Here is a 72,089-nt window from a genome sequence, read left to right on the forward strand (position 1 = left end):
ATGTGAATACAATTGTGTCTCACGAAGAAGAAGAGGAAGGGGCAGCAGCAAATAATCCTTCCTTGGTGGCTCCTCCTCCACCACAGCAAGTACAACAAACCACACCACAAGCTGGAATTCGAACAGCCTTGAGAAGTCAAGGAAGTGCTTCTCCAAGCACATCACAGGGATCAGAAATACCCTCAAGTTCGGATGGAACTCCAAGCACACCAAGAAGACCAAGATTCAGAAATCTGAATGAGATTTATGAACAAGGAGAGGTAAGTAACAATACCGGTCTGAATTCATTATTCGCTTTGTATTGTCATGTTGATGACCCAGTTCATTTTGAAGATGTTGTAAATGAAGATAAATGGATTGAAGCAATGAATGAAGAAATTGGTGCAATTGAGAAGAGTAAAACATGGGAGTTAGTGGACCTCCCTGAAGGCAAAGATGCCATTGGAGTTAAGTGGGTCTATAAGACCAAAAGCAATGTTGAAGGCAAGATTGACAGGCACAAAGCAAGACTTGTTGTGAAAGGCTACAAGCAGCAACAAGGCAAAGACTATGATGAAACCTTTGCACCAGTAGCAAGGATGGAAACAGTCAGAATAGTGTTGTCTATTGCGGCACAACACAAATGGAAGATTTATTAGATGGATATTAAATATGCATTCCTAAATGGAGTGTTAAAAGAAGAGGTTTATGTTGAACAACCTCCAGGCTATGAAGTTGAAGGCCAAGAGCATAAAGTCTGCAAACTAAAGAAGGCTCTTTATGGGTTGAAACAAGCTCCAAGAGCATGGTACAGCAGAATAGATGCTTATCTGATTGAGAATGGGTTTGATAAGTGTGATGGTGAACCCACACTCTACATAAAGGAGAATGACGATAAGATTCTTATTGTTGTTTTATATGTAAATGATTTGATTTTTACTAGCAATGATGCTTCTCTCATTGTTGATTTTAAAGCAGTCATGAAGAGTGAATTTGAAATGACTGACTTGGGCTTCTTAAGATATTTTCTTGGAATTAAAGTAGACCAAAGTGAAAATGGTGTTTTCATTTCTCAAGTTAAATATGTAGAAGCAGTGTTGAAGAGATTTAACATGTAGAACAGCAAGGAAGTTGTGACTCCAACTGTAATAGGGTTGAAATTGACCAAAGAAGACAGCAGCAAGGATTTTGATCCAAAATTGTACAAGAGCATAGTTGGCAGCCTTATGTACTTGACTGCAACTAGGCCGGACATTATGCATGCTGTGAGTTTAATCTCCAGATTTATGGAAAGACAGAAAGAGACTCATTGGCAGGCAGCCAAGAGGATTCTAAGGTATGTGAATGGAACGAAGGGGTTTGGTATTTTATACTCCTCTTCTGAAAGTTTCATGTTGACAGGTTACACTGACAGTGATTGGGCTAGAAGTGTTGATGATAGGAAAAGCACATCGGGATATGTGTTTCATATGGGATCGTGAGCTATCTCATGGGCTTCCAAAAAGCAACCAGTTGTGTCTTTGTCAACAACAGAGGCAGAGTATGTGGCAGCAATAGCTGCAGAATGCCAAGCAGTGTGGCTGAGAAGAGTTCTCAGAGATTTGTGTCATGAACAAGAAAAGGGCACAACCATTTACTGTGACAATAGCTCGGCAATAGCTTTGTCTAAAAACTCTGTTTTTCATAAAAGGACAAAGCACATAGACACCAAATTTCACTTCATACGTGAATTGGTTAACAATGGTGAAATTGTTTTGCAGCACTGCAAAACAGAAGATCAGTTAGCTGACATCTTGACAAAACCATTGGGAAAGAAAAGTTTTGATCATTTCAGGAAATACCTGGGTATGCAGAGAAACCCAGCAGTTGAAATTAAATGGGAGTGTTGGAATATAATTTCAACTGCACCAACAGTGGAACAGTGTTATGAAACCAACTCAAGAAAAGATAGAAAATATAGATCAACGCCTTAGAATTCAGCCTCTTCGAGGGGGCAACCTCCTTTACATTACATAAATGAACAATTCTTGGATGATACAAATGACAAAACCTCCTTTCTATATATAGGAGTCTAAGGAGTCACAATATAATCCAGCCGACCTAACAATAATAATATAAAGCCACAAAAATAACAATAGAGGGATTCTATGGGGCACAGAAATAACAATATGGGGGTAATAGGGGCACAACAATATAAATAAGGGGTATAACTACAATAGTAATGGGGTAATCACTAGTATTATAGGGACCCAACATGCCCCTCTCCTTCAAAAAAGTGTTGTCCTCAACGCTTGAGTAGTTCTGGATACTTCTGCATAAAATTCTCATCCTCCCATGTGGAATCTTCAGCGGATAAGTTCTTCCACTTGATAAGATACTCTGAAATTGATCGATTTCGTAGCTGTCGAGTTCTTGTTTCTGTGACTGCTTCCGGTTCCAATATAATTTTTCCTTCCTCGTCAAGTTCTGGCAATATTGTTTGAATTGGGAGCTTGTCGCCTATAACCTTCTTTAAACATGAAACATGGAAAACTGGGTGCAATCGAGAAGCTGCAGGAAGCTCCAATTTGTATGCCATAGTACCAATCTTTTCCAACACCTTGTACGGACCATAATACTTTGGTGATAATTTATTATCCTTCTTAGCTTGCTTTAGGGACATTTGCTTATATGGTTGTAGCCGTAGGAATACCCAATCACCTACATCAAAACTTCTTTCACTGCGATGTTGATCTGCCTGTTGTTTCATTCTATTTTGTGCCAACACGAGGTTATCCTTTAAGAGTTGGAGGACTTGTTGTTGATGTTCGATGTGATGTTCCACTGCTTGAACCTTAGAATTTTCTCTTAAATATGATGTGATGGATGGTGGTTGATACCCATAAAGTGCCATAAATGGGGTCATTTTTGTTGCTGTATGGAAGGAAGTGTTATACCACCATTCAGCCAGAGGCAACCATTTGACCCATTGTGTCTGTTTATCAGATACAAAGCAACGAAGATATCCTTCCAAACATTTGTTTACTATCTCAGTTTGCCCATCAGATTGAGGATGATAAGATGAGCTATGAGCTAACTGAGTACCAAGACAAGAAAATAATTCTGTCCAAAAATTTCCAGTGAAAATGGGATCTCTGTCACTTACAATAATCTTTGGGTTTCCATGTAGCTTTTGAACTGTTTCCATAAATGCAGTAGAAACTGTACTGGCTTTAAATGGATGTGATAATGCACAAAAGTGTGCATACTTGGTAAGTCTGTCAACTACCACCATGATGACACTCTTTCCCTCAGACTTGGGTAAACCTGTGATAAAATCCATTGAAACCTCCTCCCAACGTTGGCTTGGAATGGATAAAGGTTGTAATAGACCCGGTGTCTTAATTGTTTCAACTTTATTTTGTTGGCAAACCAAACATTCCGCCACAAACTTTTGAATATCTGATTTAAGGCCATCCCAAAAAAATTCCTTCTTAACCCTGTGGTAAGTTTTTAAAAATCCTGAGTGCCCTCCTAAGGGAGAAGTGTGCAATTCCATAAGAATCTTTTGTTTTAGCTGGGAATTCTTACAGAGGTATAAGCGATCTTTGTACCATAACGAATCATTTTGCCAGCTAAATGTATCAGAAGTACTGGAATCTTGTTGTAGCTTTCGAATAAGTGCCCACACTTCTTCGTCATTCTTCCATTCCTCCTTTGCTTCGTTTATCCAATCTGGTTGGATAATAGAAATGGCACACAACAATGCTTCCACATCCTCATCCTTTCTTGAGAGTGCATCTGCCACCACATTTTGCTTCCCTTTTTTGTAGATGATTTCAAAGTCATAACCCAACATCTTTGTGACCCACTTTTGTTGCTCTTCAGAGGATAATCTTTGTTCTAAAAAGTATTTAAGGCTATCATGATCCGTTTTTACCTTGAAGTGTCTTCCCATTAGGTAGGGTCGCCATTTCTTAAGTGCATGGAGTATTGCCAACATTTCCTTCTCATAAATAGCTTTGCTTAAAAACTTTCCCTTGATTGGACGACTTTCAAAAGCAATGGGTCTTTCATCTTGCATTAGAACAGCACCAATTCCATTTCCTGAAGCATCACATTCCACAATAAAGGTTTTTGTGAAGTCCGGTGTAGCTAAGACCGGTGCTTGGCACATTGCCTCTTTAAGATGTTTAAAGGCCTTTGTTGCTTCCGGAGTCCATGAAAATGAATCTTTCTTCAATAATGTTGTTAGAGGTGCTGCTATTCTCCCATAATTCTTAACAAACTTGCGATAATACCCTGTCAACCCAAGAAATCCTCGCAGATGCTTTATGGATGTGGGGATTTTCCATTCCTTAATGGCTTTAATTTTGCTAGGGTCTACCTTAACTCCTTCATGAGATACAATATGACCCAAATATTCCACCTCCTGGACTCCAAAGAAACATTTGGATCTTTTTGCATATAATTGTTTCTCCTCCAATAGTTGTAGCACCCTGTCAACATGTTCAACATGATCCTTCCAAGACTTGCTGTAGATTAGTATATCATCAAAAAATACTAACACAAATTTTCTAAGGAATGGTTTGAAAATTGAATTCATCAAACCTTGAAATGTTGAAGGTGCATTGGTAAGGCCAAAAGGCATGACCAAAAATTCATAATGACCCTCATGAGTTCTAAATGTCGTTTTCGGAATGTCTTCAATCTTCATTCTGATTTGATGATATCCCGAACGAAGATCCAACTTGGTGAAGTAAATTGATCCATGCAATTCATCCAGTAATTCATCAATGACAGGAATGGGGAACTTATCTTTAATAGTGAGCTTGTTGAGCTCCCTATAATCTGGACACATGCGCCATGATCCATCCTTCTTGTGCACCAATACTACTGGAGCTGAGAAAGAACTTTGACTCGGTTGAATTATACCAGCCTCTAGCATTTCTGCAACCATACGTTCAATTTCACTTTTTTGGACATAGGGATATCTGTACGGCCTGATGTTTGGAGGAACACTTCCTGGAATCAGATGAATAGCATGATCATGATCACGCATAGGTGGGAGACCTTTGGGAGTCTCAAATACCTTGGAATGATTGTCCAGGACTTTTTGGAGATCTGGAGAAATAGATGATTCCAATGTGGAAACATCTAGCGAACATAATTGTGCAATTACACCTCTTTGCTCCTTTTTTAGAAGCTTTGTCATGCCATTAGAGCTGATTATCTTTCCTGGTTTCCCTGCAATACCCCTTAATTCAACTTCCTTTCCTTCCACAGAAAATTTCATGAAAAGTTCTTGAAAATTAAAAGCTATTGTACCCAAGGATTGTAGCCATTGGACTCCTAGTACAACATCAGCACCTCCCATTGGAATGGAAAGCATTGGGCTAGTCAATACATATTCTCTCATGGATAGCTTGATATTATGGCACTTTCCAGAACAATTTATTGTTCCTCCTGTTAGCACTTGAAATTTCACCCTAGGCTGAGGAAGGTAAACCTTCAAGGCAACATCAAACCATTTCACCTCGTAGCTAGCCCTATGGGGTATGAGAAGGCTCTCTCCGGTCAAACTCGGTAGATCTTTCAATAGGATGAGCTGACCCAATTAGGAACACTGATATTAGGCTAGTAAACTGATAAGGAGGGTTGATTTAAAGTTTTTGGGATTTTTTGGTGGCAAATTGAGGATCTGCAATTTTAGGGTGCAGGGATTTTGACACAGTTTCTGCAGGTGGGTCTTTGGGGCAAGGTAGGAGTTTGTGCTGATGCCTTTAGCTGAGATGGATGATCAAGGAAGAAAAAAGAGAAGCTAAAGAGGGCAAACAATGACTTTGAATCCTCTCTAGACAGTGGAAAACATAAACATTAAACAAATTTGAAAGCTGAGCATGGCAAGCATGAATTCAAACTTTATCACTTCATTTGTTTAATAAGCTGCAATAAAGAAAGAGATGAAACACATAAACACACTTACAATTACAATAAGAGAACACACCATCAACACAAGAGTCCACAAGAATCCCAATGATGTCTGCAAAACCCTGGTCTTCCTTTTCCTCAAATTGCAGAGATACAAGTAAAATATACAATAGGAGCTTCTCCCTCAAGAGTCCAACCATGAAAATGAGCAAGAGAAGGCATAATATAGATTATCTAACTCCTTTCCCCACCTCTAGGGGTCGAGCTCAGCTTCCTAGGAGCTATTTCAACTAATTCTAAACTGAGCACTAGATAATAGGCAGTCAAAACAACTTGCCTCTAAAACTTAGGTAATCTATCCATGCATTAAATATTCACTATTTACATCAAAGAAACTTCTAGAAGTGTCAAAGGAGAGTAAATGTGTCCAAGTGCTATGAAAATTACACAAAAATCCATCATTTACATGCCTCAAAAGTCAACCAAGATGAAAACAGTGTTTTGCTGGCCGAACTGGTCAAAACAGGCAAATTTCCCTGACTGGTCGCGCACATCACTCTGACTAGTCGCACACATTCACAGCTCTGTTTGAGGGCCTTCCCGGTGTCCAAATCAGGTGCAAGATAGCTCGTTGGAAAGGTCTGCGAGTCTACTTTCCAACCCCACTAGAATTTATGAATTTGGAGTTGATTTGACCCCTCAAAAGTCATTTCTCCCAAGACAGCTTTATGCAACTCAAAATAGGGGCAGAAAGTCAAAAATTGCATGTATTTTGAGCTTTTGGAAGCCCAAATCTTCATAAAATCTGAAACCCATCCATAGGCAAGTGTATTTTTGCATGACAATTCCAAAAATGTAGAGTTTTCCCCGTTCTGAGCTTTCCCCATGACTGGTCGCGCGCGGGGTGAGACTAGTCAAATGGCCAAAACCTGTAAAATTCCCAAAAATGCTAAAAATGCCTCAAAACTCTCAAAATTTCTTGGGCTCCTCTCTTTTATGATGACCACCTTTGCCTCCCCTACGAGGCCTCTGCTGTACCTCAACCTCTGTGGAAGAAGACCGGTCATCACCTTGCTCATAGGTTTTAATGGTTGACATGGTGCTTTTGAGCAAAGTGGAGAAAATAGATAAAGTAAACTGTTGCCCTTGCCTGCAAAAATACTGAGTTGTATGCTGTTTTCAAGGGGAACAAAATCATGAAGGAAATGTTAGGGGAGGGATTTTTAATAAGGAATGGGAAAATATGTAAAAACAGGGATTTTTAAGGGATAATTCACAAAATGTCAAACATATCATCTCATCTTCCATCATTAGGAAATCATTTGCAAAGAAATACTTTATTAGGGAAAATACGTATGATAGTCATCAAGGGAAAGGACATGCATTTGCAACAGGAGTATAGGACAGCATAGATAGCTTGCTCCTTTGAGTTTTTGTTTTTTCAATGTACATCATAAGGTAAACAGTGTTTTTCAAAGGATTTTATGTACATTTAGTCATAGGGGAACAAGGCTTCTTTTACATCTTGTCATAAGGGAAAAGGGATCTTAATTGAACAAGATTTTAGGGAAGGGGTAGAGAGGAAAACAGGGCTTAGTTTTGGGGAGACACAACAATATTCTTTTGCAAACAATATTTACAGCAATATGTCCATTTTATACATATACACAGCTGCATTTTTCTTGTTTTTGCTATGGATATGCAACAGCAGTGTGTCTTCTATTTTCCAATGACTATGCACAACAACATCTTTTTTTATTTGGTCATTTTGCCATATTATTGCTCTTTTCTCTTTTTACATAACATTTTTTATCCTTGCTGTTGTTCATTTATTTTCCTTGCCGTGTGGAGGGTATTAGGGTTTGGGTAGAATACATGAAAGGGCATTAGGGTTTTGTAAAGGGATTTGGGGGAGGGATAGGGTTTTAGGAATTTTGGGATGAGAGATTTAGTATTTATTGCAAATGAGATAAGATATAAACATATTATGACATTTGTGAATTTAATAGGAAACAAGGAGGGAATAAATAGGGATTTAAAGCCTTGAAAAAACATCAACCCTAGCATAATGCCTACATGAACAAGCAATCACCCAAATCCATTTCTCCTTACATTTCTTGGTGATAAACATATATATGCAAGCCCATCATTTCATGTTTCAAGCATTCAAACGCACTAGAAGACCCTACCTCGATCAGTTGAGCAAGCAAGAGGGCGATTTAGTCGATTTGGAGTGGTTCTGTAGAAGACAGCTTGAGTGGTCGCGCCCCTGCTCTGAGTGGTCGCGCCCTGCCTGAGTGGTCGCGCCCTTTAGAAAAATACACTACAGAGGGGTCGCTGAGTGGTCGCGTCCTACCCAACTGGTCGCGCACTGAGCCTGAGTGGTCGCGCCCCTGAGAATGACTCCAACTTTCTGCAAATCGCCTCTTTTGACCTCTCACTCATTTTTGCAAGCTCTCAAATGCATAATGAGGCTGTTTAGAGGGAAATTTACTCTTTATAGGCCCAATTTGAAAAAATTTACTTATTAAACCCACTTTCTAATGTTTTGTTTTGGCACTTTCTTTTAACACTATTTTGAGTTTACTTTTGTCCTGAATTTGACTTTTTGAGTGCTTCAACTCCGTTCTTTTTGCAGGCTCACCATCTAATGGACTCTGGCGAGGAGACCAGGGTTATTGCTGGCATTTTGAAGAATTTTGAAAATTTTCCTTTTTTTTTGCAAATTTCACATGACCTTGGGTTTAAAAACAGGGTTTTTAAATCCAAGGTATAAATGAGCTGTACCTGATGAAAAATATCAATGGAACATATTTACATACCTCCTTCCGGCTTGCTGGGGACTATTAGACCTCTGACTCATGACCTTGCAGTGATTTTTGACCAAAACCCTAGACCTAAGATTTTGGACTTCAAGACAAAAATAAAACAAGTGTAACACAAGCTCATTACCTGACATGACCTGATCCAGCAAAGCCAAGAAGGGGACAAGGACCAGCTCCTCCATCAGTTTTATGGCATGCCTAATGGAATGCAAAACTGACATCGATGAGACACCTACTTATGCATATGCAAAGAGTTTTTTGATCACTGATGGAGGGCATCATGACCGACGCTAACACCTCCATTTGCAATCATCACTTGACACTCTGGTGCTGGATATAGGAAGCAATTCAATTCTTTTGCTACCCTACAATGAATAAAATTGTGGGTGCTTCCTGAATCAATCAACACTATTACCTTTTTCTTCTTGATTTGTCCTTCTATCTTGATGGTTTGAGGAGTGGTAATTCCCGCCAATGCATTACAAGATATGGTCGGATTTATTTGTTCTTCATCTAAGCTTTGTTCCTGGAATATATTCTCTTCTTTTGACCTTTCTTGCTCCTTTTCTTCTTCCTCTTCACAATCTATGTAGAATAATTTCTTCTCAGCACACTTATGACTTTTTGTGTATTTGCTATCACAATTGTAACAAAGCCCTTTTGCTCTTTTTTATTCCAATTGTTGTGGTGTCAACCTTGTAGGTTGTGGAAGATTATGGGCAACAACACTTCCATCTTTATAGTTGTGAATGGTATGCTTCCTAGTTGCCATAATTTTGCTTTCCATTTTTCTTGCTAACCTGAATGCCTTCTCTAATGAATCAGGTTCCCAAAGGCGCACATCATGTTGGATATTATTCTTTAAAGACCCTATGAACACATCAATCCTATGCTCCTCTGGAATATCTTTTACCCTTATGTTCAATTTTTGGAACTCCTCAATGTGCTCCATTATTGAACCCTTTTGTTTGAGACTTATCAATTGGCTAAAAAAAGTGTCGTTTTTTGTATCCTCATAATGTGCTATCAATTCTTCCGTAAAAATTGCCCAAGTGATAAATTGTTTACGAGAACAAAGCCATTGATACCATACAAACTGATTTGGTTCCAAATATAAAGTTGCCATACGTACCTTTTGTGTGTTTTGCACATTATTGAGATCGAAGAATTGCTCCATTTGTAATATCCATGTGGCGGGATCCTTGCCATCAAACTTCCTCATATCGATTTTTGGAATGTGGTGATTCTTCGATCCAACATTAGCATCTATGGAATCATGATTAACATTTCTTTTGTTCTCATCATGAGTTTCCTTTACTACCTTTTCACCATTAGTAAGTATTTCTTGTAGAAAATTAGTCAAATCTGTCTTCAAATCTGCCATGCCTGTCTTCAAATTTGTGTTCAAATCTATCTTCAAATTGTCCATCTTAGCTTCCATGCCATTCATCTTAGCTTCCACACCATTTATCTTAGCTTCCATGCCATTTATCTTAGCATCTGTTAACTTTTGTGAGCGTGACATTTGTTGCACTTGTTCTTGTAATTTTGATATATCATGTAGCATTTCTTCCTCTTCTTCATGAGTCATGCTAGAGCTTTCAGGTTCCTTACTAGGTGTTTGCATTTTCTTTCCTCGGAGCATCCGTTACCGATAATAATGCTCTACTATGCCCTTTGAATTCCTTCAAAATAAATTTTCAAACCAACCTTAAGCAAAAATTTAAAAAAATCTACACACCTTTTGTCACTTTGTAGGAGCTCGATATTGCCTCTGATGTATCTCTGTACTTTCCAGTCATCTAGTTCTAAACTTGTGACCTGTAGTATCTCTCTGTGTCCTCTTTCCAATGCCACAAGTCTGACCCAAATTGGATTCTCCAAGGAAGAGTTATGCGAAATCTCCCACAGTGACTTGATTATAGACTAGTTCAGTAGAGCTAACTTGTACGACGTGCCGCGAGTCACTGTTTCAACCTTTGGATCTAAAAAGCACCCACAAGAAACTACAGTCCGTCCTCTTTCTGTATCTTTTTACAAAATTTCAATCCAATCCTCAGAGAGAAAGTTATGACGATTTTCCCCAGGTCACCTGTTTTGAATGTAATTCAGGAGTCTGCAAAAATACCAACTTCCTCAGATCATATCTCCGAAAATATCGCGCGAAAAGCTCTGAAATTTGGACCCAAGGTTCAGCGCCAATTCTTCTCAAATGGGTTTTTTTTGCGACTTTTGAAACGTCACAGAAAAAAAAGTTATAGCGAAAATTCCACGATGACCTGTTTGGAGCAGCGAAACCCTAGAATCCAAAGCTCTGATACCAAATGTTATGAAACCAGCTCAAGAAAAGATAGAAAAGATAGATCAACGCCTTAGAATTCAGCCTCTTCGAGGGGGCAACCTCCTTTACATTACATAAATGAACAATTCTTGGATGATACAAATGACAAAACCTCCTTTCTATATATAGGAGTCTAAGGAGTCACAATATAATCCAGCCGACCTAACAATAATAATATAAAGCCACAAAAATAACAATAGAGGGATTCTATGGGGCACAGAAATAATAATATGGGGGTAATAGGGGCACAAAAATATAAATAAGGGGTATAACTACAATAGTAATGGGGTAATCACTAGTAATATAGGGACCCAACAAACAGAAATCGCAAACTATAACCCCATTGAAGTTCCCTGCAATGCGATCCATCGCAAATCGCCATCGCGCCTTACCCTGTGGCTTCCCCGATCGTGATGCAATGCGATCATGCGACGCGATCACAGATCGCGAAACTTAGCCAATGCGCGTTAAGCCCTCCGCAATGTTGCGATGCGACCTGAGCCATCGCAGATCGCACTTTCACCTGCATATGATCTCAGCGGGTCATACGCTTTTGATCCAACGGCCATTATTTGTTCTTACCTTGTTTACGCCACCGCCATAAGTGTCCTTTCACCATTTACTTATTTACGTTCCCAAAAAAGAAGGAAGATCAGATCCAGCTCCTGCACATTGAATGCTCAGCTACAGCATTTAATAAACAGCATGGCCGAGAACAAGAAGAACGCACCACGTACTGGTGCAGTAAAAGATTATGGGTTTCTTACAACAGAGCTGGCCGCAGAGCATTTATTAGTTGTGAGCTTCCACACAACCGACTTAAGAAGCATAGCAGAATGTCTGAAAAGATTAGATTTCGTTCATCATGAACAGCAGTTCTTTTTTTATATATATTAGAAGAATGTTAGAGAGTTTAACATATAGAAAAAGACAGAATATGGAGTCTTTTTTTTGTTATTTCCAGAACTGTAGTTCTGAAGAAGTTTGTAATTGTCATTTTTATGGTTAATAAAAACAGAGCTTTTTCTCCATATCTTTTTTTCCAAACTTATCTCATTTCTTTGTGTTGAGTTGAGGAACTTTGCTTCCTCTGTTTGTTCGAAATTATCAGAAATCTCCAACACTATCTCTAATGTTTGAAGTGTTGTTGGCAATCCAGAGAGCCATTCTGTTATCTTTAACCGTTTAAGATCCATATATCTGAGTGCTAACTTTTTCAACTAAGTCAGCATTCTAATAGAATCAAGGAAACATTTGAGGCGGCAATTCTGGAACTCCAACTCCTCCAAGCTCCTCAGATCACCGAACGAAGGCGGCAGCATTTCCAATTGAAAGCTGTCCATGAACAAAAATTTCAAATTACTTAGGTTTCCGATAGCTTCTAACAATTCTGAAGATTTAAGTGTTCAAGTGTGGTGATGTTCCGCAGGGCTTCTCTTGGTATGGTCAACCCACACGCTTGCAAACAGAAATTTAAGTTGTCTTAAATTTCCGAAAGTATTTGGGAGGGTCTCCAATTTGCGGCAGAAAGACAAGTCAATATGCTGGAGATTGGTTAGATTCCCAGGTGCCTGCAATGCTCCCACTATTTCAACTTCGTGCATCGTGGTATGTTAAAACAGCAAAGCAATTTTAATAATAACATTCTTTCTTCAAAATCTTTAACTTTCTCTTCCAATCCAGTCGGATATATGGAGACATACAAGGGCGGTTTTGGAACTAATTTCAGCACTTTTTCGACGACATCTTTCAGCAGCTTACTCTCATCACTGAATGGTATAAAAAATAAACTTACTAGTAAGAAAAGTAGATAAAGTATGATATACCTATATGAATGAGACTGATGGAAAAACGATGACAAAGGAAGAGGGAGAGATGAGTCCTAACCCATTATACGACGACTTGCCATCCAACTCGAAACCGCTAATTTCTGCAACATCATGGAGAGCATCCTTCCATTTTCGAATGATTTCAGGATCGTATCATGGTTGAGAATCGGAATTTTTCTTATTTTGGAGCGAGCTCAGGGCTTCACCATACACTCCCTTTTCTCCCTCCGTCCATCTAAGTACTGAAGGCTCGACATGGAAGAATATGGGAAGAATAGTTGAACCCTTCGTCCGCTTGCACTCCAGCATGAGCAGCAGCTCGTTCAGGCACCAGCTTGATTCGCAATATTTGGGAGAAAAAATAGCTATACTAACCGAGGAAGCTCTAATAGCACCGTTTATCTGAGGTGTTAATTCTTCTCCCTTCTCCATTTCTTCCCTGTCCAGGAAGACTCGCAATCGATGATCTGTGAGGCGATCGTAAAGATGGCTGGCAAACGTTTTCTTACCATCAGAGCCTCTGTGATTGAGGAAGACATCGTACGGGTAGCAGACGTTGCCATTGGCCGTGGAGGTGGAGGCGGAGATGGATGCCGATTTGCAGGAAGATGCCATGGGATGCAGAACAGAAAAGATGGGGAATGCGCAATCAATCACCTCAATACACCAGTTGCTTCTGAGGCCGTTGGCACACTGTGTGGCTCTATCTCTATCTCTCAATACTTGCCAAACCAGTAAACAAAACTGCAATTCAATACCTCTCAATACTTGCCGAACAAGCAAACAAAACTGCAATGCACTATCAAAATCATGGACACAATTACTTATCTAATGACCAAAACATCTAGCCATTTCTCTATTATTGTTTATTTAATTATTAGATAAAATTTAATTAAAAACAGTCCATAGTTTTGGTGGGTAATGGAGCCCAAAGCGTGTGGCATTTTTTTAGCCAACGACAGGGCCCCACATCACGTGTTTGTCTGGGTCCATTTTGCTTTAAAAAAAAATATCGCTCATTTTCTTTCGGCTTCGCTAGGAAGTTGGTTTAGCCAGTTTAGCGAACGACACGGCCCCACATCAGGGGTTTGTCTGTTTCATAAATCCATTTCGCTTTTAAAAAGGAGTCGTCTAGTTGTCTACCGAGACGGAGAATCCATTTCGCTTTTAAAAAGGAGTTGTCTAGTCAGTGTACAGAGGTGGGGGAATTGCTGGGACAGTTAAAATTGGTAGGAATTTGGGCGAAAAAAAAAAAAAAAAGGCAATGTTTGAATCGTGTTCTTAATGGTGGAAATAGATTCAGCACCACAGCTAAAATTGGCTGGAATCCGGGCGAAAAAATTTCAAAAAATCTTGTAGAAACAGGGTTTGAATCGTGTTTTTATAGTGGAAATGGTTTCAGCACCATCAAAAACATCTAAGACACCTAAAATTTTCAAGTTTAACAACTATAACTTAGATTTACAAAAATCCTTGCCAGATTTTCTCTAAATATGGCCAAAATTTCCATAACTTTCCACGCAATTATTTTGACTAATTAAACTACGCTTTTAACAAAAATTTGATTTTGGTTTTTCATTGAATAAAGCATTGCCACCGATTCTTACATGCCACCCACCTTACTAGTTACAATTTCGTTTCTTTTTGTGTTTTCTTTTTCAAAAATGATTTAAAAACTCACCCTAACACCAAACATAGAAGCATCGTACAATGATCTATTTTATTATTCTCTGTTTTTGTTAGAATTATAGCATTTGTTTATATATATATATATATATATATATATATATATATATATAAATTATAGTATTTGTTTTTATTTGTTTATATATATATATATATATATATATATATGCATAAATTCAAAAAATAGTTTTCTAATTTTGAGGACACAATTTTTTAGTGGAGGGTGTTTTATTTTTTGTATTTGACAATTTAATTTAAAATAAAAATAAAATTAATTTTTTTAGTGGTTAATCCGTTGATGAGTGTTCTAATACTAACACTATGATGTTAGTAATTTGCCCAATGATGTTAGAATTGATGTAGTTGCACGTCCTATGTACGGCCCCGGGGAGGAAAGGGGCCTGAACAATCTCCAATTAATATTACTATGTTTCATGGTTGTAGGTTCTTTGCATAGGCAAAGGAGGGGAGGGGAAGGGCGACCAAGACCTGAACAAATTTCCAATTAATATTATTACGTTTCCTTGTGCAGAGTTTTCACTGTGCGGAAGAGTGTGCAGGAAAATGAGGGTCATTTGCATATTGTGAGGATGCTCTAACACTAGCATTGTTATGTTTTCTTGTATGAAACTTTCACTGTGCGGAGGATGGAGCATGTGTGGGAGAATGAGGTCCTTTGCATATTCTGGGGGAGCTTTGACACTAGTAATGTTATGTTACTGCTCTGCCCAATAGTATTGAAATTGATGCAATTGTCGATCCTTTACATAAATGAGGGGGGCCTAAAAAAAAATTTAATTAAATTTCATTATTTTAGTGGGTAACGAAGCCCAAAGTGTGTGGCATTTTTGTCGTCGATACCTTCACTACTTGGTAGTTAGTTTAGCCAACAACATGGCCCCACATCACGTGTTTCGTGTGTTTCATCTTCCATTCACTTTGAAAAAAAAATATTATTTTTCTTTCGATTTTACTTGAAAAGACTAGCCTTTTTCTTTGATTTGATTTCATTGAATACCACTTGCCACCAATTCATACATGCCACCCAACGTTTCGTTTGTGTTTTTTGTTTCAAAAATTATTCTTAACATGTGACTTTAGCGTTAAAAACCCCCCTTGGCGACATAGAGACATCGAGCAAGGAACTATTTTATTTGTTTTAAAAGTTGTTCATGACATAACTTTCAAAACGATCAACTCCAAATCACAAGTAAATAGCAATAGCACCGAGAGGTGCAAAGGAACACCGAAGGAGTAGAAGATTCAAAAAGATTTTATAGTTTCATTCTAATGTTATGTTTCTACAAGGAATATAAAACATCACTGGGTGACACCCTCTTTACCAACATCACATATTTGTTTTAAAAGTTGTTCATGACATAACTTTCAAAACGATCAACTTCAAATCACAAGTAACTAGCAAATGCACCGAGAGGTGCAAAGGAACGTCGAATGAATAGAAGATTCAAAAAGATTTTATAGTTTCATTCTAATGTTTTGTTTCTATAGGGAATATAAAACCTCATTGGGTGACACCCTCTTTACCAACATCACATCCCTAAATTCTTCAAGAAGTTTTGCTAGTTTAGGAAACCCCAAATAATTGAGATTTAAAACTTTACCAGCAACCTTGTTGAATTCTTAATAAATAACAGAGATAAGGTACCCTTTTCTTCCACACTCTTTCCTAAGAAATTCAAGAAGCCAAGATTTAACATCTTCCATTGAAGCTTTCTCCATGTTTGAAGGCCCATAATTTCTTATATAAAACACTAGAACATTTTGATAATATTCAGTCTGGATTTGATGCAAATATCTTATTGAGTGTAATTCACTCATTCTAGTCTACCCATTAAAGCATTGATCATGTGGCATTTAATGCATTGAAGGCCAAGATAATTCCCATGATATTCACATACCATTTGGGATCAATAAATGACCAATCCACTATCATTGTAGGGATATAATCAGAAGGATTGCAATGGCTAGTAAAAGTAGAGAATGAGGACCTATTTTCAGTGTAAGGGACTACACCCATAGTGTTGAAATCGGTATTTTCATAATAAGCTGGGAGTATCATGTCCCTCATGTCATCAAAATCTACAAAAGAAAGTAATCTACGAGCCAAGTCTACTGTTGGTTGATAAAGTTGCCCTGGTTTCTGCAGCATGAAAAAATATCCAGTGAATCAGTTGGAAACTTACAGCTAGGCCAGACTCCCAAAAAGCATAAATGGACGAAACTTGAGCATTTTTGGCATTGTATACACTCAAAACAATTTCACGCAAACATCACTAATAGATGGTCCTATTCTTGTTTTGTTCTAGGGTTTTGTTTTCCTTAGGCCCAGTGATGACAATTCGTGAGCCTTCTTTATGACAACTCTTATGAATACATATAATACATGCAAAATATCAACTTTTCAAAAATAGTAAGGCATATTAATCGATATTCACAGTGTCTCTGGCCCTTGTCTATTAATCAGGTGGTAGGATGTGTTACAAATACTTTAGCTTTTCTCAAATTGAGTAAACAAAACCCTGAAATTGAAAATCGTTAAGGTTCGAGTATTTCTGCTATTGCTAGCCTTCGGTTTGAACAATCTAAACTTTTAAAAGATAACAAATCACTTTAAAAGAGCATTGAATATCTTCACTTCCTCGGCCAACAATTAGAATTTGATGTCTAAGATTTAAAAGTGTTTGTTCTTTTCAGGATATGTATACGTGGAATTTTGAAGTCTAAAATGGGCCTCCTAAGAAAAATGTACAACCAAAATAAACTTTATAAGAACCAATAAGAATCAAGATGATGATGTCAACCATCAGGGATGATTCACCATTTTTGTAGTAAAAAAATAAAAAGATTAAAAAATAATAAAATAATAAAACTATTTTTTCAACTCATGTTTACAACTGATCTCCTTAAGGTTTTACTCAAATTTCGAGTGGGAGTACTCGTTGGATGCAAAATTTAATTCTTCATGATGAACCTGCTACACGAAAAATGAGAAATATATGAAAAAAACGTGATTGCAATCACGTTTTTCATGTATTTCTCGTTTTTCGTGTAGTAAGGTCCATCGAAAGTATGCAACATGGGTACTCCTTGGACAAGGAATCAAATTCTGCATCCAACGAATGTTTCCACTTGAAATATGAATGAACCCATTGGGAGATAAGTTGAAAATACGATTTGAAAAATTAGTTTTTATTTTTTCCCTTTAAAATTTGATAATGTAATCTAATCATATTTTATTATTTCCACTATTATTTTATCATCTCCTTAAGAGGCCCATTTTAGACCTCAAAATTCCCATAATGAAAAAATGTAAATATACCGCAACATAAATATACAAAATATTAGAAAAACTGAAATTCCATTTGAAAGGAAAAACAAAAAAACAAAAAGAACGAGGGCAAAAGAAGAATTGAGATTAAATATCACTATAATTATAAAAAGATAAATAGAAACCTATTTTGGTGATAAAATGTTATTTCAAATGCTATAATAGGGATTGGGCAACATGTATTACCGTAGGGCTCCCACCTACAAATTTATGGAAAAACAATATTTCTTTCAAATTTTTTGGTTAAATTGTTACTATGGCTGGTGATGTCCAAAGAAATCTCATGATAGATGATTCGACCTCAATGCAGAAGAGCAATGTTTCTTTCAAATTATTTGGTTAAACTGATATTATAGCTCACGTGATATCCAAATAAAATCTTGTAAGAGTTGATTTACAAACAGAATATGTTAAAATCTGAAACAATTTCCAATATTGCAGTGGAAATTACTAACAAAAAAGTACACTGGGCCTTGGTAGCTTGTTGATAGAATAGACCTTTTAAACTCAAATTGGAAACGAAATTGTTTGGAAATTGTGGAAGCCACTACAAGACTAGCTAGATGGTTTTACCTGCCTTGTAAAAAACAAATTTTAGATGCAATACCTGTTTTACATAAGTTTGAATATCCAATATAAATATTATCTATTGGAATGTTGTATACTTGATACCTAGAAAATTTGTATACCATCTATTAAAGCTTCTCTAGGTGGATATCCCTTTTCAGATGAAAGTATGAATCAAATACTAAAGAGAGAAAAAAGAAACCTCTCTAATTTCTTGGATGACAAACTTCACAGGTTTAAAATAAAGAGTATAATACAAGTGTATCCTCTGCAGTTCTCGACATTTTATTGGAATTAGATGGACCTTGGCAAGAGTCGTACTCTCACCGCAAGATACGAGTGTCTTACTTCATTACCCAACACAGCGCCGCTGGATTCCAATAGTTATCTAATACAAAAGAAAAAGGTAGTTTAAGTCATAAAATCTCATAATGTAAAGTCGGTCATGATACTCTCAGCAATGGTGCATGCAGGATACCTCTTTATTGACATGGCTTTCGTGGTCTCCATACAACTGTAATGCCTCCTCAACAGGGGTACCTGTGTATACAAGATATGCACATTACTATCAACCCTGTTCATCCTTTACCTGCCTTTTAGAATATCATAAAATGGGATCACACATCAAACATCAAAATTTTAATGCAGAGTGGTGGACATAACTTACCACGCACAAGATTCAATATTGAATATATTCATATATTTAGAGTACTAAACCAGATTGCCTTCAGGAATCCAGAGATGGTCTTTATCCCAATAACTTTAGTTAATTAGACCAGAGCAGCTTCAGCGAATCTGAAAATGACATACTTTTTGTATGTGAACTATAGTTGAACCATGTTGCGATGCCTATTTTAGTTTTTTTCTTGTATTTAAGCATGTTTAGCTGATATGATTTAAAGCTCTGTTTTTAATAGACTGGGGACCATACATAGCTCATTTATAAACAGAGGCAGATCAACAGTAAAAAGAACGCCATAAAGTACTTAACAACAGAAGAAAATAATATTTGAAGTCGCTTCTGTGAATCTGAAAAAAGGAAGCTATTTTATATCTGAGCTTAGTTGAGCCATGTTATAAGGCCTATTTTTGCTTGTGTTATATGTAAAGTTTAGGTGAAATGATTTAAAACTCTGTTACTTGAACATTCTCAGCGCTGTAAATGGCTCTTATTTTGGACAGATGATGGTTGTTTGTTTTGGACTGTCTAAAAACTCTACCTTTTATAAGCATAAGAATTTGAAGCTAAGATTTGAAATATGTCTGTGATAGAAGGTGAGGACAAAACTCTACCTTTTATAAGTATAAGAATTTGAATCTAAGATTTGAAATATGTAGGTGATAGAAGGTGACGACAAGACTTGTTCAATTCCTTCGAATATAGAAGGTGAGGACAAGACTTGTTTCAATTCCTTCGAATATACCAGGTTCTAGCTTACGATCAGCGCAGTAACGGTAGGGGTATGTGTTACTCAAATTACTATCTTGAGGAGGCCACAATAACACCATGGAAGTTGCAGAAAACCGGTCAGAGTATCAAGTTTTTCATCCCCTTGAATCGCAAGCTACAAATGTCTAGGAGTGATACGGTTGACCTTCAGATCTTTGCTTGCATTTCCTGCCAACTCCAAAAGCTTTGCAGTCAAATACTCCAAAATAACTGTAGAATATACAACAACAGTTGCTCCCACTCTGACATTTCAAGATATATGAGATTTCAGAGGCGATAGAATAGACTCTAGTGCCTCCTTCCTTCTCCTATTGTGTCATATTTGTAAATCCTTCAATCCTATCCCAAATTGTTCTTAAGGGGGATGTTAGGATATTCTGACACATAGGAAATAGTTAAGTACAACTTAGTCTAGTATAGAGTTAGGTAAAGTGTGTTTCTTTACCTTGTACATTTTGTAACTTACAATCCGACGGTCACGATATGTAGTGATCCGACGGTTCATTCTCTCCTCGGTATTACTGACACTTGATCTGTGGCTTGACACCCGATTGGTCCATGAATTCTATTTAAAGCGCATCGAGGGTCATTTATAGGGTAATCCATGCATGAGAGAAACATATGTAAATTTTCATTCTTTTATTAATAAATTCACTGAAGTGGCCGCGTTGGCTCAGGCCGTGGACTGTTTCCCTCTTTGAGGGTTTTAACCACGTCAAAAAAACTGGTGTATTGATCTGCGATCTGGTTGTGAGCGGTGTCCTTTGGTGTTCTGTCTGAGGAACTTACCCTGTAAATTCCTACATGGTATCAGAGCTATTTGAGGGCCGCGTCCGTTGGTGATCCAAATCTAAAGCCGGTAGAACTACATCCGACTGCCGTTTCCTAGATCCACTGTTTCTGACTGCTTTCGAGCCGAGAAGACTGCTCTGTTGTGTGTGGAGCATCTGTTCCAGTGAGGAACCCCTTTCGTTTCAGGCGAAAAGGTTTCCGATAGCCCTAGCTGCGTCATTTTTGAGATCTGGAGGTATACAGTGTTTATTTGCAGTTTACAGTTATTTTCTCTCTGTTTATTTCAGTTTCGATTTATTTAGCTTTTTTTATTGCCGGATCTATACCTTTAATTTCTGTGATGCTCTTTGCCCTGCGACTCTGTGCGATATGAGAAAATCAAAAACAGAAAGGAAGGATTTTTCTCATGCGTATGCTCTTTTCCCTGCGCCTTAGTGTGATCTCGAAAAATCAGAAACATTGAGAAAAATATTAGTTTTCGGCTAAAGCTAACTTTGAGCGGCAAGGTTCATTTTTGAAAATATTTAGTTTTTCGGCTAAAGCTAACTTCGAGCCGTAAGGTTCGTTTTCTTTGCATGTCTGTATTGGGTTTTGTGTTTTTTGTTTTGTAGGAAAAAAGAGCTTTCTCAAAGCAAGCACGCAACCCAAAGCACCGCCCCTCCCCCCCCCCTCTCTCTCTCAAATTTTTTGTATAGCTCAATTGGTTCAAAGCTATTTTAAGAGAGTATAGGTCTTGGGTTCAAGTCTCCATTTTGTGGGGGCGGACTTTTTCATTTCCGCACATTCCCGCACTTCGTCGGCAACTTCATCAACTTTTTTTCAAAAAGCCATAACTTCTTCATCCAGAAGCCGTTTTCAGAGCCGTTTTTTTTAAACCAGCCTAATTTTTCGAGATCTATCCATTGGAATACTTAGTTTTAGCATCTTTAGCTTCAGTTTCCGTTGAAATGGAAAGTCAATACCAAGTTACCCTTGACAGCGCCAACTACTTCCAATGGTTGTCCTACATTGAGGATTTACGTAGAAGTAAAAGTCTCTACAGAATAGCCTCAGGCCAAGAAAAGAAACCGAAGGATGAAGATAAGGCTGCTAAATGGAAAAATAGGCAAGATCAACCACGTGGATTGATAGGGATGTCTATTTCTCCAGATCTTAGATTCCATATTGCAGAACTTGATACTCCTGATGAAGCAATGAAACAAATCAATAAAGTTTTTGGGATTAAAAATGAACTTAGAGCCCATCAACTTGAAAATGAGTTGCTTACATTGGACCCTAATAATTTTTCTTGCATTGAAGATTTCTTGTCCAAGTTCAAGACCCTTAGATATCTCTTGGAAGGTGTTAAAGTTAAGAAAGAAGATAGTAACCTTATCTATTCCATTTTTACTAAGTTGGGACCAGCCTACTCTGTGTTTGTTTCCACCTTCCATTCTACAAGAGAAGCCTTCATTTCTCAAGGAACAGACTACAAGTCCCCTTCCTTTGACTCTTTTTGTGATTCTTTAATAAGAGAATAAGAAAAACTCTTACACCTTGGTCTTCTTAATCTTGGAAACTCTTCCAAGAAAGCATTAGCCGCCCAGCAGCAACCAAATTCAAAGAATCCTAAGAAGTCATATCCTAAAAAAAATGGTCCTAAATCAAACAAGGGTCCTAGGCAATTTCAGCCCCAAAATGAAAAGTCATTTCAACAAAATGATAAGACAAACAAAAACAAAGGGAAGAAGACTGATAGACATTGCAATTTTTGTAATCGGGATGACCACTTAGAATCAAAATGCTTTAAGAAAATGAAAACCTTGGAAGCAGCAATGAAGAAGCATAACATCCATTTGGGGCAATCTTCATCTTCAATTTCATCTTCAGGAATGGCACTTTCTGCATGTGGTTGTCAAGCATCTCGGTCTGGCTATGCATTAAATGTATCTTCTTCTTCTCATTCTCATGAGTGGCTCATTGATTCTGGAGCTTCTTATCACATGGCCAAAAACAAAGCCATGTTTTCTTCTTTAAATGATTGTAACACCAAAAGTATATATGTTGGTGATGATAGATCTCTTAGTGTTGTCGGGACTGAAACTGTTCATCTAGACAATGGTCAGTTTAATGATGTATTATGTGTTCCAACCTTATCCTGCAACCTTCTATCTGTATATCAGATAACTCATTCAGGTGAAGGTAAAATCGTTGAATTTTCACCTCATGATGTTGTAATCAAGGACTTAAGAGATCCTAAACAGATTTTGGCTACTGGCATTGCTGATGATTCTACAAGGTTGTATAAGTTTCACAACTTTGGGTCATCAAATCTTCCCTCAGTATTTGTTGCTCATAACGATGAAGTGAGCAAACTTTGGCATGAGCGATTTGGTCACTTAAACTATCGCTCCCTTCAGCATCTATGTAAAGAAAATATGGTGACAGGTCTTCCTATGGTATCTTGCAGAGATGGTGTTTGTTCCAGATGTGTACTCGGAAAACATCATCGGGACAGTTTTGAAAAACGTGCCTTTTGGCACGCCTCAGCCCCTTTACAGCTTGTGCATAGTGATTTATGTGGTCCACTTCCTGTTGTTTCATTCTCTGGCTACAAGTATTTCTTAACTTTCATTGATGATTTCTCCAGACGCACTTGGGTATACTTCTTAAAACTCAAGAGTGAAGTATTTAACACATTTTTGGCCTTCAAAGCCTTTGTTGAAAAACAATCTGGACATCAAATTCTTAAGCTAAGATCTGATAATGGCGGAGAATATGTTAAAAACACATTCATCAACTTTTGCACTGAAAATGGAATTCAAATGCAACATACTATTCCATATACTCCACAACAAAATGGTGTCGCTGAAAGGAAGAATTGCACCTTAAAGGAAATGGCTAATTGTATGCTACAATCTAAAGGACTTGGTCTTAGTTTTTGGGCAGAAGCAATTAACTGTGCAAATTACATAATAAATCGCACTCCTACTAAGGCTTTAAAAAATATCACTCCAGAAGAAGCATGGAGCTCAATCAAACCAGATGTAAGTCACTTTCATGTTTTTGGAAGTGAAGCGTGGGCCCATATTCCAGATGAAAAGCATAAAGCTTTAGAACCTAAGAGTGAAAAATGTACTTTTGTTGGATATTCTGAAGATGTCAAAGGCTATAGACTTATTCCATTTAAGTCCAAAAATGTTATCATTAGAAGAGATGTAAAATTTGATGAAAATATATCGGCCTGTGAGCCTAGTCCGGCGGATGTGCCACCTCTCCCTATCTCTTCTACTTTTGAAAACATTTCTTCTTCAGATGATGAAAGTGAGGATGACAATCCTCCCCCACCATCTCAGGATCCTCCTTCAGCTCCTCAGCTTCCAAAATGGATTCGTGCTACTCGAGATGCAGCAGGTGATCTTGCCGGTGATCCTACAGATCAGCGTCGTACACGTTCTCAGTTCGAGAGAGCCTCTTCTTTACTGGCTCAAGCTCTAGTAAATTATGATCCTGACACCTTTGCAGAAGCTTCAGGCCATCCAGATTGGGAAGCAACTATGAATGAAGAATATCATTCATTATTGGCAAATGATACATGGGATCTTGTTCCTCTACCAAAGGGACGAAAACTTGTTAGATGCAAATGGGTTTACAGAACCAAGTATGGACCAGATGGGAAAGTTGATAAACATAAAGCTCATCTTGTTGCTAAAGGTTTTTCACAGGTTGAAGGCATTGACTACACTGAAACCTTCTCCCCTGTTGCCAAAATGAACTCTATCCGCCTTGTTCTTTCCCTTACTGCCTCGTTCAAATGGGAAGTCCATCAGATGGATGTTAAATATGCCTTCTTGCATGGGGACTTGCATGAAGAAATCTACATGGAACAACCCATTGGCTTCATAAAAACAGACTCCAGCCTTGTATGTCGGCTTAAGAAATCCCTTTATGGTCTCAAGCAAGCTCCTCGAGCTTGGTATGCCAAAATAGATAGCTTTATTTTAGAATCTGGCTTTTCTAGGTGTCATTCTGACAATACTGTCTACACCAAGCAAGTGGGCAAGTCTCTTATCATTCTTGTTCTTTATGTTGATGATCTTATCCTTACCCGTAGTGATCCCAACCTTATAAACCAGGTGAAGTCTAGCCTTAAAAGGAAGTTTGAAATGACAGACTTAGGACACTTACATTATTTTCTCGGTCTTCAAGTCTTGCAATCCAAGGAAGGTATTTCCCTTTCTCAGTCCAAGTATGCCTGTGATATTCTACGCCACTTTCACATGGAAGACTGTAAGCCAGCCCCTTCTCCCTTTCAGTTTGAAGTCAAACTTTTAGTCACTTGTACGTCTCCTGAAGTTGATGCTACCTTATACCGTCAACTTATAGGAAAACTTTTGTATCTAACCCATACTCGTCCTGACCTTTCCTTTGTTGTTGGCCTTGTTGCTCGGTTTATGCAAAACCCACGTGAAAGTCATTGGAAAGCAGCTAAAAGAATACTTCGTTATGTTTGAGGTACAGTTCAGTTTGGGATTCATTACAGTGCCGAAGCAGCTCCTCTATTGGTTGGTTTCACTGATTCTGATTGGGCTGGTGACCCTGATGATCGGAAGTCTACTACCGGTTATGTGTTCACTCTTGGTTCAGGACCTATTACATAGGCTTGTAAGAAACAAGCTGCCATTTCTCTTTCATCAGCAGAAGCAGAGTATCGTGGTGCCATAGAAGCTAGTAAGGAAGCCTTGTGGCTTCGTCAGATCCTGTCAGAGTTTGGCTTTCAGCAGCAGCATCCGACTACACTTTGGTGTGATAATCAAAGTGCCATTCAACTATGCAAAGATCCAGTCCAACATCAGTGCAGCAAACACATTGAACTGCACATGCACTTCATCAGAAAGCTCATTCACGACCATGTTCTTGAAGTGCAATATTGTTCAGCAGATGATCAAGTTGCAGACATCTTCACAAAGGCTCTCACAGAGGCGAAGTTCACTAAACTTCGATTTATGGTTGGAGTTCAGGAAGTTGTCACTAAGGGGGGATAGGCTCTAGTGCCTCCTTCCTTCTCCTATTGTGTCATATTTGTAAATCCTTCAATCCTATCGCAAGTTGTTCTTAAGGGGGGATGTTAGGATATTCCGACACATAGGAAATAGTTAAGTACAACTTGGTCTAGTATAGAGTTAGGTATAGAGTTAGGTAAAGTGTGTTTCTTTACCTTGTACATTTTGTAACTTACAATCCGACGGTCACGATATGTAGTGATCCGACGGTTCATTCTCTCCTCGGTATTACCGACACTTGATCCGTGGCTTGACACCCGATTGGTCCATGAATTCTATTTAAAGCGCATGGAGGGTCATTTATAGGGTAATCCGTGCATGAGAGAAACATATGTAAATTTTCATTCTTTTATTAATAAATTGCCTGAAGTGGCCGCGTTGGCTCAGGCCGTGGACTGTTTCCCTCTTTGAGGGTTTTAACCACGTCAAAAATATTGGTGTATTGATCTGCGATCTGGTTGTGAGCGGTGTTCTATCTGAGGAACTTACCCTGTAAATTCCTACAATAGATACGTCCCACTGGGAACTGCATCAAACAAAAAGATACTCAAGGTAAGTGAGGCCGAGGACTCTCTGGGGTTGTTTCTTGGTACCTGGTAGTAGTATAACGGTCATCAAGACCCGATTGAAGTCGATTGTTGAATCCTCTCCAAAAACATAAGAGAAAACTCTCTGGTAAAACCAAATCACCTTGCGTCCAAATCACACCCATGAGAAAATTTCCACGACGAGGCTGATAATGAAGAGTAAAACCCCAGATTTGACAGAGAAACATCATGTTGGGTGAGAGAAATCTGAGAACTGGAATTTCCAATATGGACATTTTGAGTGGTGAAGAGAAAAATATTGATATCGACCAATCTTCCGGCCATTAGCGTCCAGGTTGAGAGTACTCGTAGTCGTAAGCACACCAAACCACCTGAGAAACAGAGAAAATGATTAGGGCATGCTTTCTTGAAGTGAAATTATCAATCTGATGATTGGACATGTCTAAGGTTAATACAAACCTGAAATCGAGAGAAGCCCAAAAGCACTGCTCAATCTCAGAAGAAGGAATGATGAATATAAAGTTAAAAGGCCAATTCCCAACAACTTCCCTGGGCACATATCATTCATGGGAAAAACCACCAGTGCCCACAGAAGCCCCGTGACAAGAAATCCGAGGGTGTAAAACAAACTAGTATCTTTTGGAACAATATAAGCAGCAGGTCGCTTGGACCAGGATCCCAGCAACAAAGGCACTCTCAGTCCAACAAGTGTATTAAACATAGGTCCTGCATAACATCCTGACATTGCAATCTGAACCCCATCTCCTTCATTCAATGCTAAAGCAACATTTTTCATCCAATCACCCATTGAATTCCCCCAGGCCAGCACTGTCAAGCCCAAGATTGATGGATTTATCTCAAAAATTACACCAAAGGAAACCAACAGAGCCACCAACTCATTTGCAATGATGTAAAACCACACTATACTCATTAGGAAACCTCCAACAACCCAAGGAAACAAGAATGTCCGTGGAGGGTGTTGTCTTGGTTATAAAATATCAAATGGTTCCAAATATAACACCCAAAATTCCTCCAACAACATATGCTACCTTGCCAATACCCAAGGGCTTGACTTCTTGAATATTCCAGAGCAGAGCCAAAAGAATTGGTGACAATGTTACAGACACAACTGCAACCTTTTTAACCATCAGTCATCTTCCACTATGGGGAGGGTCGGTTGTCTTAGTATCGTCAATGACCATTCAACAAAACACTGTAGAAAGCCAAATAAAGAACACCTCGTTTGATAATTTTCACTGTCCTCACGCCATCCCCACAGGGGCCTAGTCTCTTCTACTGTCTTTGACAGTCCCTGGTTTGAGAAAATAGCTACATTTGACGCCCACATCCACTGAGGCAATGAAGTCTCCAAGAACCCATGACCAGCAGCCAACCCTGTAGTTGACTCTAAATCCAATACATGGAATCATCTTCATCTTCACAACCGAGAGGAATACTACTTTCAAGGAAAGACTACATGGGTGTCATTGAATCCCACTTTAAGTTCCGAGTTTGTTTCCTCGTAAACTCATTTGCTGCGAGAGTGAATGCATATAGGATGTATATTGAAATAAAAGCCATTGCTCCCCACAAATTAATCTTTCCAATGAACAGAATCAGAGAAAGTGAAGCAAGGGTCAATAGGAAGAAACGAACATCTCGTATAAAGCTTCGGCGATTAATCTGTGCACACAAACCAGCAATGAATAGAGCAATCAATCCAGCCACTACACAGGTAATAAAAAATGCTCCTCCTAAAACACTATTGAGTCCCACCTCACCAACATCAGCCCCCCTAAAAGCAGTAATACTTGCAAATAGATCAGGTGTTCCATTTCTAAGAGGAAGAAGAGTCACTCTGACCACTGTTGGTGGTAGCTTCAAAAGCCTGGACAATTTCTCTACAGAACAACAAAAGTAATACGCCGCAGTGTTACCCAACATATAGAATAACGCGACGAGCCAGAGAGCTAAGATGACATAGCCAAAGATGGACCATTTATCACATGTGCAGTAGAAAGATGATATGTACTAGAAAATTCCCACGGATGTGCACTGCTTGTGGGCTTCCATATCCTGTGTTTTCTTTCAGTCCTGCACATAGAGAATCAGACTGAACATTCTGCACAGTTTCCAAACCACTCGGCACCACAAGGCCTGTTTCTGACGAGTTTTCTATTACAGGGTGTTGTTGTTTATCTGCTGGGCTTTTAGCCAAAATTCCTGAAAAATTAAGGCTTGGTTATGATGGGTTTTGAATAAGAATTCTCGACCTGTTGCGGTCTATATCCGAAACTGAATTATCTCTATTGAATATCCATTTGTGTGATGCTTTTGGGCCACTGTTGGATTCAAATCTCTCCGAGCTCCATCTAAAAGAGGCTTTTGAAGAATCCCCAACGAGGAAAAGAGGGGATTTCACAAGGTTTTTGCGGTCAGAAAGAAAAATAAATAGCAGAACAGCAAACCCTAGATTATACAGTATGCGAAAGTGTTTTCACAGTTTGCCCAAACCTGGTTTTGCCATAATTTTCACTCAAAAAACCAAATTATATTTCCCCAGCTCGACTAATACAATTTGGGTCATCGATTTTCCATATTCTCCACAGGCGTGTTGAGGAATTCAACCTTCGAAGGGAAAATATTTGGGAATTTCTATGCTCCCAACCCGTAACAACAATTCTGTAAAAGGATAACAAATATTTATGGAAACTCTTCAAAGTATCATTGCTCTTTATCATTCCTTACCAGAAAAGCCAAAAAAAAAAAAAAAAGAGGTTTAATCATAAGGAGCAAGCACAAAATCACTCAATGCCTCCCAGAAAAACCACAAAAGCAAAAAAGGCTTAATCATAAGGAGCAAGCACAAAATCACTCAATGCCTCCCAGAGCATACTAGGACGGTGCTGCACAAAATGGCTTTTGTGGTTGCGGCATTCACATCATTATGAATGAAAAGATTAATTTTTCATTGTTTGGAATGGGGAAAGGGCAAAATAGTAAAGCTGAGGCGATGGCTCTCGCGGGCTTTTTATCCTTTTGTCTTTTTTTTAACATTCAGTGTGTGTCATTTTTTGGAGATTCAAAAGTCATGGTTGATTTTGTAGCAGGAAAGAGCCATATCAGCAACCCTGTCCTAACAGGCTGGATGGACAGAATCAGGTTCCTTTGGAGGAAGATGGAAGGGTGCTCCATCCAGCACATTTTCAGATCACAGAACCAGCAAGCAGACATCTTATCAAAGGAGGGTCTCCTATTGGAACCAGGTATCTGGAACATGAAGGTAAAATCTGGCGAGGAAATCTTCTCCATCCAAAACTTTTCCTTTCCCGGCTCTTAATTCAAATCTTTTAGTTTTCAGATATGCATTTTCCTTTGGTATTCTGTCTATTTCAACTCTCTGCTTAAAGTTTTGGCTGGAGCAACTCAGAATCCTTTGATAGTTACTGAATACTGTTTTCTCTCTTTGAAGAGAACCTTCTGCTCCTCCTTTTCTCCTCTATCTGTGATGTATCCTCTTATCCTTCAACTTTTGTCTGCAAATTTTGGCAGCTCAATAGGCTGGCTATAATTTTTGGAATCCTATCTCTAGGCTAAAAATAGCTCTGTTTTTCTTTATATATCTTATATAATATAATCTTGCTTTTTTTGTTCGAAAAAAAAAACAAATATTTGTTGAAATTCTGGTCATGGGTATAAGCTGAAACAGAAGAAACAATCAAAAGGGTACCTGAATTCGACTTGCAGTCGCTGATTTTGTGGATTCTGGATCAAATATTGTTGCCGGAAAGCTCATAAGGGTACCGAATTCAACTTGCAGTCGCTGATTTTGTGGATTCTGAATCAAATATTGTTGCCGGAAAGTTCATAAAGACCTCGACGCTACGATTATCAATTTTCCCAGTTTATTGTCCGCCCAAAAATGGCTCTGACAAGTTTAACACTAAACAGAGAATCTGATAAAGAAGGCCAAAAAAGAACCACGCCGCGGTGCAGGCAGTGGGCACTCTTTATATGCCAATACATCTTGGCGTCGTCTATGGAGGAGGAATTACCTTGAACATCAAAAGTGGTTCGAATCTGAACAAAAAAATTTCAAAAAAAGTGGCTCGAATCTGAACAAAAAAATTTCAAAAAATCTTCTAGATGTAGTATTTGAATCATGTTTTTTGAATTATGTTTTTTTTAGGATAGAAATGGATTCAACCCCATCAAAAATGTCTAAAACACCTAAAACTATTAATTTTAACAGTTTTTACTTAGATTTACAAAAATCCCTGCCACCATTTTTCAAAAATATGACTAGAATTTCCATAATTTTTAAGACAAAAAAAAAATTTGTAGATTACAAGTACATTTTTAATTACACAAAATACAAACGAAAATAAACCCTTGTTATCGATTGGAGTTGGTTATCCCGTGCAATACATGGTATTGCACCATAACTTCTAGAGAAAAAAAAGCATAATTTTTAGGCTACGCTACATTTTTAATTAGACAAAAGACGACAAAAATAAACACTTGCTAGTGGTTGGAGTTTGGGTATCCCGTGCATTACATGGGCATTCAGACTAAATCATTACTTATGAATAACTGGTTAGGTGATCTAACTTTTCAGAATGGCTTCAATCGGTTGATTGAGAAGATTCTGTTGCAGTGGTTCAAGTTAACATAGCTGAAAAACATCCAAGATGACCAAAGGAAAAATATATTTCATCTTTCCACCTTGTTACAAGCATCAATATCCAGTGGATATACGTGATCCATACTGCACGATTATACTACTTATAATTTGGTCATACAGGCTACCTATTACCTTCCATATTTTTGGGTTGAAGAAACATCAGAAAATTTCTGGCACCATAAAGAATCAATTATTGGTCCCAAGCTTTTCTTTTCCCTAGTTCCTTACTGCAACAGAGGAAAGTGGATCTTGAGTTCTTGTTTGGTCAATTGTTTGTAAGATTTGTTTCATTTAACATAAACCTGTTAAACAATCTTAGAAAATAAGGCTTGACAGAAAATTTTAGAAAATAAGGCTTGACAGAAACGAGCTGGAAGGACAAATGGAAGCAATTATATTGTTGGCCTCCTCTGCTAGTTCATGTTAAAACTGGAAACATTTATTGTATCAATTGCCGCTTCTTTCATACTAAAGGTCCTACACCATTCAAGGATTTATTTTCTGTTCTTTATTTTGGCTTTCTGAACCTGTGTAGCTCTCATACCTTTGTAGTATCTCTTATTAATTTTGGAGTTGCATTAGGCATTCTCAATTCTGTCTTTTACTATGGTCTTGTTGACTGCATTTTAGTTCATTAGTGGACATCAGGGAAGTTTAATATTAAAAGTGGAAAGATTTGTTCTATCATTTTTTGCTTATTTCATGTGGACAACTTTAGAGTTTGACCACTTATAGCATTGATGGGAGTAGTTTTTAATGTGTTCAATTCATGCTTTTGTACCATTTGCATGTTCTAGGTATCACAAGTGTATCAAACAATGAAAACCATAGCCCCTTCAAGGATGATACCTTAGAAGCTTAGTGTGGATGTTGTGAAGTACAATTTCTTACAGCTGAAGATTGACCATTTAAAAGGCATTGTACAGTTTGGTAGTCAGGTGAAGAATTTAGTTTTCTGGTTTTCATTGTTTTGAATACAAAATTAAGCCTTGGCTAATTTTGAGGATGTTGCTTCTGTTCATGGAGTATTTTTGAGGGTGAGGATGTTGCTTCTGTTCATGGGATATTTTTGAAGGTGAGGATGTTAAAATCTAGCTATATGATAGATTTATTTCTGCAGGACCTCGAATCAGACCAGATTCAGAATCATTTAACCATTCTTATGAAGTGCTTAAACAAGGCTAGCAGATAAACTTGAAGATGCCTCAATTTTAACATACAAATAAGGACATATAGATGAAGGAGATGAAGGCAGCTTTGCTCCATGCATTCAAGCAGTGTTTTTAAACCTGGCCAGCTCGGAATCGACTCGGCTGAGTTGGTCTGAGTCGGTCAAAAAAAAATTGACCCGGCCATTGAACCGGTTCGGCCGGTTGGGTTAATACCGGGCTGAGTTGGTCTGAGTCGGTCAAAAAAAATTTGACCCGGCCATTGAACCGGTTCGGTCGGCCACGCTAATACCGAGCCAGCTGAGTTGTTACACAACTCAGCGGGCTCGGTATTAACCCAGCCAGCTCGGCCGAGTCCATATCAACCCGGCCAGTTCAGCCGAGTCCATATCAACCCGGCCGGGTTACAGACAACGGCCAGTGAACCCCAAAAAACCGCTTTTTTTTTTTTTTTCTGAGTGTGGGGGACTCCCTAGGCTTCCCTGTCTGACTCATGGGTTTCCCTGTCTGACTCTAATCCCTAATATTGATATGCTTCATCCTTTTACTTAAATTTTTAACATTACCATGAAATGACTAAGGATGTTTGAGAGTGGTTCCGGCCTCATTGGATTTCATATGGAGAAAGTAAAATTTTAGATTTCCTTCAAAATCCAGTAGACTTGTCAGTTTTTCAGGATTTCAGGATTGGGGGATTGCAATGTTTCCGTTGAATTTTGTCATATATTAGGGTATGGAACTCGTATTTAATCAAGAGCACCAATCCTTCTATGTACCTTGATTTTAGTGACATTGGTTGTCGAACTCCTCTGGGATTCGCTCCCAAACTGGGAGTTCTGAAAATGTCGCTCCCGCTCCCGTTTTCGCTCCCGCTCCTTGCTTTCGCTCCTGCTCCCAAGTAATACTGAGCCAGATGATGTTGGCAACTGCAGTAGCTAGTAGTATTGGTCACATACTTTTGTTGTAGAGGTCATTTCTAGCCTCCTTGGTTATGTGTTTTTGTTTTGATCTCTATATCATCATCGTGTATGTATTGGACAGTGCACTGGGTGCCATTTTGATATAATGGATATATTCATGAGCCTACTTTGATCATATGTTGTCTTCTATCTATACTCTAATGCTGTGTTTGGAAACATGAATGAAAATCTTTAAAATTATGTGTTTTTATAAAAAATAAATATTTAATGTATTTTTTACAGCGACCGAGTCATTGAAATCAAGCCGGCCGAGTCGATACTGAGTCGGAGTCGGAGTCGGAGTCGACCCTCTGTCGAATCGGAATTGGAGTCGGAGTCGACCCTCGGTCGAGTCGTAGTCGGAGTTAAAGTTTTAAAACATTGCATTCAAGTGCTTCTTCATTGAAGTTAAGAGTGACAATATATGGAATTTTTGCTTCTATAATAGCAATTTTATATTAAATGCCATTGCATTGCATTGCAATGCAGGTGAATAAAGGAGGCCTAGAATTATTGAAGATTTCCATTATGGCAAGGTTGGAATTTTTTAAATTTTAATCTTTTCCCTCGTGTACCTTTCATTAGTTACAATGTTGTCGAGATTAGTTACCTGTAAATGGTCAAAACTCATAAAATGTTCTACTTTTCCAAACAGAAATTTTATATTAAATGCCATTGCATTGCATTGCAATGCAGGTGAATAAAGGAGGCCTAGAATTATTGAAGATTTCCATTATGGCAAGGTTGGAATTTTTTAAATTTTAATCTTTTCCCTCATGTACCTTTCATTAGTTACAATGTTGTTGAGATTAGTTACCTGTAAATGGTCAAAACTCATAAAATGTTCTACTTTTCCAAACAGAAAAAATCATTATAGGTCGAAAATAAATATGCATGTTTCACCTATATATGGCTAAGCATAGCCATTTTTGGTTCCACTATGGAAACCTGTAAATTCACCTATGCATATAAATCTGCCTAAATCTGAATACAACAGAAACGGAAACAAAAATCCATCTGGCTGTCCACTGATAGACACAAAGAACGAAAATCACTTCTTTTTTCAACATTGCAAACGCAAGATTCTGCAAAAGACTCTATACCCTGCTGTCTATTGATTCCATGAAAGTGCCATCAACAATTTCCCATATACTAAAAGTACCAGCTGAGAGCTCCAGTGCTTCTTTACATAGTTTACTCCAGCGCTTCCTTAGATGGATTATCTGCCTGGGCATTTAGCTCCCTGAAAATATGCTTGAAAGAGAACCATTTGAAACAATGAAAGGAATCAAGAATTGTCTGGAGAATAGCGTTGAGGGGAATACTTTCAATGATAATTTCATTGTTTGCCCGTTTCATTACCATCTTTCAACTAATGTATAATTAATTTTTAGTATAAAAAATGTTTGTCTTAAAAATAATTACAAAGGCAGAGATTATAAGTGTAATTAACATGATAATGGATTTCTTTTGGATGGGATGTGAAAAAGTTACTATGAGATACTTCCAATGATATTTTTTTAGGGTCTCAATGCACTAGAAAAAGTAAGCAACAAGGATATTCACATTACAAACAATCAACCATTATGTTAGTCATAATGCAAAACAGTAGGTATTTATTAATTAAAAAATGACTAGTTTAAACATAGTTATCAATTTGACCAAAATCTTTCATGGTTCTTTTATAAAGGTTGTATTTAGTGGTTTTTACTTCCATTTCAAAAAATGGTAGTCTCAATATCATATATTTTTTAGGGTTAAAATGTGAGAGCATTTTACAACAATGTTTTTTACAATCCATAATGATGTTAACAAAAAATTTAAAATCAACTTGAATAAAAAATTGGTGTTATTGCAAAGACACTTTTTTTTATATTCGAGCTTAAAATTACAACTTGTTTGAAATGTTACCATTTACAACTGATATCATTATCACTGAAATCCTAAATTCAACCGCTGAATTAAAAGTAGTGTTATTAGTGACATTATTTTTTCTATCATAGTTAAAATTATAAATTGTTTGAAACCATCCTTTAACAATTAGGTTTACTAGGTTTACCAAATTTACCTAGGTTTACTAGGTTGATTTTATGAGAATAATTGAGAACGTCTTATGATTGTTAAAGTCTAGGTTGTATCAATAATGTAAATGAAATAATTGTATACAAGATATTTTTAAAGAAAGGAGAGGTTCAAATTTGATGGGGCATATAGTATGTAGATCTATGTTAATCAATTTGTCAAAACACTATAGATATGAGGTCTTTTGTTCCACAACAAGGGGGGCACATACCTCAATTTGGTGTCTTGTTATGCTAGGACTATGCCAGCCCCAACCATGGGCCTCTTGTAAATGCATTGTAAACATTTTTAGATAAATAAAATTTAAAGGGGGACTAAGTCAAGGGACACAAATTCCAGAGCTGAGAGGAGGTTGCTTGCTTGGGATGTTAGTGAGTTTCTTGTGCAGAAAGCTAAACTGTTTTGGGGACAACCATTAAAGGGTTGGTTGGTGATCCTTAAAGGACTGGTCAGGAAATTAATTTGGGTTGCAAGGAAGTACACATGCCATGTTTCCTTGAGAAACACTTATAAGGCAAGGAGAACTAAATTAATGAAGTTGATTGTGTTGGTAGAAAAGGACATAAATCGATCCCAACATAGAAGAGAAGACAACATAGAAAAGAGAGGGGTTTTGATCTTATGGAGATACATGCTCACTATCATTCGAGAGGAGAGAAAAAACACTCACTTACTCACTCACTCACTCAACCAAAGTGGATTAAGCATTCGGCAAGAAGAAAGAAGAAGGAATGTAAACAGTTTTGATTGGAAATATTGGTAGACAGATGGGTTCTCCTTGGTGAGGAACAATGCATTTCAAGTCCCTGTAAAGCCAAAGGGTGGAGATGGTTTTCTCTGGATCCTCTTAGTGGCATGGATGGAGGATTGTGTCCTTTGAATCCTGGAGGAAGAGCCTTTAAAACCTTCTTATTATTGATTCACTGTGGGTTCTGGATTCTCTGACGTGGGTCGAACCACTGTGTGTTGGTAAAGGGTGGAGAGGTTACTCTCTAGATTCCATTGATATCTTTGGGTGGAGGCAGTTGACCTATGAATTCCTTGCACTTTATTTGATTATTGATTGGTTGGTGGGTGGGGGAGGGAGGTCCTCTGAAGTCCTTGTTTCGGCCAACAGTTGGTGTTTTATCCCTTAAGCAAGCCCCTTAGTCTTTTGAATTTGGCTTGGGGGTGACAACTTCGAGTGAGCTTGGTTACCACTGTCTAAGGTCGGGTGGAGAGTCTATGTCCCAGACTCAGTTGCCCAAGATATTCCAAGATAAGTGCTTCATGTATTTTTTGTGTTAATGAATATGTGCCTGCATTTCTAGATTGTAGTGGTGTTGGTAATTGTGATTTGAATGTGTTGTAAATACTGAACTAAAACAATGTTTATAAATGTGAGCAGCAGAGGTGTAATACATCCTTGGCATGGAATGGTTGTTATGAAATATTTGACTATGCTATTAGCATGCATGTTAAATAACAATATAAAATGGTAGAGCATCATAAATGGTTCTAAGAACTAGTTTTAATCATTATAGTCATTGGCATAAGGATTCTTTTATTATAGAAGAAGGGATACAACGAAGGAAACATATTAACAGGGCCTATGCATACATATATCACTAAATGTACATTTATATCAGCCACAAGCCTATAAGGAAGTTTATGAGGTTTGTGTTGATCATGAGGATAACTTCCTCTTGTGACTATTATAACTCATGATCTTGCAGTAGAGGCTTAGTCAACCTTGCATTTTTAGCAATCCTACAAGTCTTCGACAAGTTCATAGTACCGTTGGCTATGGCATTGCAGGACTAAGTGATCTGTAATACAAACTTGAAGGTACTGGAAAAAATTACAAGTAAAATTTTATTTATTATAGGCAATGGAACACTATGCAAAACACATAAAATAATGGATTTTAAAATTAGTTAACAGCATAAACAGAGACAAAATACCATATTAGAAACACATAACAACAAAAATGATAAAGGAGTTCACCCCTCTCCAAGGCTACATCTCTTGGTCCAGCTTTCAATGTTGGGCCTCTTTCATTAAGTGCTCAAATTTTTGTTTACATGGATTTAAGTGCTCAGAATGTAAATATTATGTCTCCAATGGCTTTAGAATAGTCAAAAACCCCTAGTTGGGCTTTTGTTGGGCTCAATTTGGCCAAAAACTGAAGAAGTTATGCTCTCTCAAAGTTTTCTCAACTAACTCATCTACAAATTGCACTCGATTGCTAACCATCCTACAAATCCGCCTTTTTCGAAACCACCAAGTGACAAATTCGCTCGGTGTCATGAGTTTTGCGCTGAATTAGGTGCATTTTTTTGTCTCGTTTAAATGTCCAATGACCCCCGCGAGCAGAAAAATTAGGCAACATGGGCCATGTGGTTGAGGACCAGGGCCAACGTCTCGCCCCCGCCCTCGGAGCCCTAGCTGTTACCACACTGGGTCACATGTGCGCCATATAACCTGGGCTTATCCCTTATTTTCTGCCCCCGACCGTTAAATAATTCGTCAAGCCCTTCATTGATCGCCATTGGTCATATGCGGGTACACGCGATTGTGGGTTGGTCCCCATACTTTTGTCATGCAACTGCTAACGCTCTACTCTACCTGTGCCATGGTCCCATGCCCTGTGTTGCGGCCGTGTGTTAGGCTTAAGTCTAGCCCCCCACAATTGTTGCGCTCTAGTCGTATGGTATATGCATGAGACAATGGTTGGTCACAAACATTCTTCCCCCATGAATGTTGCCACTACGGTGTATATTCCCTGGTCCGGTGGTTCAAAATATTTGGACTTCGAAACCTTGGGTCAGGGCTAAGCCCAAGCCCTCGGCTCCCTTGCCTGTGGCCTCGTGGGCATGGGGTGACTAGGGGCCAGGGCTTAGCCCTGACCCCATCCCCCAAATGAAAAACACATAAACTTTAAATACGATTTGGAGACTATAGTAGTGAAGAACCACAATGTGCCCTATCGGTAAGGTGCTGCAATGTTGTTCCACTAGTTTTGTGTTCGACTCACTCGGAGGCCTATTCGACTGTAACATAATTTTAGTGAACTCTGGGGTGCCACGTGGCATCCCACCATTGGTCCAACTCATAACCTAATTCAACCAATCAAATGCATAGTAAATTTGACCCAATACGAAGAGGCAAAGTGGTAGCCTACCATTGGCCCAAATTGTACAATCATCCTGCCCAGTCAGTAGTCCTGCATCCAACCTACAAATTGTTTACCTATTTGGGAAAACGATCAAAACGCAATATCAGAAGCATACGATATCGATTTTGAGCGATTCAAGTTGCATTGCATTTAGTTTGTTGAGATATACACTCTGGTATAGATTTCGAGAACTTTTGAACACTTTTAATTTTGAGCACTTTACTAATCCCATGGATTACTCATCCCAACTAGAATCTTTTGGACCTCCAAATTACTACTTTCAATCAACAAATAGATGAGGGTATAGTTCCCTCACCCTTCCCATCTCAATTCATTTGGCTTTGCCTAGTTTTGCACCTTTGAGCCTCATATGAAGGTGCTTCACATTCCCTCTTCTTGAAGTTCTTGTTTTTCTGTCAAGGATAGGATCTTGCTGCAATTCTTCAAGATTTTCAGGAGATAAAGATTCTCTTGAAAGAATCTGAACACTCTCTTGGGTCTTCAATCAAAGGATGCTTACCCAATTTCAAGTTATTTTCACCTTGAAGCTTTTCTTTACTGATGCAAAGCCTTGCTTCATTTCCAACCTAAAAACTATGGTCAACACGATGCTTATCATGTTTAGCCTTGTATTTGGCTTGACTCTTCACCAAATGTGATTGTCATCGCCATGCACCATCCTTCCTCAAAGCCAAAACATTAGGAAACCCACAAGAAGATGTATTAGAACTAATGTTCCCTTTGTCAAGTAGCTCTTGCATCTGCTTCTTGATTCTTGCATTTTCTAACACTGGCATCTTGTTCAAACCAATGTTCAAAAGTGAAGCATCCTACTGCAAATGAACTTCATGGTGTTTCCTCTTTTCGGAGGCAACACATTAGATTCTTGAAAAATCTTATCACATGTGTTAATAACTTCAACTAAATTTGATTTTAATGTTGCATCACATTCTTGGAAGGCTTCAAATTCATCAACATCTTTATGTTTAATCATCAACAATGCAAAATTCTGACTAACATTTACAAACCTCTTCATTTGTCCAACATTCACAAGAGACAAATTCAACTCCTTGTGATGTGCTCTAACAATATACTCAATCCCATATTTAAACAAATTATACTTGTTCTCATGGCAATGAAAGATGGCTTTCGTGTCATATAAGTATGGGCTTGCCAAAACAATCCCTCATATGTCAAGTGGTACCACATCATGTTCTACCTCATCAATAAAATTTGCAGTGATGGCAAATCTAAGTATGCATTTTCTTGTCAATTGCAATTTGGCATTGTCACATACCCAACCCAAAGGATAAGGTTTAGGATGAGAAATGGTTTCCAAATTTAGTTTCTTGACAATGTCTTCTGAAATGAGGTTTGCTTGTGATCCACTATCAAACAAAGTATCTACTTTGTTATGTTTTTTGATGACTCTTATATGGAAAAGCTCTATTCTTTTTCTTTCATTTTGAGTTTCAATGGGTTTACTTGAAGAGATAGTACTTGCAATAGAATCATTACCTTTCAATCCCATGGCTATGTTTTTTGTTTCATCTTTAGAATCAGATCCTAGATCTTGTTGTGTAGTTGCAACAATCTTTTATTTCTCCTTGTTGTTAAACGTTTTGGGTTTCATCTCAGGATGAAGTTTCCAACATTGGTCTTCATCATGGCCTTCTTTTGAATAGTACTTACATGTGAATTTTACTCCCTCTTTCTTGACTGAAGCATTCTTTTTATCCTTGCCTTTGAAATTCTCTTTTCCTTTATCTCTGAACTTAAATGAATTCTTACTAGTTTCTTTAGAAACATTCTTCCCTCTTGCTTCTAAATGAGTTGCTTGTACACAAACTTCATCTAGCTTTGTAGGGTTAAACATCAGAATTGTGCGTCTTAAGTAACTATGAAAACCTCCAATGTATTTCAGTAGAGTATCTTGGGAGGACAAATCTATACCCAAAATCAAAGCTCTTTTCCTAAATTCTTGAGTATATCTTTGCACATTTTGACCCTTAGCTTGCCTAAAGTTTTGTTAATCCATTATAGCTTTTTGCATGTATACTGATGGACTCACTGTTTTTCTCGAGTTGAATCTACAAATTTGGGAGTTTGTAGGCTAGTTTGAGGAAGGTGGAGTCCTAAAACAAAGGAACCAGATACTCCTAATTTGGATATGAGGGTAACAACTTTATGTGGACCTATTTTTCTTGCATCCCTATGCAAAGTTTACTGCTCTCTCTCTTCTTTTGAGATCAATTCTTGAATAAATGGTTTTCTCCCTAGATCTGTATTTTTCTTGTTCCTTTTATGACCCGTTTTTCCTATAGATTTATTAGAGTTCCTATGTTTTGTTTCTTCTTTACTCATACATCCTACACATGGAACCTATTTGTAATTAATTCACACCCTAAGTGTCTCAATTACTACATTGGTGAGCCCGCTCAGGTATTTTAGAATGATGTGTAGGTTCTTACCTCTCATCTTACCATCTAGCATCTATAAAATTAAAAACACTGTAAAAGGAAATCTCAAAAATTTACACACCCTAAGTGTCCTAATTATCACAGTGGTGAGCCCGCTCAGGTATGTTAGAGTGATGCGCAGGTTCTTACCTCTCATATTACCGCCCAACCCCTGTGTAATTAAAAACATTGTATCAAAAGAAAAATCAATAAAAGGTATTGGATGACTATATCACCAACTGCCTTCCCCAACAACAACGCCAAAATGTTTGTGCTATTTTATCACTCTTTAAAATAGTTGAATCGCAACCATTAATTGTCAACTAGGGTAGGTCTTTTATTTCAAAGGATTTTTCACTATATGTGTCGATACATGAACAACTAGGAAATACAAGAAATGTCGTTTAACACACTTGCAGAATTATTAAAAAATTCTTGTAGAAACGGAACTCACACTTGTAGGAAGTAAAGAGCACACTGCAAAAATGAAACTCATTCAGTAAAGAAGAAATTCACACTTCATACGTTTCAAAAAATAAATAGGCACACCATGTATTATTAACTAGAGTGCAACAATAATATGAAACATCATACCATAAATATGAAAAACAAAAGTGTGTCTATTCCACAACATATGCAACGACAATAAGAAATTCACATCAACATCTAAGAAAATAAATATACTACTAATATTGTGATCCCTGCTAAAGAGGAGGGCCCTTCCTCCCTAGCAGGGTGCAAGAATGGAACAAAACTACTTAAAGATTCAACACAAGAATTGCAAAATCATCACCAAGTACTTGTTGTATTAAAATAGTTGAACGATACAAGATCAAAATATCGATACTTCTCCAGATGTTGTCATCCCCTTCTCATAAGGCTAAGCCATTTTATAAAGTCTTACAAATCCCAAAAATTAGGGAACAGATCATTCATGAAAATATCATGATTCTCATGTTGATCGATTTAACAGAAATGAAATAAAATAGAAGTTGTTACAACCAGTTTTCAATTAAAGACCTTGTTAGGTCCCTGTACTACTAGTGTAACCCCTTATTGTTATTAATACAACCCCCTTATTGTATTATTATGCCCACATAGTCCCCATGTTTTTATTATTATGCCCCAAAGAAGTCCACTATTGTTATTGTTGTGTCGCTACAATATTATTGTTATGTAGGCTCTGATTGTATTGGGACCCCTTAGACTCCTATATATAGAAAGGAGGTCTTGTCATTGATATCATCCAAGAATCGTTCATTTGTGTAATCTAAAGGAGGTTTCCCCCTCAAAGAGGCTGATTTTTAAGTCATTGATCTATCTTTTCTATCTTTTTGTGAGTTGGTTTCATAACATTTGGTAGTAGAGCTTTGGATTCTAGGGTTTCTCTGCTTCAAACAGGTCATCGTGGAATTTTTGCTATAACATTTTCTATACGAAGTTTCAGAAGCTAAAACAAAAACCCATTTGAGCTGAAATCATTCGAAACCTTGGGTCCTAATTTCAGATCTTTTCTCGCTACATTTCAGAGATACGATCTGAGGAAGTTATGGTTTTTGCAAGCTCCAGAATTCCATCACAAACAGATCATCGTGGAATTTTCACTGTAATGTTTTTTGTACGAAAGATCAGACTCTGAACTTAAAACCCATTTGAGTCGAAATATGGATGACGATTGGGCCCGAATTTCAGATCTTTTTTCTCTATATTTTCGGATATAGGGTCCAAGACATTTAGGGTCTTTTCAAGCTCACGAATTACATCCCAAATAGGTGACCTAGGGAAAATCGTAATAACGTTATCTTTGAGAATTAGATTGACATTTCATAAAAAATTATAGAAATAAGACAAACTGTATTTTTTTGTATCAGTTTCAGGTCCTAAGTTCAAAACAGTGACATGTGGCACTTCGTACATATTCGCTCTACTGAACCAGTCTATATTCAGGTCATTGTGGGAGATTTGGAATAACTCTTCCTTGGAGAATTCAATCTTGATAAGACTTGCAAGGTTGGAAAGAGGACGCAGAGGGCTACTGCAAGATGCAATTTCAGACTTTGGAGATTCACAATTACGGAGATACAACAGATTCAATATCGAGCTCCTACAAAGTGAAAAAAAAGTGTGTAGTTTTTTTGTTTTTTGTTTGTTTTAAATTTTTCATAAGTTTGGTTGAAAAATTAGTTTGAAGGAATTCAAAGGGCATAATGAAGCATTATTATCATTAATTGATGCCCTGAAGAAAGAAAATGGAAACGCCTAGTAAGAAACTTGAAATCTCTTGCATGACTCATGAAGAAGAGGAAGAAATGCAACATGATATATCAAAATTACGAGACGAAGTGCAACAAAATTCACTCTCACAAAAAGTAACAGAAGCTAAGATGTATGGTTTAAATAAAGACTTGGAAGCTAATATGGATGGTTTAAATAGAGGCGTGGAAGCTAGGATGGATGGTTTAAAGAAAGGTGTTGAAGGTAAGATGAATGACATGGAAGCTAAGATGGTTGGTATAGAAGAAAAACTTAAAGGCAACATGGAAGATTTGAATATATATTTGAAAACGTTTCTACAAGAAATGCTTACTAGTAGTGAAAGGGTAGTAAAGGAAACTCATGATGAGAACAAAAGAAATGTTAATCAGGATTTCATAGACTTTGATGTTGGATTGAAGACCCACCATGTTCCAAAGATCATATGAAGAAGTTTGATGGAAACGATCCCGTAATATGGATACTACAGATGGAACAATATTTCGATCTCCATAATGTGCAAAACACACAAAATGTACACATTCAAACTTTATATTTGGAACCAAATCAATTTGTATGGTATCGATGGCTTTGCTCTTGTAAAAAATTTGTCACTTGGGTAATTTTTACGGAAAAAATTATAGCACATTAGGAGGATACAAAAAGAAACACCTTTTATAGTCAATTGATAAATCTGAAACAAAAGGGTTCAATGATGGAGCACATTAAGGACTTCCAAAAATTGAATATAAGGGTAAAAGGTATTCCAGAGGAGCATAGGATTGATGTGTTCATAGGGACTTTAAAGGATAACATCCAACATGAGGTTCGCCTTTGGCAACCTGATTCATTGCAGAAGTCATTCAGGTTGGCAAGAAAAATGGAAAGCAAAATTATGGCAACAAGGAAGCCTACCACTCACAACTATAAAGATGGAAGTGTTGTTGCTCCTAGCCTTTCACCACCTAGAAGGTTGAAACCAAAACAATTGGAAGAAAAAAGAGCAAAAGGGATTTGTTACAATTGTGATACAAAATAGACTAAAGGTCCTAAGTGTGCTGAGAAGAAATTAATTTACATAGATAGGGAAGAGGAGAGAGAAAAGGAACAAGAAACATCAAAACAAGAGGATATACACTAGGAACCAATCCCAGATAAAGAAGAACTGAATCTAACCATAACTTGTAATGCATTGACAGGAATTACCACTCCTCAAACTCTCAAGATAGAAGGGCATATCAAGAAGAAAAAGGTAGTAGTGTTGATTGATTCGGGTAGTACCCATAATTTTATTCATTATAAGATAGAAAAGGAATTGAATTGCTTCCTATATCCAGCACCAGAGTGTCAAGTAATGGTTACAAATGGAGGAACCATAAATTGCTCTGAAAAGTGCCATAATATCAAGCTATCATATAACCTTCTTATAGCTATAACCGTTCAGATCTTTTCAATCTTCAACATAGAATTACATCTCACGGTCTTCAATAATTATCTCTAAAATAGCGGCCATGGTCTTTAACAGTTTGCAGTGTAGCAGTAGCGTCACAATGTAACAACAACCTTTAGGGTGTAACAACAATCTCCAGGTTGTGATAACAACAACTTTTTTCCCATAGCCTTTAGTAATTACAACAACACCTAAAATGAAAACTTCCAAAAGATCTCTTACACAATTTCCCTGGTTAGTCGTTCCAAAAAGACATTGTTTCTTTCGATACTTAATAGAAAATGGCATAAATAATATGTCAGAGAAGAAGATTACTTTTTGACCAAGGCAAGTGACATTGTGCCAAGGGGCTGATGGATTCGGTGAAGGGAAATGACCCAAAATAGGGAAAAAGGTGTATAAAATATCCTTAATACTGCAACCAACACAATGAATACACACAAATTAAAGGAATTTACTTTGAAGAGAACTCCAGTCTTGTTTCTAGGATAGAGGCTATAAGGATGCTTTTAGAATTTGTTTGTTCAAAAGGTTTCAAAGTATACCAAATGGATATGAAGCCAACCTTTCAAAATGGAGATCTAAAAGAAGAAGTATACATCGAACAAACAAAAGGGTTTGACCTGTCTAAAAATAAAGACTTTATATGCAAATTAAAGAAGGACCGTAATGGATTAAAGCACGATCCAAGAGCTTGGAACGATAGACTTGATCACTATCTTCGACAACAAATATTCAATAAAGGAGTTGCAGGAAGAATTTTTTACATGAAGATGGAGAACGAAAATCTGATAATCACACTCGTATGCATGGATGATATATTTTTTGGGAGCAATAATGATGAAATGAGTCAAAAAATTGCCCAAGAAAAGTCAAAAGAATTTGAAATGTCAATGATTGGTGAGTTGTCTTACTTTCTTGGACTTCAAGTAACTGAAACCAAAGTAGGTATGTTCATATCATAAGAAAAATATCTCAGGGATATTCTTAAGCAAATTTGTATGGAATAATGTGTCATTGTGAGCACACCTATGATTACATATTGCAAGCTAAGAAAGATGATGAATATCCTATGGTGAATGCTACTCTTTAGAGATCAATGGTTGGAGATGTTTTATATATAACAACTTCATGGCCAGACATCATTCAGGATGTAGGAATGGTGGAAAGATTCCAATCATCCCTTAAGAAATCCCATATGCTAGTTGTAAAGAGAATACTCAGATACCTGAAAGGAACTCTTGATTTTGGACTATGGTATCCTAAAAGAAAAAATCTTACTTTGACAACATATACTGATGCAAATTGGGTAGGAAGCATTGATGATTGAAAAAGTACTAGTGGGAATGCATTCTTAATAGGATATTGTCTTGTATATTGGTTAAGCAAGAAACAATCATCTATATCTCTCTCCACAACTGAAGTCGAGTACATAGTTGTAGTAGATTGTTGTACACAAATCCTATGGATGAAGGAAGCCTTAAAGGATGTAAACATAGAGACAAATCATCCAATCACCATCTACTATGATAATACCAATGCAATGAACCTCTCAAAGAATCCAATCATGTATTCAAATAAAAAATGTACCCAATAAAATACCACTTTCTCTGATAACAAGTTGCAGAGAACAACATCAATATGGAGTATTTAAACACTAAGAAACAAATTCCATAAATCTTCACAAAATCCCTACCTCGAGAAGCAATTGAACATCTTCATCAAAACATGGAGGTCATCTCTCTTGCATCCCATTAGAGCATCCCTTTTTATATTGATGTCAAAGGGGGATAATATGACATGGGGAGGAGCATGATGATAAGGGGAGAAGCATAATGATAGAGGGAGAAACGTATGAGGATATTGTTTCCATCAATAACAAAGGGGGATATTTTATGAAAAAATCCTATTATTATTTTCAAAGGGAATAATAGCTTAAGAAGACAATCACATAATATTGTATAGCACTCCAGGCTCTTTCCAACGAGTATCTACTTTCCTCTTAACTCTTCATCGTTAAAGATAATTGAAATTTACAAGATTGAAAATTATATTTTTTTTATCTCTTCAAGTCGGCCTCCCTAAGAGACATTTCTATTAAAAAGATGGTCAAACAAGTATAAATAGAAACTATGCTTCCTCCATTTCAATCATCCAACTTGGAAACCAAGACAAGGAGTTCATACCAGAGGTAAAGTTCATAGATCATGAAATTGGTGGCAAGCAAGAGGAAGAACTCATTTTTGGATCTAGTTTTGGATTTTTTTGGTTGATATCTATTTAGTTTTTGTAGCCTCTTTTTCTAGATTCATTTCCCTCATTTTGAAGAATTTTTCGGCCTTTTGAGAATACATTTCTTGCTCTTGAAACAGACTATCCTAAAGTTTTGAGGTACACTTCGACTATGAGATAATACCTTGGCCCTGAGGCATATGTACCATAGACTCCTGCAAATATCAACTGTGAGGAAAGTAAGTGTGGAACTGTGGGATTTTTTTAGCAGATTCTGAGTTTCAGCCCTTGAATAAATCCTCATTGAGAAAACGTTTCAAGCCTTTATTGTGAAGAAGTTTCGACCTTGTTTTTCAGAAAAATATCAAGTTTTGGAGGAAAATTACCAGAGTAGGAACTTTGGTAGTTTGAGAAAATGTCTTGGTCCTTTGGATAAAAAATCATAGTCACCTTCTGAGTAGAAGCCATGGCCACCTTAGAGTAGAAGTATTAGTCACCCAGGAGTTGAAACCTTGATCATTTTGAAGCAAAGTTATTGGACATCCTAAAGCCAAATCTCAACCTCCTAATATTTTAACTAAAACTTGAATTGTAGTAGAATTTTAAGACATTTTCTAAGGGGAGTTGGATAAATGTTGAATACTTATGTAGCAGCATCTGAGGAAATGTCTAGAGCATTGTTGAAGATATCTTTGAAACCTTGTTGGTGTAGCTTGATTGAAGTCTTATTGGAACAAACTTTAGCCACTTCTTGGAGCAAACTTCCTTAAATAATCTTGGAGCAGTGTTGAAGACATCCTTGGAGAATTTTTGAAGACATCCTAAAAGATTTGTTGAAGACATTTTGGAGCATTTTTTGAGTGAGTATTTCTTGTAAAGTTTTGAGTTAACCAAGTTGGAGCTTGGAGTTGTTGAGAGTATTGGAGTCCTCACTTTGACAAAGTTGGAGCTTGGAGTTGTTGAGAGGATTGGAGTCCTCACTTTGACATAGTTGGAGCTTGGAGTTGTTGAGAGGATTGGAGTCCTCATTTTGACCAAGTTGGAGCTTGGATTTGTTCAAGGTTGGAGCCTTGAAAAGTTTAGGGATTCCATTGTACAAGTTGGAGCTTGAATTTTTGTAAAAAAGGGAATAGATTCCTCACTATCTTCATCAATAAAATTATTTTTGTTTCATTTCTTGTGTTTTGGTTATACCTATGATAAAAAAACTTAATTGTACTAATATAAAAATTAATGCATAGATTCTATATTCCTCATGAAACTTGCTAAATTACAGGACATGAAGCTACTCTACTAATTTGTGGAAGTTAATTCACCATCTAAAATAAGAATCATAGACATGCAAAAGGAAACATCACACGTGCACAAATATTTATCTGGGGAAAGAAACTACTCAAAACCCCTCACTATCTGTATTGCACTAATTAGAGAACAAAGAAGAAATATAATACATTCACAATCCTAAGCACACCTTGCAAGTGTATAGTTTATCCCTCTACCTGACTGACTCAACCTGACCCAACACTTACCAAATTTCAAGCCTTCATAAGCTCCTATTTCCTTGTGTTGTTCCCTTATGAAATTGCCCCTATTTTTTAGGAATTTCATGCCAAGGAATTGTGAAATAGCCTTAGGTCAATCTCTGACTACATGCACCACCTATACACATGGGAATATGCTACAACTGATAGTACACTGCCTTGGAATCTCCATCTGAACTAGGTAACTCAAATTGTCTGCATGCAAAAATTATTTTGGGTTGATTAATTAGTTAATTGGTTGATCACTGAGGGTGGTTGAAGTTGCACTTCCACAACTTGACCTCCACTAGTTGTTTAGATAGTTAGTAGTTGTTTATATAGTTAGAACTAGTTAAACTAATAATAACTCAAACTAACTGAAATGGATCGCTATAAATTAGCAATCAATCATGTAGAACTGAAATAAAGTGTCTCCAGCTCAAATTTACTGAGTTAACTGAGTGAAAAGAGCCATGTCACCTTAGTTATCTACCTCCAAGTATTCTTTTGAAATAGAAATTCGAATTTTAATCTAGTTTTACCAATGCAAAGTCAAAACTTTATTTTCTTCCTGAATTTTCAACACTCTGTCTCAGCAAGAAATGGATTATCAACCACCCCTATCCTGTACTTGTGGAACTCAAATTTTCCTCTTGAAAAATCCGTTGTCAAAATATTTTCATCTTGTTCCTCCCTCGGAATGTACTACAAAAACATAGTCCACCTTTGCACACAAACCCGTAGATGGTGATATCACATATCAATATCATTGGATCGATCATGAAATACAATATTCTCAGAGAGTTTGATACAACTCTGATTATCACAGTAAATCATAATAGGATCCATCATTTGACCAAATAACCCAACAAGAATCTTTCTCATCTAGATTTCCTCACATGTTGCTTGACTTGCATACATGTACTCTTCTTCTACTGAGTTGAGTGCCACAGATCTCTACTTCCTACTGTACCAAGAAAATGTTGCTCACCCAACACTAAAAATTCCTTCTCAAGTGCTCTTCTTGTCTGATGGACTCCCTGCCTAATCTAAATTTTTGAATCCTTATAGCTTCACTCCTTCTATCTGTCTATACAAAAGACTAAATTGTGTAGTGGCTTTGAGGTATATCAACACATGATTTGTTTCCTTCTAATACAACTTGGTTGGCTTAATCATTGCTTGACTAAGTTGGTTAACTACATAACACATGTCTATTCGTGTGTCCACCAAATACATAAGTGAACCCACAAGCTGCCTGTAAATTGTAGTCTCCACTACTTCACCTAAAGTAGCATCCTCTATCATCCAGTTTCCTACTAGAGGAGTCTCCATGGGTTTGCACCTGTCCATGCTGAACCTTTGAAGTATCTCATTAGCATACTTTCCCTGAGAGACAAATAGCTCCCCATCACCTTTCCATACTTCCAATCCAAGGAAGTAGTGCATGAGGCCCATGTCCTTCATCTTAAACTCTCTTTCAAGGTCGTCCTTGCAATATCTAATCAGTTGATCATAACCAATAAGGATCAAGTTATAAACATATCAAACTATAATCAATAATTTACCTTCTTCCAAAATATGATATAGGTTTGCATCTGCTTCACTTTTGGTGAATCCCAAACTAGTGTTATAACTATCGATCCTCTTGTATTAAACATGGGGTGCTTTCTTGAGTCCATACAACACTAGCTTGAGTTTTCACACATGTGACTCTCTGTCAAAGGCCTCAAACTCCTCTAGCTTCACAATATACACCTCCTCCTTAATGACTCCATTGAAGAATGTTGTCTCCACATCCATCTGGTGGATCTTCCATGCCATATGTGTTGAAAGTGCTAGAATTGACATGATGGATGAGTACCTTGATACTAGAACAAAGGTCTCCTCATAGTGAATTCCCTCAACCTGAGAGAACCCCTTGGCCATAGATCTATAATTGTGTTTCTCTATGCTTCCATTTGTTGTATTCTTAACCTTTAAAATCCATCTCGAACCAACCATTGATTTGTTTGCTGGTCTTAGGACCACTTCCCAAACACTTTTTTCTGATAATGGAATCATATTCCTCTACCATAGCATCAATCCATATTGGTTTCCCTACAACCTCATTGAATGATGATGGCTTAGTCTCTACATGATCACTCATCATTGTTGAGTTTTTGGGTGGCATAAAATGTGATGTAGCTCCAAAATTTTGTGGAGGGGCTAGAACACATGAGATCTCTGAGACCCAGAAATCGTTTAGTGAAATTCCACCAGGATGGTATTTTATTAAAATAATTAATATTTTTAATGGGGTTCCTAAGTCTAAACTTATGGGAATTAAAATATTAATGGGTATTAATGAAAATATGGGTGAGAAGCTTTTAAGAGATGAGGATAAATTATAATTTAATCTTAGCTGTTTATTAGAGATTATATCATGACCATTGATATCTCAATAGGAAAAGTATAATTGAAGACTTGAGAGTCATTTGGAGACACACCGGGAAAATACTTAGTAACCCGAGGGAAATCGATTCTCAAGGAGTAAGAGTTTGATTTCAAAGGGAGAGTTGAAGGGTGAAGGAATAGGAGGGTATCAACATCAGTTGAAGACTAAGGAGGAGGGGATGCAGTGCATCAGAGGGACAATGCAGAGGGACAACTCAAAGAGGTAGCGCAGCAAGGGACACAGTCCTCACACAAAGATGATGCAATGGATGTTGAAGGGCCTCTTGTGTGTCAAAATTTCTCCAAAGGGTGTAGGAAAATTATGTTAGGTGTTTTATCAGAGGTTTCTCCATGTTCTGAAAAACATTTCTTGCAAAGATATTGTTGTTGAAGAATAATAAATAAACCCTCATCCACTGCACCAATTTTCCCGCATTGGGTTTTTCCGAGGACTATTGTCCAACAATAATTTTCTTGATGTGATTGATTCTTGTGCTTGTATTTCACTGTTATTTTCTCTATGCTATTATGTGAAAAATGTAGTAAGATTCACTTTGATGTTTACTGAAGGGTTTTGTAAATAACTTATTGTAGAAAATAAGTAGGAGAAATAAATCAGTTACTGTGGTAGAATTTTGTGTTAGAAATTTTCACATGGTACCAGAGCCGAGATCAGGCAACAGGATTAGAGAATCTGCAATGATTCATGAACATGATGTTGGAGTAGCAACTCAAAAGGACTCACGCAATTATCTTGGGAAAGAGGAAAGCACGAAGAATATAATGGATCACGACAATTCTGTCTTAGCTTCCAAACTAGAAGAAGAAGTCGCTTGCTTGGCAAGTTATGCTTCCTCTGAGGTTTGGTATACTAATAGTGGAGCTTCTGTGCACATGACAGGAATACGAGAATGTTTCTCGAGCTATTAAGAAGAATATATGAAATTCCAAATAAGCATGGGAAATAAGTCAAAATGTACCCCCATAGGAAGAGGTATTGTGGTTTTTCAAACAAAAGCAGGGGATTAGCTTTGAGCTACCAATGTGTTGCATGTGTCTAGATTGGGGATGAATTTACTCTCTTTATTTCAATTATAGAACAAGGGCTATGATGTTTAGTTCATTGGGAAGAAAGTATATTTCAAACATCCGAGTTGGAAAAGGAAGGCCCAAATTGGAGTCAGAAGTAACAAAATGTATAAGTTACAGCTGGAATCTCCAATGGCATTGATAGGCAGCAATGGTGAAAAGGATTTGAATGAACATGGCACAGAAGCATGGGGCACTTACACCATGGGGATCTAATAATTCTTAGAAGAACCATAACAGGATTTCTAGAATTAAGTACCAAACAAGACAATGTATGCAGAGGTTGCATACTGGGAAAGTGCAAAAAAGCGGCTTATTCCAAGAAACAATAGAGAAAAGATTGTTCTGGGATTGATACATTTAGATATCCGTGGACCCATGTCCATAAAATCTCTTAGTGGTGTCGAATACTTTGTCACCTTCATTGATGACCATTATAGGAAGAAAAGGATCTACTTTCTAAAAACCAAGGATGAAGTTTTTGATCGATTACAAAGAGTTTAAATCTTTGGTTGAGAATCTGATAGGGAAGAGGATAAAAGTGTTGCGCTCAGACAATGGTGAAGAATACACTGATAAGGACTTCACTGATCTCTGCACAAGGGAAGGCATCAGAAGAGAATGGACAACTCCATATAATCCGGAGTAGAATGGAGTAGCAGAGAGGAAGAATAGAACTATTGTTGAAGCAATAAGGGTAATGTTGTATGATCAGGATATGTTGAAATTTCTATGGGCAGAAGCATGCAGCACAAAAGTATATGTTCAGAACATGACTCCTCATAGGGCCTTAGGTAAGATTACTCTGGAGAGAGTCTTCACCGGCAAGAAGCTTGAAGTGAGCCATTTCAAAATATTTGGGAGTTTGGCATATTGCCATATACCTGAAGAAAAGAAGAAGAAGTTGGATAAAACTGCAGAAAAAATATATCTTGTGGGATATAGTGAGAATGCTAAGGAATATAGAATCTACCTTCTTGGAAATAGAAAGATGGTAGTACGATGGGATGGAAAGTTCATGGAGGAAAAAGCTTTTATGAGATCCTGAGAAATGCCTTCTGAATAGCAGTCAAAAGATGATCCATCGGTTCAGCCACTTCGACCATTAGAAACCAGCACCAATATTTATCCAATGGAGAAGAATCTAGAGGCATGATAGAGGGTGGAATCTCAGGAGGAGGAGAAAATAGATCTACCCACTACTAGTGGAATAACGAACCGAGAGCTTTGACAAATACTAGAGGATTTAGAGGATTTCATTGGAGCTCCTAGGAATGAGAAAAGGGAGTGTAGACAACCATATAGATACCAATATTTGGTGGCTCAGGTTGGAGAACCCTCTATTTTTCAAGAGGTCATTCAACATAAGTATGGGTAGATGCTATGGTGGAGGAATACAGTTCCATAATGATCAATAATGTCTAGGAAGTGGTAGCTAGGCCTTAAGACATATCAGTTGTAGGTTCGATATGGACCTACAAGGTCAAATATGTTGTAGATGGAAGTGTGGAAAAATATAAAGCCAGGTTTGTGGCTAAGGGGTATGCTCAGAAGGAAGGGATACACTATGAAGAAACCTTAATCCTAGTAGTCAGGTATACTTCTATTAGATCTGTGATATCCCTTACAACACCAATGGGGTGGTAGATTCACCAGATGGATGTGAAGACTGTGTTCTTGAACGAGGTGATAGAAGAAGAAGTATACATTGAACAACCAGAGGTTTTTGAGACACATGAGTAGAAAACTCATGTATGTAGGCTGAATAAAGCCTTGTATGGACTTAAACAAGTACCTAGAGGATGGCATGGTCGAATTGATGGTTACTTGCAGAAGATGGGTTTCATCAAGAGTGACATAGATCCCAACCTTTACTATATGATTGTAGAGAATGAGCCTCCAATTATGGTGTTATATGTGGATGACCTTTTCCTTACAGGTTCATCTAGGCTCATTGGAGATTGCAAGGAAACCCTAGCTACAAAATTTGACATGAAGGATTTGGGACAAATGTGTTATTTTCTAAGGTTGGAAGTTTAGCAGCAGAAGGGTGGAATTTTCCTTGGACAAGGGAGATATGATACATAAATTTTTAAAAGATTCAAAATGTAGGAATGTAGACCCATGGCTACTCCAATGATTACCAACTGGAAGAAGATTGATGTGTCTGAAGATAAAGAAGTAGATCCCACCTTATACAGGAAACTCATAGGGTCCCTGATGTATCTGGTCAATACCAGGCCAAACATTTGTTACGTTGTAAACACCCTCAGTCAGTTCATGGTGGAACCGAAGATGGAACACTGGGCAACAGCCAAGCATGTTCTCAGGTATATACAAGGAATAGTTGAGCATGGATTAATGTACACCCGAGGCAATGATATCAGGTTGAGTAGGTTCACTGACACAGATTGGGCAGGAAGATCAGTAGATCAGAAAAGTACCGTTGGGTACTATTTCAACATTGGATCAGGAATGACCTCCTGGTGTAGTAGGCAACATAAGTTCATAGCTTTGAGCTCAACTGAAGTTGAATATATGGTAGCTAGCACAACATAGTGTGAAGCCATATGGATTATGAAGTTTCTTGTGAATCTATTCAGGAGAAGGAAGGAAGAGACCAACATTTTGTGTGATAATCCGAGTTGCATGAAGCTCTCTGAGAATCTAGTTTTTAATGATTGGTCAAAGCATATTGACATCAGGTGTCACTTTATCAAAGAATATGTCCAACGAGGTGTAGTATAGTTACAATACACTCTGACAAGAGAATAAGTGGTAGACATTCTCACCAAGACTCTAGGAAGAACAAAGTTTGTTTATTTCAGGGAGAATATGGGGATGATTGAGAATTTGTTTCAGAAGCATAAATGGATAGTGCAGAGGGAGTTGTATTGCAGCAACTAGAAGTGGCAATGCTATCGGCAACATGATGCAGCATATTGAGAGGGAATTGCAGTACAGATGCAGTAGTGACAATTTCAATGTCATGGGAAATAAGTCAGATTGTAGCAACACAGTGGATGAGGGGCAAAAATTCGAGCATCAATAGTGCAAAGGACTGATGTCATGGATCAGTGTGATACTTCTACTGGGAAGTATTGTAAGAGAACATTCCTCGATAAGAGGGAGTGTTGAATTTTTGGGTAGCATCGGATGTGATCTAGCTCCCAATTTTTGTGGATGGGCTAGAACACATGAGATCTCCAAGACCCATAAATCATTTGGTGAAATTCCACGCAGATTGTATTTTATTAAAATAATTAATATTTTTAATGGGGTTCCTAAGTCTAAACTTAGGAAAATTAAAATATTAATGGGTATTAATGAAAATATGGGTGAGAAGCTTCTAATAAATGAGGATCAAGTCTAATTTAATCTTAGTCATTGATTAGAGATTAGATCACGCCTATTGATATATCAATAGGAAAATTATAAATGAAGACTTGAGATTCATTTGGAGACACACTGGGAAAATACTCAGTAGCCCGAGGGAAATCGATTTTCAAGGAGTAAGAGTTCGATTTCAGAGGGAGAGTTGCAAGGTGAAGTAAGAGGAGGGTATTAACATCAGTCAGAGACTGAGGAGGAGGGGACGCAGTGCATCAGAGGGACAACTCAGAGAGGTAGCGCAACAAGGGACGTGGTCCTCATGCAGAGATGACACAGAGGTGATGCAGTGGAGGTTGGAGGGTTTCTTGGGTGTCAGAAATTCTCCAAAGGGTTGAGTAAAATTATCTCAAGTGTTTTCTCAGAGGCTTCTCTATGTTCTGAAAATAATTCCTTGTAAAGAGATTGTTGTTGAAGAATTGTAAATAAACCCTCATATGCTGCACTGGTTTTCCTGCATTGGGTTTTTCCGGGGACTATTGTCCACAAATAATTGTGTTGATGTGATTGATTCTTGTGCTTGTATTTCACTGTTATTTTCTCTATGCTATTATATGACAACTGTAGTAGAATCTATTTTGATGTTTATTGAAGGGTTTTGTAAATAACTTATTGTGGAAAATAAGTAGGAGAAATAAATCAGTTACTGCAGTAGAATTTCGTATTAGAAATTTCACAATCATAGCCATGTAGCCAGTGTATTGATCTGGTGACCTCCTCTACCCAGGTTATGATGTGGGTGCTTCTACATTCTCTCTAACATCCTACAATAATCTGTCAACTTCCCTGGTTCACTTCCTTCCTTATCTAGTTGCTCCATAACTTCCTAAGATTCTTCCTTTGGAACCAAAAGCTCCTTATGAGGATGCAACTGAAGCTCCCTCTCAAGAGAACACCTCATTGCCTTCTCCTCATCAAATTTTACATCCCTTATAACCACTATCATCTTGATGGATGGAAAGTACACATCATAATTGTGAGGTGTTTTTGTGTACCCCACAAATATGCCCAACAATGTTTTCGGCTCTTGCTTTTTCCTTGCTTCCTTGGAAACATGACAATAAATTGATGATCCAAAGATCCTAAAGTGTGACACATCCGGTTTCTTCCTTGAAAAATCTTCCTCTGGTGTACTCATGCCAAGAATCATGTGGGGACTCCTATTATGCAAATATACCATTATGTTACATGATTCAACCCACAAGTGTAGTGGTAGGCTTTGGTCATGCAACATCTCCCTTGCTTCTCCCACAATACTTTTGTTCTTCATCTCAACCACCCCATTTTGTTGTGGGTTATGGTGTGTTGTCAACTCTCGTCAAATTCCTTCCTTTGCACATAATTTTTTAAACTCATTCGCACGTACTCACCTTTGTTATCGCTCCTGAGAGCCTTCACTTTCTTGCTAGTTTATTTCTCAACAAGTGCTTTAAATTCAAAAAAATTGGAGAATGTCTAGTATTTCTTTTGCATGAATTAGATCCAACACTTCTATGAGAAACCATATACAAATATAACATAATATGCATGCTTTGTAGTGGAGGTTGTTGAGAAAGATCCATAGGCATTAGAATGGATCCTTTCAAAAACTACATGCACCTTGTTGTCCTAATCATTGAAGGTGGATTTTGTGTACTTCCCCAACGTACACCCTTTGCATGTATATTGTTACTCTGGTGATCCTTTGGGGAGGCTTGCAAAAATATGTTGCATGATCTTCAAAGTGCCAAGATGCAAATGGCCATGACTTCTATGCCATAATTCACTAACATCTCAGCTATGAACCTTCTCTGCTTTTGTGCTCAATGTTGCATAGTATTCCACATCTAATTTGTAGAGGTTCTTCACTCGAACCCTAATCTGCTTCACTTGTCCTGTGGCGATGTGTCTCAAGAAATCCTTCCCTTTGTTTAATATCACATCGTAGCCCCGGTCTTCCAACACAACTATGGAAACCAGATTCTTCTTAAGACTTGGTACAAACATCATATAATTGAGCCCTAGAGGGAAGCCAAACTCCCTCTGAAAAGTAATTGTATCAATACTAGTCGCTCTATACCTTCTATAATCTCACATCTCAATGTGCATCTAGAGATCATTCTCCTCCAATTCACTTAAAAATTCTTTGTTCCTTGTCATGTGGAATGAGGCACCACTATCCAGATACCACACACTACCCATCATTGTGCTTTCTGTGCATGCAATGAGGGTAAAACCAAGTTTGAATTTTGAAGCCAAGGCTTCACCTACTACTCCTAATGTTTTCTTGCTTGCCTTCTTGTGTGGACACTTCATTTCATAGTGCCTGAATTCATGATGGTGAAAGCACTTGATTTTGGACAATTCTTTCTTCATTCTCCGTTGACTCGAATCTACTTTGGATTGGGATTTATTACCTTTCCCTTTCTTTTCCTTTCCATCCAAGGCACAATTCTCCTCATCTTAACCCTTGGATGGGGTCTCGTCTCTCGTGTTTCACCTTATCTCCTCCTGTACCAAATCATACCACAAGCCTTCGCAATTTATGAGCTTCTCCCTCTCGTTCACTAAATCTTAGTAGTTGTGCTAGCTCTTGGGAAGGCCTAGAAGGGCTAGATTCACCAAATCATCCTCTACTACAGTGAAACCAACTTAACTAAGTTCATCATGACCCTTCGTAAACCTGCTCAGGTACTATGGAATGGTCTTGTTCCTCTGCATCTTGATATTTTGAAGCTTTTCCTTGAGTGCCAATTTATTTTGGTCACTACTATTTTGGAACAAATATGTCAAAGCTTGCCACAATGCATATGTAGTCTCTTTAACATGGATACTAGAGATATTATGGTCTTGTACTCCCTCCAATATGATCCTCCTCACCTTGGCAACACACTTCTTCCAATTTGCTAGATTCTGAGCATCAACTATTGTTGGTTTCAGAATATCATTATCAATGACCTTCAACCATTATCCTCTAGTACTTCCTCCATTTAGTCCTTTTATTCCACGTAATTTGATCTTCCCACTTAAGGGCATACTCGAGCCTTAGTCCATTGAAATCCATCTTCTCAGTCTCGAAAAAACTCTGCAACATGATCTGCAACCTCGAACCTCCTACCATGACAACTTTGAAATCTCTGCTCTATAGTGATTCCAGATCTAATACCATGTAGAAATTAATGTCTAGATTCAATACTGCTCATGAAATTTGCTAAATCACAAGACTTGAAGATACTCTAATAATCTGCGAAAGTTAATTCACCATCTAAAATAAGAATCATAGACATGCAAAAGGAAAAATCACACATGCACAGAGATTTATCTAGGGGAAATTAACTGCTCAAAACTCCTTACTATTTGTATTTCATTAATCATAGAAAAGAGAAGAAATGCAATGCTTTCTCAAGCCTGACCACACCCTGCAAGTGTATAGTATGTCCCTTTTCCTAACTTACTCAACCTGGTCCAACACTTAGCCAATTTCAAGCCTTCCCAAGCTTATATTTCCTTGCACTTCTCCCCTGGGAAATTGCCCCTATTTTTAGGAATTTCACACCAAGGAATACAATTGCCTTAGGTCAATCTTTGACTGCATGCACCACCTATACACATGCGAATATTCTACAAATGATAGCACATTGCTTGGAATCTCCATCTCAACTATTTAACTCAAAATCTCTACATGCAACAATTATTTTGGGTTGATTGATCATTTAATTTGTTGATCATTGAGTGTGGTTGAAGTTCCACTTCCACAACTTGACCTCCACTATTTCTTTTGATAGTTAGAACTAGTTAAACTGACAATAACTCAAATTAACTGAAATAGAGTGCTACAAATTAGCAATCAATCATGTAGAACTGAAATCAAGTGTCTCCAACTTGAATTTACTGAATTAACTGAGTGACAAGAGCCATATCACCTTAGTTAACTATCTCCAAGTATTTTTTTGAAATAGAAATTCGAATTTTAATTTAGTTTCACCAAGGCAAAGTCAAAACTAGATTTTCTTGCTACATTATTAACAAAATAAATATTGATTCACCCCCCATATTAGTATTTCCAACATTTAAAAGAAAAAGGATTCAAAATAGGAAGTGGTGATAGCAACCTATATATAAAGATTGAATGAGACAACTTGACCATCATTGAAGTATATATGGAAGATATCATCTTTGGAAGCAATGATGAGATATTGAGTAAGTAGTTTTCCAATGATATGCAAAATGAGTTTGAGATCTCCTTACTTGGTGAGTTTAATTTCTTCTTGGGACTCCAAATATCTAAAAAATATGATGGCATATTGATTTCTCAAACCAAGTGCATCAAATAAATGTTGAAGGGATTTCAAATAGAATATCGTAAACTAATTACCACTCCCATGGTGATTGGTTGCAAGTTGAGGAAGGACGATGAATCTGAAGAAGCATACCAGAGACTCTATAGATCAACGATTGGTAGCCTATTGTATGTGGAAGCTTCAAGACCATATGTAATGTAGCTAGTTTGACAAGTGGAAAGATACCAAACAACACCAAAAGAATCCCATATTGTAGTAGTGAAAATTATCTTCATATATCTTAAGGGAACAACAAATTTTGTCTTATGATATCTGAAATGGAATGAACTTACTATGGCATCCTATAAAGATGCAAATTGGGAAGGAAACATTGATGATCATAAAATAACCAATGGAGTAGCCTTCTATCTCGGTGATTATCTCGTATCATGGTTGAGAAAGAAGTAGTCTTCAATATCCTTGTCCACAGTAGAAGTAGAATATAAATAAGCAGTAGCATATTGTACTCAGGTTACCTGGATGAACCAAACTCTGTGGATCTCCATGTGAAGTTTTATGACCCTTCTATGAAAACGCCAATGCCATAAGTCTCTCCAAAAATCTTGTCATGTATTAAAAAAGAAATGCATTCCTATTAAATACTACTTTATTCGGAACATGTTGCATAGAAGTATATCAAGATAGAGTGCATTGGGACAAAGGATAAAATAACTAACATCTTCACCAAACCTCTACCTCGAGAGACCTTTGAACATCTTTGAAAAAAACTCGAGATTCTACCTGGTTCACATTGATATGTATCCCATCAATCCAAGTAGACAAGGGGAGAAAGACATGTTGCAGGAAGATAGAGGAAGATATATTGTTAGAGGGAGTCACCATTTTCCATTGATGTCAAAGGTGGAGAAAAATTAGGAGAGGAAGATCAAAGGCATGGAGTCAGTGGGAGAAGCAGTTGCAGGGGGAGTAGGCGTGGTGCCACCAATGACAAAAGAGCAGATTGTTGGAGTTTGGTTGTCATTGATGTCAACCCAAGTAACAACCAGAAGAAGCCCACCTTTGATGAAGAAAATGACAGGGAAGATCAATGTTTTTGGTTTCAATACCATCTTCATTTGATTCTCATTGTCATGTCGATTCTAATGGTAGATGGCACACAACATAACTCCTCACCATTGAAGAGATATTTTTAGTCAAAATTGGAGCCCCAATGTATTGTTAAGTTTTCCCAATAAGAGATGTTAAGTGCAACTTGTTGATTGGTTTATTAGTGGCATTTATTCTCAAGAAATATGATAGGCCTATTAACCCCTAAAATAAGGACTATCCTAGCCAAATTATCCTTGCAAAATAGGACTCTGTCAAGGGAAAATTAATTTAAAAATGGAATTCAAGTCAACCTCCATGGTAAATTAAAATTGGCTCCATAATTTTCATTTTAAAAATTCAAAATTCAAAATTAAGTTAAGGTTGGATTTGTTGGGTCCTTCATTTTTTAAATGGTAAGTTTTGATAGAAACTGGTGGCAGAGAAAGGTGAAAGTGAGAGCCAAAAATAAGCCACTCTCGAATGATTAATTTTTGTCGAAAAATGGCAGCGGAAAGGAAAGAACAACAACTAGCAAAGTTAGTTGGAATTTTGGAAATTAGTAATCAAGTGTGGAAATAGGTTAACAACATCAAGTGATTTTGAAATGAGGAAGGATTGATCCTATCAAAGAAAATTTAAGTTTGACCATATCAATAGGTAGAAACTATAAAAGAAGCAGCAAGATAAAGGCAAAAACGGGGGAGAATAAAGAAAAGGGTCGAAATTCTACCAGATTTTATTCTCACACTATAGGATCCATCCTGTTGTATATGGTAATACAAATATGTTGAAATCTCATTTATTATCTTAGAATGTAAATGATTTATATGCTAGAGAATTCAATCTAAGATTTTTGTCTTTGTTTCTGTAATAAAAGGATATATGTTATAGGAGAATTCCATGTGTTGTGCGTGTGTTTGGATCCACTTAAAAAAATTTATTTCTTGAAATGTATGTGCAACATTTTGAAAATTGTTGATTAATTTCAATGGATGATGGGTTATGTGATCATTAGTTCCATTTTCCTTTATCTATGAAACCCCTTTCATTTTCCAAGGTATCAACAACACTTTGGGTGAGACTTTCTTCCCATGCAGAAGATCGAAAATGTCAGCACTAAGCTATAATATGATGGAAACCTTTGTTGACACCCTTATGCAGAACTCTCGGTCTCTATAATAACCTTTCACCAACAAATGGTTATGTTGTAGGGACCCTGTTGTAACATGCTTTATTTTTGATAAGTTAGTTTTTATTTTATAAAAGAGGGTATGAAAAAATAAAGAGAAAATGAAAATATGAAAAAATAGAAAATAAAAAAAAGAGATGAAATAAAACCCCATCAAAAGAAAATAAAAAAATTTGTATAAGTGTGTTTGTTTAAATGCCACTTCATGAAATAAATTGTATTTGTAATAAATAAAGGTTGTGTGCAACTTGTTTTTATGCCATAACATTTTCTTCTGATTTGGATCAAACTGTTTAATCTTGATCAAATCATTTAAATTTTTGTATTAGATTAGAGAACAATTTCAACCAAACAATTTAATCTTGGTTGAACATTAGAAATTAGGATAGAATAGGACAAATAAAATTCCTAACATGCTCAAAATTTGGCCTAAGTTATATTAGATTAGACTTAAATTAGTGAAATAGTTAAATAAGGGAAGCTAGTCTAAACATGCCAAAGTTAGATTAATTTTTAAATTAGCGCTTAATTAAATTTTTAAAAGGGCGATTAATTCTTTTGTAACTAATCATTTATAATGTTTTTATCCAAAGTCAAATACGACAAAAAAGGTGTGTCGGCAAGCGATAAAGTTTGGGCAAGAATCGATGGTGATCCGCGTCCCCGCCTATATCAATGGCGGGGAAGCCTCTTCGCACCCCCTCACCATGATACAAGATAATGGCAGGGGGGTACAAAAATTAGATTTTCTCATGCAGGCCCCTCGCTTACATGTCACCATCCCCGCACTTGACACCCCTCTCAATCCTTACTGCTTACTATTACCTCCCCCGAAATCTGCCTTCCTTCCTTCCCCGCTTCCTGATACCATGCCAACTGTAACACCTCTCGCGCCATCCACCTCCAATCGCTTCACGCCACGTGCCCTCACCCATTGCCGCTTATTCGTTGCCACCATTAATTGCCTCCCATTGTTGATCTTGCCTCTCGTTGCTACATTACATGATGAATTAGCCGATAAACAATGAATTATCTGTAACGGTAGCCTTAATCCATTTATAAATATACATTTTCCCTGTTACACCTGCTTTCTTCAATCTCTTATGCACTGTTTCCTTCACTTTTCTTGTTTTCATAGATTCATGCTACTGTCAAACCTGCAAACAACACACATAATCTGAAGGTATCTATGCGATTTTTATGTTATCCTCCACCATTATAGTTCTATTATTATGGATCCGAAGAAGAAATACAAGCCTTCTGCCAATTCCTCCGCAACATAGGAAACCCCAAAGGCCTTTGATGCCTTAGACCTGGACCATATCCCATTAGCCGACCAATATTTCAAGATTGTAGACACATAATGCAAATTCGACATGTTCGAATTGCATAATTGGCTGAAGCAGACATACTTTGATTCTGAGGATGAAATAAACCTATGGGAATCCCTTCTACCTCTGCATATGTTTCCTCAAACCTATTCCTTTCCTGATTTAGTTATATGGTGCCAATCCAAGTATAATCCTTTATAGAGAATAGTGATAGCTCAGAATGGAGACATTCTGATATCTATCACTCCAGAAACCATTAATAAAATGCTTCTGATCCCATAAAATGATTCCCTAAGATTTTTCTCCACTGCAGCCTTAATTGACCTCTATAAAAAGATGACCTTCCCTAAAAGAGCTCAAATTTTTGAGATCTTTCTCGCTGAAGATGCTGAGCTCCCCAAAAATAATCCTCCTTATCCAGCATCTATGTTCCCTGAGAGAGCCAAACATATAATTTCCCTAATTTCTTGCTTGTTAGGCTACCAATCAGACCAATGGGTATATGAAGCTATCCTAGGTTATCTTCCCATCTTTTATAAAGAAAACAAACCTGCCTTCATGTATGACTACAATCAAATTTTGGCTGAAGATATGCATGAGAAATTAATGAACATCACTACTGAAGGAGTGTTTAGATACTCCTCTGTGCTATTTCATATGTTTATTTTTTAGTAGGGAGACAGGTTGCCTATTGTTTTACACAAGCAGGATGATCAACAAGAGAATAAAGCAATCACTCAGTGGACCTCATTGATTAGAAAGAACTCAACTGAGTTCAGATTTTTAGACTTCATAGACCATTTCATTCACCCAATTGCACAACTTCTCACCAGTCAGAATGAACCTAGGATCAGTATAAAAATCAAAAGGATCATGCACCACAGTGATCAAGTTAGAATAGGAGACTATTATCTTTACCAGAACTATACAAAGATTAGAGTATATGGTTTCAAATTGGCTCCAGATAAGTTTCCAAAATATGTTCCAATGAGAATTTTATCTCTAGAATATATTAGGCAAATGATGAATATGGATGAGCTTCATTTCATTTCAGGGAAGAGAAGATCACAGTTCAAGATAAAGGCACAGGTAGGATCATTCATTTGTAACACCAGATCAACAGATTTTGAAGCAGATGCCATACTAAAACAAATGGGTTTTCAACCGAGCTTCACCTGGTCTTACGATCCATTCAATATTATCTCAGATTTAAGGGTGGAACTCAAAACCATACCTTACAATCATACACCAAGACTAGAGATTGAGAAGTTCAGAAATCAAGAAAAATGGGAAGAGAATACTCTTCAAGAAGTAGAAGAATCGGTTTCACCTCCTTCTACTCTTCAGAATCCTACTTCTCAAACCAAGCATGAAAAGAGGCCCATAGAGGGATCATCATCATTAGCAATCAGAGAAAAGGAATTAATTCACTATGAGAAGAAATCAAGGACTGAATCCAAAGGCACTACAACTACTCAGGGTTAGAAGGAGAATATTATCATCAATTTGGATGATTCATAAGTTTCCATAGGGATAGAAGACCCTGTAATTACTACTCCTTCTTCTCCCACTTCACAGATTTTGTTAGAGATCACTCAATCTGTAGGAGAAAGTGAAACAGAGGAGTCAAATGTCTTCACTAATTTCCGTGAAATTAAGAAGAAGAATGAAGCTTTAAAGGAAAATGTTTATGCATAGTTTTGGAAGCATACTTCTACTTCACAACACAGGTTGTTGACGCCTTTTGATAGCAAAAGGGGAAGAATGCAAATGGATTTTCTACAGGCTCAAGTGCCTTTTCCTACAAGAAAACTGTATTTTTTTTTTTATGCTAATTAGATACATCCAATTGATCAAATGGACATGCATAGGCAGTCTGGTGAGATGTTGTTTTCTACCATGACCAATACTACTATGGCATTGTCAAAACTCAAAATTGCTCTGTCAAATGTTCAATCACAATTGAAGATTGAGAAAATATCATCTTTAGAAAAGGATAACAGGTTCAAGTCATTGAAGGACTTAGTAATTAAAATTGGATATGACCAAACTGATGTCAAAGTTGCTGAAGATATTATCATGAAGAAAAGCACAGATATTGCAACATTGAGGAAGCATCTGAAACTGCCTTCTACAAAGGACCCCCGGACTAAGGAGATAACATAAAGTGAACAACACAAGGAAGAAATGATAAAACTAATAATTGAGCAGAATGTACAGATAAAGACTATGGAGGAGAAATATTGAGAAATTACTTAAGGAAAAAGAGCACTTTACTCAGTTAGCTATAGCTACCATCACAATTATTCCTATTACAGTGTCCATAGTAGCAAGGGAATCTACATCAGCCACAACAGAATATACATCGACAATAGAGGATTTGAACAAACTCTCACAGGAGTTGACTCACCAGAAGCAAGAGAATGAAAGGCTTCATAAGAAGTTTAAAAATCTAGAAGCTCAGAAGATAAAGAATGATACATTGTATGTTGAAGAAATGAAGAAAACACACAGGTTGAACAGAATAATTGAAGAGTTGCAGATCCATTCATTGATGGCTCAAACCTTGGCCCAAGCCAAGGAAAGCATTTGGGCAGATATCAGTCAGGCCATAATTGAAGTATGGCCCTCCATTCAAATCATTTTTGAGCAAGAGGAACTCATAAATAGATGTCAGGTAGCCATTGATGAAGTGAAGCAACTTCTTAAAGACAAATCAAATGAAGCTTCAGACATGATTAGAGTTATTAATTCAAAAACCATGGCCAAGTTGGAGCAGATTGAAATTCTGGACAGAACAAAAACCATTTTGGAGATCAAAAAGGTGTTGCAGAAAAAGAACCTGATGACTCAGTTAGAGACTAAGTGCCAAACCTTGAAGACTTATGTCCAAAGGTTTCATTTTAAGTTTAATTTACTTAATCAGAGAGGACTGCCAAGATTAGTGGCCCCAAATGATAAGTTGATCAGTTTAGAACAATACTACCAAAAGTTGTATACTCTAGCAACTGATAAAGAAAACTTTGCAGGCATCAAGGGTCATATTGCAAGAAAAAAAATGTTAGAAGCTTTAGATTTTGACCTGACTATTAAGCATGAGATTAAACATATTTTTGTAAATAAGCCCACTTTTGAGAAGTACACTGAGGTTGATGAAGTTTACAAGAAATTGGTAAATCTTGCTATACCAAGTGAAGACTGATGGGATCACTTGTGTGAAGTTATTGAGTAACTTTCATCAACAACTGAAGGACAACTGAGTAGCAATTTTTGGGGACCACGTCATCAACAAATTCCTAAAGAATAGTGCCAGCACTTTGCAGTTTTGAAATTCCTATAGTTTTGTACTATTTTTGTATTTTTGTTTTGAAAATATCTAGAAGAACTTTTGTATAAATAACTCCTCCTTTGAGTTATTAAGGGTTGAACCCTTGGATGAGATTTGAGAATAGAATTGTAACTGAGCTGGAGATTTTCCAAGTTAATGAAAGGATTTTGAATTTGCCTTCTATAGTTTTGTCTCCTTGTAAGTTTTTCATATGTGCTTATTTCATTATGTATTGCTTCATATATTTAAGTCTTTATGCAGAGATTTGGGTAAGATCATACTGAGTATCAGTCAGTCTTAAATCCCCTGTGAATTTATCAAAAATAACTAGGGACTAGCTTATAAGACTATCTGTTATTATAAACTCCCCTATATCAATTAATTGTCACACAAATCTGTATTCGTTTAAATATATTTTTTTCAACAAGAAACATATTTTTCCTGTATTCTTTTCCTATAACCAATCAAATATTCTATCTGAGTATTTAGCAAGTTATAAGTCATTAAGATTTTGTTATTCACTCACTTTAAATCAATTAACTATAGCTAGACAAATAATGGCCCTTTCATCTAGCTTAGTAAATGTTAAGGCTTAAGCACCTGTTTTCAATAATTCATAACATTGGTCATCCATAAAATTAAAAACCAACAAAACGTTTTAGATGCTCTAGCATGACTAACTGACTTAGAGTCATATCATAGGACTACATACCCAAAATCTAGTTGGGGTTTTAGGTAATGGTGACTAGGATCCTCAAGAGCAAAATTAGGCAATGGTGGCAAGAGAAGTGTCATTCTTTTATTTACTAATAGGAACAACTACGACAAAAGAATTTGGATTGGACAGATAAGGAGATACTTTTTGTTGAACCTATCTGTGACCAATAAAAAATATTTTGGGTTGAGTTCCCTGAGTAATTGTATTAATGGCTAAGAAGGTTGTGGGATTCCCTAAGAGATCGGAGTATTGGTCAGCTTTATAGAAACTGGACAACAACATATCTATCCACCTTACATTGCTTGGGTCACAAGCTTACTAAATCTGTTAATTTATGGGTGCAAGCTAATTTAGAGGGATATATCATTATGTTTTCCATAGATAACTACCAATTATTTTATAAAGTGGAAGAATTATTCATATTTTGCCTAATATGACAAGTGTTAAAACAAATTCCTTTGTGGATTAAAGTTTTGATGGTAGAGGAAAGATTACTACCATTTCCTCCACCTAGTATGGCATCTTAAAACCTCACACATGGGGGGAGAGGATCTTGAGGAGGATAATGACTTGTTGTGGAAGTTGAGAAAGAAGTTTCAATGGATGGGGAAGAGAAGCAAAATGTGTGATATTAGAGAGCAATGAGAAGGGTGCGTATATCTGAAGAGTGGAGAGAAAGAAATATGCGATATATTAAGAGTTGAAGAAGATAGGTGTAGAATATGTAGGAATTGTTGTACAACCTAGAGTTGTAGAAAGAAGGATTGAGGAGAGATGCAACCTCTATAAATGGGCAGGGTGCTAGAGGAGGCGAAGAAGGAGAGAAAACTTACCAAGATTATGACCACCAAAAATCATATCAAACCGAAACTCTAGACCTCAATATTTGGGTGAATGATCCTAGTACCCCTGTAGATGAGGAGATTCATTTCGTGATGTGTAGATTCTTTTCTATGAGGATGATCCTTCCTTGAAAGTCAATGATATACAAAGAACCATGACAGATTCTCCTCTATCCCTTCCCCTGGTTATGTATCATAATCTGATAAGGTTCCTTCCTAAATTCATTAAAACTTTGAAGTTCCGCAAGGTAAATACAAGTAGCAATTCTTCTAATAGTGGTCAATAATATTTGGGTAATATTTCCCAACTTGGTTCACAAGGGTTTGTTTTGGTTTCTTCTACTTTTATTCTAATGGCTAGCAATGTTGTTGGTTCCTTCACTTGGGACCCTAACTTCCACAACCAAGGTGATCAATACGTGGATCAATTCTAGTATTTGTGCAAGGCCATCTGGATGTTAATTTGGTAGCTCAGGGACAAATTCTCTTCTTTGGACAACTTTCCTCATCAAGAAAGACTCCTACTAGCCCTTGGATGTTAAGGAAAAATAGAATTTTTAAAGGTAAAACCCTTATGTCTACAAAAATGCAAGCTGGCCTAGGAAAGATAATTCCACCCCTAAGGCTCATATAAATAGAGCATATGTCATATCACTTTGGAGCATCATCAACATCACACATCATATATTCTTTCTCTTTTTTGGATTAGTTCATATAGGTCTGCAATTAGAGGTCTAAGCTCACACGTTTGAAAGGAAGGAAGGATATTTTTTTTTGACCAGCGTTTATGTGTTGACAAATAAGGAAAAGGCTTCGCTTGACTTGGATTTTGACCTGTTCTTAGAGGCCAAGTTAACTAGGATTTGGACCAAATTTTCCTACGTAGTTCGACCAAGGTTGACCACAGGATTTTACTAAATTTGGCCATAGAAATTTTGAAGTTTGATCGTAGGCTCTCTCTTTTTTGACCAAGTTTTTGGAGGTTGTTTTGAGTAGGTTTGATTAAGCTTTGAAGGTTGAGTTCTTTGACTATTGACTGGGCTGATTTGGAGGGATATTGACTCTTGACTTTTGGACTGGTTAGGGCATCATTTGCTATTATTGACTTTGACAGAAATTGTAGACTTTGAATCATATTTGACTTTGGGCTCATCTCTCAATGGAAATTGGTTAGTTGAACTGAATAGTCAAAGTTGTTGACCTTTGACTCATTGTTGATGAAATAGAACATTGCATCTCTTTGTTGAACATTTGATGGAAATCTAATAGAAGAATACTTTTTAAAGGGTTTTCCCCATTGTGGGGTTTTTCCCTGGTATTTGACTAAATCTTGTGTCTCTCTTGTTATTATTTTTGGTTGCATTCTATTGCATTTGAATTACGATTCTATCTATAATTTCTTACTATCATTGGAAGATTGAATTTATTTGACAAATGATTTATAATTAAAGAATAATTGGAATAAATGATTGTGCTAAGCATAGAGCACTGGAAATTAACATGGTATTAAAGTTGAGGTGAAGACAATCCCAAGAAGACAAGAGACAAAAGTAATCATCTTTGAAGGAATCTATTTGGAAGAAGCTACTTGGTCAAGATGTATATCTCATACTTCAATGATGCAGAGAAGTTGTGTGACTCATCGAATTAGCTTTGAAGATCAGGTTGGAAGTGACCTTGGATGAAAATGATGTTTTGGAATATATGGAAGAAAAAGTAACCAAGCCATTGAAAAATGCTCTTGTAGCTGCCAAGGCCAAATATAAGAAAGGTGAGGTCAAAGCCAATAAGATAATTATTGATTCTTTGAAAGATCATTTTCTTACTTACATTGGAAATTTGAAGAAGTCCAAGGATATCTGTCACAAGTTGGTTGGGATGTATTAGGTCAACAAGTTGAATCAAATTCTCTCCTTGAAAAATAAAATCAAGGACATCAAGATGAACAAGGGAGATATTATGTAGTCATACTTCATGAGATTATCACAACTCTAGAATCAATTTTTGATAGTTGGAGAATCTATGTCTAATATAGAGTTTTACTCATTGTTATTCAAGGTCTTCCTCAAATATGGGAGACATTCATTACAACTATTATCAACAATAATAGGTTTTCGACATCTGATAAGTTGTTTGGAAAATGTGATCAAGAAGAAACCAGTATGATTTCTAGAGGAGGAAATAAAAAGCATGAAGAATGAGATCCCTCTGCATTTGTTTCATAGGACAATAAATAGAAAGGAATAGGAATATCATCTAATTCTATAAATCCTGCTCCAGATTCCAGGGATTCCAATAGAATATTAAGGAAAATTTAGTTCTCTAATTTCCACAAGCATGATCAATATGCCCAAGACTGTTCGGAAAAGAGAGATCCTCCAAGGCCCAACTAAAAAAAAAATCATGGATTCAACAATAACATGTTTAATGATAGAAGAGGAGGCGATGATAGAAGAAGAAGAGATGTTATAAGAAGAAGAGGTTCTCCTGATGGTCATGAATAAGGCCATCGTCCTCAAAAGAGATCAAGGAACTCAAGGAATAGAAAAAATACAACTGCTACTAAATGTGAATATATTCTTCTTTATGATCTTTCTAATTCCTCTCCTCTGGATTCATTTGATAGTTGGTTGGTAGATAGTGGTGTATCTAGAAATTTCTCTAGGTATCGTGAAGTCCTCACAAATCTAGATGAGAGGGAGACTAATATAAAGATCATTCTTGGGGACAACTCTACTTATCCTGTGAATGTTGGTTCTGTCACATTTCATTTGGATTATGGGGAAACCATACTTCTTCATGATGTTATGTATGTACTATAATTAAAGAATAACCTTGTATCTATATCTGGTTTGGATGACAAAAGGATGAGAGTTTCCTTCATAAGAGGCAAGGTCCTCCACTAGCCTATAGAATCTCACATGAGGGATGAATTCACCTTTGGATCTTGAATTGAAGGACTCTATAGAATCAATGGAATACTGTTGCAAGCAATTGTACATGATAGAAATCATCAAAGTGAGCTATGGAACCAAAGGTTTCCTCATCTACACTATGAATCCCTACTTAAAATAAACAGGATGGTTTTTGGAATGCCTAAATTTCAAGCTAACCGTGATGGGGTACGCCCGAGATGTGCCAGTGGAAATAAGCCAAGGGGACCATTCCCTTCTAGAAAAATTAGGACTAGTGATATTTTACAGCTCATTCATTCCAATCAATGTGGACCCTTGTCAGTAAAATCTCAGGGTGGCTATCTATATTACATAATATTTATGGATGACTTCTCTCAAAAGACATGGATATTCTACTTGAAGAACAAGGACGAATCATTTGATATGTTCAAGGATTTTAAGGCAATAGTAGAGAATCAACCAGGGAAAGGATCAAGGTATTCAGGTTTGATAATGGTGAAGAACAAACTTCTAATGAGTTCATTGAAATTTGCAAGAAGTTTGGAATCAAGAAGGAGACCATTGTACCTTATAATCCCAAGAAGAATGGTGTGGCTGAAAGAAAGAACAATACCATCATGGAAGCTTCCCGAGCCATGTTTCATGATCAAAAGCTTAAGTTCCTTTGGGGAGAAGCCACTAATACAACAATCTATGTTCAAAATAGGATTCCTCATCAAGCCCTGGGTGACAAGACTCCTGAAGAAGTGTTCACAGGTGTGAAGCCTAATGTTGGACATATGAGAATACTTGGCTGCCCCATGTACTTTCATGGGCCAAAGGGCAAGAGGAACAATATGGAAGTCACTAGAAAGAAAGGTACGTTTGTTGGATATTGTGATCATTATAAATATTTTAGGATATATGTGCATATTCAAAGGAATATCAAGTTTAGAAGGGATGTGACTTTCGATGAAGATGCTACCCTTGGAAAAGAAAGGGACATTCCCCCACCTCCTCTTGTTTACAAGAAGGATGATGACATGGACCAACTAGAAGGTCCTTCTATGCATGAACCTAAGAAATATGTTGTTGATGATCTCATGGAACCTATGGACGCTTTGGATCCTCCTCCATGTGATCCCCATGCCAAGAAGAGACCACTTTAGCTTTTTGATAATTTACAGGATGTTAAAATACATGTTGTTGCCAAAGGAACC

The 72,089-nt window shown here is 37.2% G+C and overlaps 1 protein-coding gene and 1 pseudogene across 2 annotated transcripts; both read right to left on the minus strand.

The window, feature by feature from the left end:
* Positions 1-18,327: 18,327 nt before the first annotated feature.
* LOC149210135 (uncharacterized) lies at positions 18,328-34,483 on the minus strand. 2 transcript variants are annotated; one of them, XM_089396631.1, is made up of 5 exons: positions 34,234-34,483; positions 30,049-30,398; positions 19,154-19,281; positions 18,965-19,026; positions 18,328-18,874 (listed from the first exon to the last, which is right to left on the minus strand). In XM_089396631.1, the coding sequence occupies exons 1-2, from the start codon at positions 34,363-34,365 to the stop codon at positions 30,210-30,212; spliced, it is 321 nt and encodes a 106-aa protein (XP_089252757.1). In that variant the 5' UTR covers positions 34,366-34,483; the 3' UTR covers positions 18,328-18,874; positions 18,965-19,026; positions 19,154-19,281; positions 30,049-30,209. The 2 variants fall into 2 exon arrangements, with proteins under 2 accessions (XP_089252757.1, XP_089252756.1); XM_089396630.1 differs by lacking the exon at positions 19,154-19,281.
* On the minus strand, positions 26,733-29,705 carry LOC149210136 (cation/calcium exchanger 4 pseudogene; annotated as a pseudogene).
* Positions 34,484-72,089: the final 37,606 nt, after the last annotated feature.

Source organism: Pinus tabuliformis, chromosome 1_2 (assembly GCF_031772625.1).
Source record: "Pinus tabuliformis cultivar Carrire ecotype Pingquan chromosome 1_2, CPIR1, whole genome shotgun sequence".
In the NCBI taxonomy this organism is placed as follows: Eukaryota; Viridiplantae; Streptophyta; class Pinopsida; order Pinales; family Pinaceae; genus Pinus; species Pinus tabuliformis.

What these genes read in the sequence shown, in the direction of transcription:
- LOC149210135 (XM_089396630.1), bottom strand. Translation starts at nt 34,365, where the DNA reads ATGCCCAGGCAGATAATCCATCTAAGGAAGCGCTGGAGTAAACTATGT. An exon ending in TGGAATCAATAGACAGCAGG is followed by an intron (nt 30,399 to 34,233) that starts GTATAGAGTCTT and finishes TTTTTTGTTCAG; the next exon opens with ATTCGAACCACTTTTGATGT.